Raw genomic sequence first — 68,729 nt, 5'->3', positions numbered from 1 at the left:
GGGGGTGCATCTTTAATGAGAACACAAAATATCATAATAATCCCGATAGATAGCAGAGAATAAGTTTCAGAGTAACAGCCGTGTTAGTCTGTACTCGCAAAAAGAAAAGGAGTACTTGTGGCACCTTAGAGACTAACCAATTTATTTGAGCATAAGCTTTCGTGAGCTACAGCTCACTTCATCGGATGCATACTGTGGAAACTGCAGAAGACATTATATACACAGAGACCATGAAACAATACCTCCTCCCATCCCACTCTCCTGCTGGTAATAGCTTATCTAAAGTGATCACTCTCCTTACAATGTGTATGATAATCAAGTTGGGCCATTTCCAGCACAAATCCAGGTTTTCTCACTGACTTCCTGAGGAAACTACAATCCATTGGTGATCTTCCTGATAACACCATCCTGGCCACTATGGATGTAGAAGCCCTGTACACCAACATTCCACACAAAGATGGACTACAAGCCGTCAAGAACAATATCCCCGATAAAGTCACGGCTAACCTGGTGGCTGAACTTTGTGACTTTGTCCTTACCCATAACTAGTTTACATTTGGGGACAATGTATACCTTCAGATCAGCGGCACTGCTATGGGTACCCGCATGGCCCCACAGTATGCCAACATTTTTATGGCTGATTTAGAACAACGCTTCCTCAGCTCTCGTCCCCTAACGCCCCTACTCGCGCTATATTGATGACATCTTCATCATCTGGACCCATGGAAAAGAAGCCCTTGAGGAATTCCACCATGATTTCAACAATTTCCATCCCACCATCAACCTCAGCCTGGTCCAGTCCACACAAGAGATCCACTTCCTGGACAATACAGTGCTAATAAACAATGGTCACATAAACACCACCCTATACCGGAAACCTACTGACAGCTATTCCTACCTACATGCCTCCAGCTTTCACCCTGACCACACCACACGATCCATCGTCTACAGCCAAGCTCTGCGATACAACCACGTTTGCTCCAACCCCTCAGACAGAGACAAACACCTACAAGATCTCTATCAAGCATTCTTACAACTACAATACCCACCTGCGGAAGTGAAGAAACAGATTGATAGAGCCAGAAGAGTTCCCAGAAGTCACCTACTACAGGACAGGCCCAACAAAGAAAATAACAGAACGCCACTAGCCGTCACCTTCAGCCCCCAACTAAAACCCCTCCAACGCATTATTAAGGATCTACAACCTATCCTGAAGGATGACCCAACACTCTCACAAATCTTGGGAGACAGGCCAGTCCTTGCCTACAGACAGCCCCCCAACCTGAAGCAAATACTCACCAACAACCACATACCACACAACAGAACCACTAACCCAGGAACCTATCCTTGCAACAAAGCCCGTTGCCAACTGTGCCCACATATCTATTCAGGGGACACCATCACAGGGCCTAATAACATCAGCCACACTATCAGAGGCTCGTTCACCTGCACATCCACCAAGGTGATATATGCCATCATGTGCCAGCAATGCCCCTCTGCCATGTACATTGGTCAAACTGGACAGTCTCTACGTAAAAGAATAAATGGACACAAATCAGACGTCAAGAATTATAACATTCATAAACCAGTCGGAGAACACTTCAATCTCTCTGGTCACGCAATTACAGACATGAAGGTCACTATCTTACAACAAAAAAACTTCAAATCCAGACTCCAGCGAGAAACTGCTGAATTGGAATTCATTTGCAAATTGGATACTATTAATTCAGGCTTAAATAGATACTGGGAGTGGCCAAGTCATTATGCAAGGTAGCCTATTTCCCCTTGTTTTTTCCTACCCACCCCCCCCCAGACATTCTGGTTAAACTTGGATTTATGCTGGAAATGGCCCACCTTGATAATCATACACATTGTAAGGAGAGTGGTCAGTTTGGATGAGCGATTGCCAGCAGGAGAGTGAATTTTTGTGGGGGGGGGGAGGTGGGGGGGAGAAGACCTGGATTTGTGCTGGAGATGGCCCACCTTGATTATCATGCACATTGTAGGGAGAGTGGTCACTTTGGATAAGCTATTACCAGCAGGAGAGTGAGTTTGTGTGTGTGGTTTTTGGAGGGGGGGTGGGGGGTGAGAAAACCTGGATTTGTGCTGGAAATGGCCCACCTTGATTATCATACACATTGTAAAGAGAGTGGTCACTTTGGATGGGCTATTACCAGCAGGAGAGTGAGTTTGTGTATGTGGGGGAGGAGGGTGAGAAAACCTGGATTTGTGCTGGAAATGGCCTAACTTGATTATCATACACATTGTAAGGAGAGTGATCACTTTAGACAAGCTATTACCAGCAGGAGAGTGGGATGGGAGGAGGTATTGTTTCATGGTCTCTGTGTATATAATGTCTTCTGCAGTTTCCACAGTATGCATCCGATGAAGTGAGCTGTAGCTCACGAAAGCTTATGCTCAAATAAATTGGTTAGTCTCTAAGGTGCCACAAGTACTCCAGAGAATAAGTGTTTACAGAGGACATACGTAGATTTGTTTTAAAAATATCACATTCAAATGGAAAATAGGGTTAGAAAACAGCAGCTGAGTACACAGCCCCAGGTGCTGCTTTGAATTCCTTCAACTTATCTCAGAATGCCTGTCATGTTTAGGTCACCTACTCTGCAATTGTATTACCAAGCAGCATTCAGTTTGAACTATAGATAATGGGCTAATAGTGTAATTTATTTGTCCTGCTGGTAGTTAATAATGGATTTATGGAATGACTTATTATGCTAGCCTTCACTATTAAAATTGCATGATATTAGAAGGACCTGATTTCTTATTCTGTCCAAATGGCAATCCTCTGAATTCTCTTCTGTTCCCTTCCAACGTAACCCAAGGGATCACTTCCACAGCCCTGATTTACTTATGCACCTTTCCTGGGTATGTTGATCAAGGTAACAGCCTGACAAGGAGAAGGAAATAAAGACACTTATCACAGTGCATACTGTGTGTTGCACAATCTAAGCCATGTTAAAGCTTCTTCAAGGATGTTTTTTGGTCCAAAGTAAATAATAGCCATTTACAATTGTATTGCAACCAGGCTTAAATACATTTTGCTTTTCTCCCTTGAATGCTAAAAGATCAAAATGACAGGTGACCTTTGTGAAATGAATTAGAAGGTCCTAGTCCAGTTCCGCATGGACAGGTGTCCAGATCACAGAAGCCATCATTAAATTTGGCATTAATTAGTATTTTTGTTAGCAGTTCCTGTACATTTACCTCTAGGGTAAAACATGACAGCTAATACAGAGCTGGTTGGGGAACGGTAATTCTATTTTGCAGAGGATTTTGCTATTTCAGATTTCATTCTGGTTCGGAGTGATAACCAACATTTTTGAAATTCTCTGTGAATTACTGATCTCCACCGAGCTCTAACGCAGCCTGGTGGGCTGCCCCAGAGCTGGGGAACCTGGGAGCCTTTGAAGCCCTAGCTCCACAGTAGTACAATCTGGTGGGTGGTGGTGGATCCAGAAACCCTAACAGTCCTGCCTGGCGAGGAGTCACAAGCCTGGGAGCTGGAGCTCCCGCAACTTCCAGGCTCCTGGCTTCCCATCAGCCCACCAGGCAGGCAGCTGAGGAGCTGGGAGCCTGGGTTCACTGCATCCTGCCAGATGGTCTGCCAAGGAGCCAAGCAGGTTTTTCATAGAATCCTGTCTGGCAGGCAAAGTTCCATTGGAAACATGCTTGGTTTCTGTTGGGATTTTGTCAGAATTGACACAGTCCTGTAGAATGTTCCAATTTCAACAAAATAGCAAATTCTGACAATTGTTTTTTGCTAACAAACTCCACTGATTAGCAGAGGAGAGCAACATGACACAATAGTTTTTTTAAAAGTCCAAATTAATTTAGTTCACAAAGTGACTCCTATATAGAGCCAGGTGCATCTTAATTGCCCAAAGGCACATAAAGCGGATTAAGCTAATTTGGACTCAGGCACTTTTATGCTGGAATAAGAGCATCCACAGCTGGAGTTAATCAGGAATAGCTATTCTGGACTAACACTCTATGTAGACAAGCCCTTAGTCTTATGAGTTGTGCCTGCTGTCATTACTCTGGCCACATTGTGCTAGCCCACCAGGCTATGAGGTCATGTAAAGTGAAGACACAGTACCTCATTACCCAGAAGGAGAAATAAGAGGGGTTGGTGAGGGACTGTAGATTTTATTCTCTAAAAAGAATGGCAAGCAATCCTCTCATTCTATAGTGTCCCTTGCAAATGCCCGCTGCATCCAATGCAAACAGATCAGCCCATGTACATTTATTTATAGCAGAGTCCCTCTGACTCCTCTTCCCATTGGCACATTTCTTCCAACTGGGTTCCCATGATTCTGGAAAACTGCCCTATTCAGGAAAGCACCTAAGCACCCACTTGAGTCCCTTTGAAGGTAGGGGAACTTAAGCAGGTGCGTCATGCTTTCCTGAATTGGGGCCAGCGAGAGAGTTCTGCACAGAGCTAGGTGCACCATAATCACCCACAGGTACAGAGTCAGCAAAGCCACAGCTGAGGGTCTGGCTGAGGACGTGGTGTTCCCATTCTGCCGGGACCCCCTCGGAAGCAATGGCAGGCAGGAAATGCGCCGTCCTTGATGGATACCGCAAAGCAAACACACGGGGGGTGAAAAATGATCCCTGTGAACATCATGATCTGTAAGTGTTGCTTGGCCACAGATGGCCCCCTAGCATTACCTCCCTCATTTCTGCTTTTAGGGAGAGATTTCCAGAGGCACAAAGGGGAGTTAGGTGTCCATTGGTTTAATGGGAGAGTTGGGCAGCTATTGGGCCTGGCTGCCTTTGCCAATATCCCCTTATTCTCATACACAGACAATAACTTCTACCAGAGCAGCAGAGTGTGGACTCTCTATCAGTCACTTCCGCTCTGTGCTAAAGGGCCTGCTAGCATCTCCGACTCCAAGAGGTCACTATCACCCAGTGTGGCTGCTGAGGATTTGTATCTCCTTGTCTCAAGGTGAACATGAAGCATCCACTCCCTTTGCAGCAGGCGTACAACCCTGCAAGCTGCCTGCTGACTCTCTCAGTTGGCCTATGGGAGGACTGTTCCAGCCTAATGCATAGTTTCCTCTGAAGGCTGTAACATTTGCCAGCTGTTCCTTCAGGGCCTCAGCTCAGCCTGCAGGGTGGATTTGATTTAAATCAAATTTATTTAAATCACTATTTAAATCACTAGTCAGGAAGACTCGATTTAATCATGGATTTCTACATAAAAGTGCATTCTTGCTGGTTGTTATAATCTTAATACATATTCTTTACAACTCAGACATAGATGTAGGTTTCATTTTTCGAAGGTACACACGATACATTTTTAAGTGATTTATTTTGAAAACTTTTCAGATTAGTTTTTTTGAATTTAGTTAAACATTCAAGTTTTTTAAAATCAGGTTTGTTTTTGCTAAAATTGTTTTTAACTAAAATAGTTAAGTGAAATATTTAAAAAAACAAAAACAAAAATTAAATCGACTATGTCAGCCAGGTCAACACAAGAAACTTAAAATATTGGCTTCTGCAGCTAACTCAGTCGTCTTCACCTTCATTTTCCTGTTTGTTCATAATCTGGAAAAGAAAAACAAACTTTCCTGCTTTTTCAGGTCCCAAACAATTTTTCAATTTGGAATGAATTAGTCCAAAGGAAGAAAATATTCTTTCTGCACTAGCAGAAGAAGCTACTGCTGTTAAAAGTGAGATTATCACTTCAACAGTCTCTGAACCCAAGTGCTTAAGTGACTTCCACCTGTTCACTGGTGTGACTTTCTTTAAAACATCATCAGCAAACATATTCTTGAATGGTTCTTATTCCCAAACTGGGTCTATTTTACGGCCTGCTGCCATTATAGGTTTTCATTTCTAGTGAGAGAATGGTATGGTAGATCTCAAATCAATGAAGGCTACACTCACAAAGACCTCAAGACTTCTGGAATATGCTGCTCAAACAGGTTCACTCTTGTTTCTACTGCCTGTCTCTCCCTTCTCATATTTATCTTCAGACTTCTTCTCCTTGTCCAGATCTATTCCGCCCCCAACAATCTTCTATTCATTGAACTTTTTGAAACTTTGCACTTTTAGAGAGAGGTAAGGGATTGACTCTGTGTACACAAATTTGCAGAGGGACAATAGGGTTGAGGTCTGTTATTTCTCACCTCTCTATATTATTTATTTATTTAACACATTTTTGCTGTTAACAAGCATGTTATCTCTGGAGACACAAATCCACAGTTTGAGAACTGCAAAACTAAGCATCTCTGATGGTATCTTCTAGACTGAACAATGAGTCCCATTGGGTAGATAGAAAGATTAACCTAAATAATCTATACAGAAGCCACTGGATCCCCATAAGATTGGGCCCCTAATCCATGAATTATTGGAACTCATTTACAAAACTTTTCTTAAACATTACGTGAATATATTGTCTCATACTATAGAATTATAATGCATAATCCCTATTCCATGATGAGATATCTTTGAGCTATAATGTATCTTAATTAAAACTATCTTTAGATAGGGTTTTTCCTCAAAACGCATTTTATCAAAAAAATCCAATATAAATTAAAAAAATCCAATTTTTTTGATTTTTTTTTTAAAAATCATTGATTTTTATCCACCCTGTCAGCTTGGCAGTGAAGAACTCACTCCTGTGTCTGCACATAGGCCATGTCCCCTGGTGCCTGCTCCCCAAGACCCATTCCCGACATGCCTGTCACACATGCTTCTACTGTAATGTGTGTGTGTGTGTGTGCATGTGTGCATGTGTGTTGGGAGTGGGTGGTCAGTGCAGGTAACTGTGATTGTTCAGCCATTGAGCACAATCGGCTCCCATTCTGACACCCATCCACATTGCTACTCACCTTCCTGAGCCCTTGCTAAGCCCAGTAGATGGGAACGTTGCTGCAGAGGATGTTAACTGTAGTGCCCAGGATGGAGCGATCAGCCAGGGTCACAGGAAACCCTTTCTGCTCCTCCTCCTCACCCTGCTCGGGGGTCAGGATGAGCGACTTGAGCTACGGCAGGAAATAATAAAAATTAAACACACACACAAAACACCCTGCATCCTTGTTTGCAACAGGAATAGACACAGGCTATTGACATCCCCCTAGATCTTAAATCCTTAATGGCAATATGATACGCACACTACGTTTTCTCCTAGTGCCCACTATATTTCCAACACCTTCACTCCACCTGTGAGGATGGATTCCACATCTGGAGGGCTTCCCATATGGACACTGCTTCTGAAGCAGTAAAAATTTCTAGCAATGCTGCCCCAGCTGGAGATATACAGGACAGCCTGTTTTAATAGGACGTGGAATTATTTGAATATAAATATGGGAGTCTGTGGAGGCTAGTGATTATAGCAGATGATGAAAGATTCAGGACTTGTGGATTCTGCTCCCACTTCTTGGGGGCTGTATGGTCTAATGGACTGGGAATCAGAACTCCTGGGTTCTATTTTTGACTCTGCCACTAACTCACTGTCTGCCCTGAGGCACTTAACTCATCAGTATTTCTCTTTGCCATCAACCCCCCTTAGGGCTCTGAGGGCCAGTCAGTGCTAGCAAAGCATTTCCATGCCCTCATATATCACGCGCTTTATGAGAGCAAATCATTCTCACAGCGGCTGGTGAATGTAAAAGATCCAAAGAGAGGAACAATTCAACTCCAGAGGCTACTGTGGAATCACACACACACACACACACACACATACACACACAGCAGCAACTAGACATACACTAGCCCATTTTGCATGTGTAGCTGTTTTTACTGGTCCAGCTGATGCATGTGCATAACTCCAGGTGTCCCTGATGCACCATCCACACACACACACACACACCCATTCTCTGTTGGCCTCAGACTCAGCATTGCATGAGTGCCGTTTCCCTCATGCTTTCCTATACCTACCTCTGTTTCCAGCATGGTTCACACTGAGTTTGCATTCCTGACAGCTCACCTGGAGATGCTGGTGGAATGCCTTTGCAATGGTATCCAGGCCCTGAATGTTCTCTTTGTCCATCTTGGTGATGTAGCAGGCTCGGCCTTGCCAGGATTTGTAGCTGATCAGCAGCTGTTTGCAGACAGAGCACATGGTGCTTTATTAGCCCTGGTTTCCCATCACTGCAGCTCCCCGGTACTCACCGGAGCTGATTCACCCTCTCCTACTGCACAGCCACTTCTGCTTCCACAATGTCACCCCTCTCCATCCCCCTCATGACGCTGAGCCCAGGAGCCTCCTAGACCCTTCATGGGCCTTTCGAGACTTAAAGCCATCTGCTCGAGATGGGCCAGGGTCGGTGCCATCACTCCAAGCCCTGTCCAATGTGTGGGGGTTGCGTAGATAGGAGCTGGGTTCAAACCTCCTTGGGGATTGGTTTAGCAAGATGAAAATTGAGGCTTTGCAAACCCAAACCCACCATCTTATTTTGCTTGTCTCCCCTGCACCCTTCCCCACCACCTTCCATCCCACGCTGGCCACTGAAGGCAACACACCATCCTTCTCCCCTCATAGCCCCAACTCTAGCCCCATTCACTCCCTCTCTCACTTGGCTCTTCCTCTCTGTTCATGTTCCTCTTGTGGAGCTGGGTTTTCCGCATCTCTGGCAGCACCCAGTTCCTCCCCCACCCGCCAACCCTGCATCATGACAGAGGAAGAGGAGACCAAGACAGGATTCCCGTGTGCCAACAGGTGCTGCTCCTTACTTGTCCAAAGTGCTGTCTGTTGAGCAACCCAAGGACTTTCCTCCCAGGGACTGACTCCCCTGCTCCATTCAGGGGCATGATGCAGCCCAACTGAGGCTGGAACCCCTTCTGATTTTGCCTGGAGGGGCTGGCACCCAGCAGAGCCTAACAGTCTCTCCGAGTGCCTTCAGTTCTAATGCAGCATCGCCATGTTTGTGCTCAGATGCCACATGCATGGGTTAAAAACAGCCTCACTCCCTGGACAGGAGGATCCAATGCAGTCCCGGCCTGATGGCAAGGGTCCGTTCTGAAGCACGCCCCCTGCCAAGCAAGCACTCCCTGCTTACATTACTGTAGTCATACACGACTGTGCCCGGGTCATGGGTTCCTGCATCAATGAGGAAAGTCACCACCTCTTCTTCCCAGTCCATGGAGAGCCGCAGTCCAGACTCTTCCCCCTGCAGCCCCTCAATGGTCATTTGCAAAACCTAGGAGGAGATCATAGAGCCTAAAGAATGAGCAGCAGAGAGAGCAGGGCGGTGGGGAGGGGAGGGAAATGGAAGGGATGGGATCTCTATCATCTCTGCTGTGGGTCCCCTGCATCGAGAAGAGCAACATTATTCCATTCTAACCCCTTTGAAGCTCAGCCATTTCAAAGGGCCCAGGGACATTTTGCAGCTGCTCTTCATTTCTCTGTTGCTTCTAATAATCAATCCTGTTCCCTCCCTCAAGGCTAGCCAGGGCCCCAGAGTCTCTTGCAGAATGGAAAGGGTAAGTTTATTAGGAAGACACTTTCAAGATTGATTTTGTTTCTCCTAAATGTTCTCCTGCTAACCCGACAGACCAAGGCCTCCCTGTCTCTTCCCTGCTGTCCGCACATATTGTGAGGCAAGGTAGACAGGATCTGTCCCCAGTGGGCCAGGATTTCAGTCAGCCCTCTGGGAATTAAATGCGACTGCAACATCTTCCTCTGGCTTGGTCCTTGACTTTGGTCATTCACGGTTGCAATCTGTCCCCTCTGTGCCAATCCTGTTTCTCCAATGAATGACTGCATGAGTCCCCTCTGCACCGAAGAGGACCCCATCTGCTCTCTCTGCACCGGTGCATGACTGCCCCAGTTTTGTTCTGCAACTCTGTGCGTCTGTCCCCGCTTCCTCTGCCTATTGCTAGACTTGGGTGCAGAGACAGTGATCTCTTCTGCAGGGCTGCAGCAGTCCCCTGGGCACCTATGCAGGGCCATACCCTTTGCACAAGTCCCCTTTGCACCTACACAAGGCTGCATCTGCCATCAGCTACATGGATCCCCATTGCATCTGTTCCCAGCTGCCGCTATCCCCTGTTCATCTATAAACTGCTGCATTTGGGCATGATTTTAACACCTCCCTTTGCACCTGTGCACAGCCTCACCTGCTCCTTCTCCCCCTTACTTACAGTCTCGGTGTGTTCCTGGGTCACGTGCAGTCCCAGCAGCAGGGCTCCCAGGACGACCACAACTATCAGCACAATGACCACCACGATGATTAGGATTCTCTTGATGTGCAGGGGGCAGCCGGGGCACTTGGGCAGACGACAGAGTAGCTTAGGGAGGCAGCACAGGAAACTTTTCCAGGCGCTGCAGCAGCAGCTGCAGCAGGACTTACAGCTGGGGCAGCCTGGGCAGCAGTTGGTGCAGCTGGGGCAGCTTGGGCAGCAGTTGGTGCAGCTGGGGCAGCCTGGGCAGCAGTCGGTGCAGCTGGGGCAGCTGGGGCAGCAGTCAGTGCAGCTGGGGCAGCTGGGGCAGCAGTCAGTGCAGCTGGGGCAGACGTCCATCTCTGAATCCAGAGCATTGTCGTGCTGGGGACACAAGCAAACACAGAGAGAGGGGTCACTGCAGGGGGGATTGAAATGCAAAGCAAAAGGGAGCAGGAGGAGTGGAGTGGAAAGGGGTGTGAAGATGAGAGCCAGGGAAGGAGACAGGACTGGGGGAGAGAGAGGCAGAGAGAAATGAAGCGCAGGCACAGGATTTGGGCCTGGGACGGGCCATGGTTTTAAGTAGTATCTTCCATATTCAGAGTGTCTCCAAGTGCTTTTTAAAGTAGCAAGCTAGATCCCAGCACCGTGGCTGACTCTGTCGGCAAGATGCCTCGCTAATAGCCCCCATGCAGCCTCAGGCAATTGCCCCTGCTTTCTGGGGAGAAGCACTGGTTGACTCAGCAGGGTCATACCCCCTCCTCTCTGGGGTTCACCATTTAATAGTTCTCATGCACCCTTGACAGCTGCTAGAGCGGGTACATTTCAGAAATGGGCAATCGGTGACTCAGCCAGATCTGCACCCAGTTGAGCACGGCAGCTCAACAGGCATTGGGGGAACCAAGGAAGCAGGTGAAATGTCTTGTACATCATTATGGACAGGGGCAAGTACAGAGACACACCTGGAGACATGCGCACACACATACAGAGACAGAGTCACACAGACACACAGGTTCACACGCCGAGCCATACTCTGCAAGCTGGGAGGGACAGAATCCGCCACTGACCCATAACCGTAGCTGGGCACTAGAAACTATTTGAGCAGCAATATATGAGTTACGGGGGATGTGGTAGCTTTCATGTAACCTTTGTCCTTTGCTAAAACCCAGCCCGGGGAGGAGGGGTGAGGCTGAGGCTTACCAGTGGGTCCCCAATCAGAGCTTCCTTGATGCTGATTTCCATCTTGCTGCTTCTCCTGTGCCACTTGGACGTCCCCTCAGTGCGTAGGGCAGAGAGAGACTTAAATAGGGGACCTGCGGTAAGAGAAGGTGAGGGGGGAAGGGATGCTTGAGTTCCCCAGCTCCTTCTGGCCACAAATCAAGTGTCTAATTCACTTCATTTTTGTTTGTGAACCTGTTTCCCTGGAGCCCTTCAGAGCCCGGTTTCTAATAAGCTCCTAGGCTGTGTCAGTCGAGAGTCTCCAAGGACACTTGTCTCTGGGCACATAAACCTCTTAGCGCCCAAGAGCTGCACCATCTGGGGTTCTGAGGCCAAAGTCATCCAGCTCTACAGGGCTAGTGCTGCCCTTCAGGCTGGAGTATCCGGCCTGTCGATATGGCCACGGCCAGGCTTGGCTCAGTGCCCCGAGTCTCTTAGCCCCTCTGGCACCTAATGGTGCTTCAGATGTTCAAAGCAAAAGCCGAAAATCAAAAGCCTTTCACAAGAGCACTAGTCGTGAGTGTCCAGGCCCTTATTGGATTGTGGTCAGCCAGGGGCCTTTGAGGAAGGGCCGTGTGCAAAACTCCATCGTTTCCAACAAATGTTTGCACCACCACCTTGCCCAATCTCTTCAAGGCAGCAACTTAAGGAGAGATGGAAACTTTCTGGGGCTAACACTGCTGCATCCTTGTGCTACCAGGGCTGCAGTTTCCTGCTGTAGGTTAGGTGGGAGCATGGACACCTCAGGAGCTGGGAGGGGGTGAAGAAAGGAAGCTCTGAATGGAGTGAGATCTTCAGCAAGGGAAGCTTGCAGGGATGCACCTGCACAAAGATGTGGAGCAATAGGCACCTTGGAAAACTCGCCCCTGGGTAGAGGACCAGCGTAAGGTGAAGTGGGACTTAGGTGATGCATAGTCATAGCCATGAGTGCAGGGGACTGGACTAGATGATCTCTTGAGGTCCTTTCCAGTCCTACGATTCTATGATTGTGAAATTCACCCACTGAGTGAACTGATCTATGAGTCGTTAGAGGTCCATGATTAAGACATGCCAAACCCCTAGGGTGAAATCAAAACTCCCCTTAACTTCCTTGGGGCCAGGATTGTGGCCCAGTTTTGTAAAGTTATTTAGGTGTTGCTGTGCAGCCTAATATCATTTTCAAAAGTTATTTAGGCACTTAGGAACCAAAATCCCATTGGCTGTCAAGGGAATTTTGGCTTCTAAATGCCTAAATTCCATTAGAAAATGAAATTCAGGCTCCTAAATCAGGTAGATGTTGCAACCTTTAAAAATCTGAGCTTTCACCTCTAACTCCAGCTAGCCTACAGCCAACCCTGATCTCACATCTGGCCTTGACCTAATTGCTGTTCTAATCCAGCTATCTATCTATGGGTATCAATACTGCCAGACATCACTGGTATCCGAGCACCTTCCACATAAAATCAATAGCACTAGCAAAGTCCCCGGTTGATTTCATGGAGTCTCTAGCACTTCTCGCTTTTTTCAGGGTAAAAAACTTTGGGAATAGGATTTTCTTTTTCAAACTTTTATCGATTGACTTTTGGGGTTTTGGGTCAATTTGTTCCAGGGTAGGGTTTTTAGGTGGTAGTATTTTATTGGGTAGAAGAGTGGATCAGTGCTGGGGTTTAGGTTTCTAGGAGGGTCAGTGTTGGGGTTTTGGGGTAGAGGAAGCGGTCAGGTTTTGGATTTTAGGGTGGGTCTGTGTTGGGGTTTGGAGGTAGAAGGCAGTGTCAGTGCTATGAGTGTCTGTCGTATGGTGAAAAGGCCTTTTCAAAGGGGAAGGTTTGGTGGCGTTTCCTACAGAAGGTCAGACTTTCTGGATTTGTTTGATTTCCTTTGGAACTTTGTGTCATAGTCAGATCCCTTCAACTGGGAATGCTTTATCTCCAGCTCTCAAGTGCTTCGTCCTGGGCTTTGAGATCTGCATTGCCCCAGTGGAGTTGTCGTGGTGGTTCATAGATCAAAAATCAGCCATAGATGTAGCTGGGGCTTGATCCATTAATTGTTTTTAAAATTTAAGAGCAAGGCCTTAAACTGCGATTGGAAGCTGACTTGGACCATCACACAGGCCTGATGTGCTCATGGCAGCCTGAGCCAAGGAGAAGGGGGCAGCTGAATTCTGTGATAGCTGGAGCCTGTGAATCATTTGGACATTCAGATACATTGAGTTTCAGTGATCCAGCCTGGAGAGGATGAATGCAGAGATCACTGTGGACAGGTCCTCAGTGGGAGGAAGTTTCCTAGTGAGCTGGAGATGAAAGGAAGGCATTGGTAGATACTCATGCTACCCAATCCTCCAAGCTTAGCAATGCGTCCAACAGTTCCAGGGGTCACATCTCTCTGACGAATGGAGCCTTCAATGGAAGGTGGAGACACTGCCTTGACCAGTTCTCCAAAGCGTTTCCCCTTTCCGATCAGCATCACTTTGGTCTTGCCTGGGCCCAGCTGCTCTTCATCCAAGAGCTGATCATTTGCAGGCATTCCAACAGTTGGCCTTGAGCTATCTCCTCTTCTTCCACTGTCTCTGAATCCACAGCTGCCAGCACAGACCTTGAGAAAGAAATGGTTGCACATTCCTCAACCTGTAAGAGCCAGGAGCTCCCCAGCCTCCCTGCTCAAGGGCTTGGAGGAGCCTGCGCATTTGCTGTTTGACCCCTGACAGCCCTGGCTCTGGTTTCTGCAGACTCTGAGTGCTTGCCAACCCTCAAAGGGAAGGTCTTTGCATTTTCCTCACTCTGTGCAATGTGTTTTCTTAGTGATGTTTGAGGGAGGGAGGGAGAGAGAATCAAGTAGCTCTCAGGGCCATTTACCCTCAAACATTCTTTATCCTGGAGAGAGTCCTTAGAATCCTCATCTGCTCCCTTTGCTGCATGAAGCCTATCCCAGACATTCTCTTCTCCCCACACCCACCCCGCTCCTCAATTGCAGTGGGAACATATTCTTGATCTTCTGCCACATTGCACCACCTGTGCGAAGGCAGATGTTGGGTAACAGGCAGACCAGGGACATCAAATAATGGAGCTGAGCTGGAGCTTGTCGGCATCTCAGTGGCTTTGCGTTGCAAAACAGTGACACACTGGGGAGTGGGGCTGGGATGCTGATTCCACTCGGCCCAGATCTCCCAGCACAGGCGTCAACACGGAGGATGGTGTCCTACTTCTCTGGTGGCTGAGCGAGTGATTCATAGATTCCCAGGCCGGAAGGGACCATTATGATCATCTAGTCTGACCCATTGTATAACACAGGCCATAGAACGTCCCCAGAATTCCTAGAGCAGATCTTTTAGGAAAATATCCCATCTCAATTTAAAAAGTGCCAGTGATGGAGAATCCACCACGATCCTGGGTAAATTGTTCCAATGGTTAGTTACTCTCACTGTTAAAAACGTACCCCTTATTTCCAATCTGAATTTGTCTAGCTACAATTTCCAGCCTGCTTCCTATTGCCGGGGGTCGAAGGGCCGTTTTCCGTTTTCCAGGTTTGTTCCACTTGGAACTGGCCAGTGAGCTCTTTTGTTTAACTGGCGGATCATTGTCAGTCTAGCCAATTGCATTGTAAGAAACCTGGGGCTTAGACCCCTTTTCCTATGGTGGTATCTGCCAGCTTTAGGGGAGATTGATCCTGACTGCCAGATTAACCCTTACACTGCTGGTGTTCAGTCTCTGGCTGTCTCCCTAAGATGTTACAGCAGCAAGTTTTAATTGGTTTCAAAGTTTCAAGGAGGGTATCACATGAAAAATGTGTCCTTCCTGTTTCATTACTTGTTTCCTAAAGGAGATGGTACCAAGCTGCAGTGTGAGATCTTAACTTTCCCAGAGCTCGGGGATGTTCAGATCCAAGGTTGTGCTTTAGGTTGGATTAGCTAAGGGGAATCTCTGTCCCCTGCCAGTTGTTCTTGTGTTCCCTTTCCCGGCTAGCGGGTGAGCCGTTATACTGATACACGGATGAGCGGAGCCTGCACAACCGTGCTGTAGCAGTGTATGTGCATGCCGACACTGTGACACACGTGCGTGTACTGCTATGCATGCACACACTATAACGCCCCCATACACGTGTGCATGCCAGCACACTCACACATACACTCCCGTGCACAGATAAGCACACAGACACACATACCAACACACCCTCACAAACACACAACATCCTGCGTGAGCCCCCATGCATATGCATGCTCACGCACTCATATGGACACATACTCACATGCATGCGCACAATGTCACACCCACACTCACATACCACATACCTCTACAAAGACGCAGACAGAGTCCTGTATGGACACACACACGTACACTGGGACATATGTGCTCAGATACAGACACACACAAGACACATATCACCAACACTCTCCTGTACAGATGCACACTGACATCCCTCCACCTCCTGGAGGGACTGGGAAGCATGGTGAGGTGAATCATTTAAAACTGGATTCTGTAATTAATGGGGAACTGGTGGAGCTGTCTGCAGGGGAGGAGATGGGTTCACCTGGCCATGCCGTAAAGGCCTCAAGGACAAGCCATGAGCCAGGGAGAGCTTCCCATGCGTTGTGACCCATCCTGTTCACAACCTACTCAGCTTGCAGGGTAGGTTTTGTTTGTGGTTGTGGCAGCTGCTGGGCTGCATGATGATCCCCATCTTCCCAACTCTGCAACCTGAGAGTCCTGTACCAGCATCAGGCCCCCTTGATGCTGCATAAAGAGCCTGATGTAACAGACAGAGGCTAGAAGTACAGGAACACAGGAGTCACCTGAGTGGATCTGTCCACAGACCCACCAAGGCCAGTGTCTTGTTCCTGACAGTGATCAGTAGTGGATGCTACAGAAGAAGCAACCCCTCAATAGGTCACCTGACCAAATGTGCAACTGTGTGTGTGTGTGGGTGTGTACATATTTGCATTTCTTCCTTCTCCCTTACAGCAAGCTGCTTATCCCATGCAGTATGAGATTTTCTCACCCCTAACTGAGGATAACAACAGGGCTGGGGTTTTCCATTTGTTTCATGGGGAATTGTGTGTCTCAATCCCAAAGGTAATGCTGCACATCTCCCCCCGGGTTATTGATCATATAATCACCCAGCCTGTTTACAAATCCAGCTCCAGGATCGATGTAATAACTGGATGCATTATCTGTGTCCTAGCTGCACTGAAATCTGCTGAGTGATCATGCACGGCGAGGGACATTCAGCTTGTGCAGAGGGGCCACTGCAAGGTCCAGGCACTACTGATGTCCTACTTTAGCTCCCTTAGGAGGTGCACTGGCAGTCACTTGCCCACAGTCAAATAGCAGGTCAATAGCAGAGCTGGGAATAGAAGGCAGGTCTCCTGACTCCCAGTCCAGTGTTCTATCCACTAGACATCACTGCCTCTCAACATGCGTGAATATACCAACCTTTAAATCCTATTGGGTGAGCGCCCATTCACATGTTCTGGCCCTGGGTATAAACAAGGCCCTGAGCAGTTTTGATTAAATCAATACCATATGGCAGAATCCAGAAGGGAAAAGACAAATCTCTCTAAGAAGAGAATAAAGGAAACAGCAGCATGTTGGTCCTATGGAGATTTTACTCTTCAGACAGAAGCATAAATTCATAAATGAAACTCTCGTTTTATTGCAAGTGCCACCTGAAAATTCCCAGTTGCTTTGAATGGCAACAGAACAAAAGCTTTGCAATGGCTGGAGATCATGCAGCCACCCACCCGCTGGCCCACGGCCTGAGCCTAGGCTCAGATGTGCGGTGAGTGCACATGGAACGTAGTCATCATTGTAGGAGAGAAGCCCCAGTGCTGTGGTTACAAGGGCGCCATGCCCATCTCACTGGGAAGTGACTGCTGGGATGCAGAGCTCAGACTGCACGGGGCCCTGTAAGATAAATGGAGGAGCATGAGAAATCCATACAGAGAAAGCCACCTGTGGCCAGGTATCCTTGTTGGTTTTCTCTCTCACTATTTATTATTTGCACTATGGTAGTGCCCAAGGTCCCAGTTGAGGTCGGGTGCTGCATTGTGCTAGGTGCTGTACCTACATGTGCTGAGGTCTGTGCCCCAAGGAGCTCACAGTCTAAATAGATAGGACAGCCAGAGGAAGTGTCATTATCCCCATTTCACAGATGGGAGAACTGAGGCAGAGAGAGAGTAAGGGTCAGATTTTTAAGGGATTGGACAATGAGAGTTAGAGGCATAGACACCTTTAAAAACCTGGCCCCGTGTGACTTGTCCAGGGTCACATGGGGAATCTGTGGCAGAGCAGGGAAGTGACCCCAGCTCTCCTGAGTTCCAGCCCAGTGCCTGAACTACAAGGCTACCCTTTGGCTTTTGTTATATTTTAGACACCTCCCAACCCAGGCACCAAAGCAAGGCCTTTCCCTCAGCCACCTTCCCAGCCAAGGCTGCAAGCGAAAGGGCCAAGAGGAGGCCATCCCCTACGTGCACACATAGTCCCTTGGGTTCTCAAGTCTGATTCCACCCGTGCCACGTAAAACTCTGCAGCGATGCCGCTAATGAGTCCATGAGAGACTGCAATGGCCTCCTGCTGACTGTTGCATTCTGGTTTCTCTGTGCAGAGTGGGTGGAAGTCTTGTCTTCTCACCAGCCAGATGGAGGCATTTCTTCTGCATCCTGATTGTCCGGAGCCTGGTGATGATTTGATGGTTGGGAAGGGATTTGATTGGTCTCTGGCAGAGGGCTTGTTGCTTTTGCAACTCTGGGTGCGTGGCGGGGAGGAGGGGGAATCCTCTGGCAAAGGGCTTTTGCTACTGTGTGTGTGTGTGTGAGAGAGAGAGAGGGTTGCTGGAGGCAGTTCTGATTAAGGCAGTCACTGAGTAAACCCAGCTCCCCTTACAATACCCAGCTGCTCACCCACCTGAGCCCTTGCTAAGCCCAGTAGATGGGAACGTTGCTGCAGAGGATGTTAACTGTAGTGCCCAGGATGGAGCGATTGGCCTGGGGCACAGGGGACCCCCCTTCCTCCATCTCTTCACCCTGTTCGAGCTAGGACAGGAAATAATATAATTAGATGTGCACCACCCCCACACACCATTACAGGAATTGTGATTTATAGCCCAGGCTGGGGGCCTAGGAGTTCACCATCCTTGGACACCATCAGGTGCTAATCGTAACAGGATGCACTCACGGTGTCGTTTTTTCCCTGCTCTGGAAACTAAGCTCTCAGTGCTTCCGAATAGCTGTGGAAGTGTCCTGTGCTGTGGGAGGATGTCCAAACCATCCACCACTACCCTCCTGCACTAGTAATGCTCTCCTCACCCAAGTATTAGATTATCCTACCTTGCCAATACATTGATCGAGCTGGCACAAGAGAGGCAGCGTCTTCTAGCAATGAGAGCGTGGGCGTTTGGGGCCAGGACTCCTGGGTTCTGTGCCCAGTTCTGCCACTGCGTCAGCAGGCGACCTCGGGGAGGTCACTTTCTCTTCCTGTGCCTCCACAGTACCCCGAGTAAAAGGAGTCCACCGCTGACTTGCGCTACACCTCACTCTGTGTGCATGTGATTCCATTACCATGGAGAGCCTTGGCTGGAAGCCATTTGTTAAGGGCAATTCATTCTTTGCACCCCCTTGTAGTTTTAATGCACTGAATGAGGCATGGAGCGATTGCTCCTGTGCTGGCCTGAGCCCATTTTCCCCAGAATGGAGCGGTGGTGATCCTGCAAACACCCACCGAGGGGAATGAACAGTGCAGTTGCTGGCGGCACACAAACGAAGTCACTGTAGCCTCTGCCTGCTCTGTGCAGGCAAATACTCACTGGTTGCTTCATTTTTAAGTTTGGCTCTGAGACCCAAATTCAGGCTTCACGGGAGAGGGTGCCATATTAAGCACCTACTGACTTCAATGGGAGCTCAAACTGCGTACACCCAGGCTGGTGCACTCTGGCTGCAGCCAGCTGTCTTTCAGGGACTCAGAGAGCAGCCTCCAGCTTCTGCAATGTTTTAATCTTTCACAAGTTTCTCACTCCCAAGTGCCCTTTCTCCCTGCACTCCTGTGCCCACCTTTGTACCTGGCACAGCTCACACTGAGTGTGCATTCCCAGCTGCTCACCTGGAGATGCTGGAACGCTTTGGCAATGGTATCCAGGCCCTGAATGTTCTCCTTGTCCATCTTGGTGATGTAGCAGGCTCGGCCTTGCCAGGATTTGTAGCAGATCAGCAGCTGTTTGCAGACAGAGCACAGGGTGACTTTTAGCCCTGGCTTCCCATCGTGGCAGCTCCCCATGTTGTATTCACAGGAGCCGAATCACCCTCTCAAACTGCACAGCCCCTTCTGCTTCCACCATTGTCACCCCTCTCCATCCTTCTCTTCTCTGCTGAACATGGCACTCAGCCCAGGAGCCCCTTATACCCTCCATGGCCTTTCCCTTTGAGACTGTAAAGCCATCAGCTCGAGATGGGCCAGGATCGGTGCCGTGTCTGCAAGCTCTATCCAAAATGTGGGGGTTGTGTAGGTAGGAACTGGATCCAAACCTCCTTGGGCTTGGTTTTGCAAGATCAAAACAAAGGCTTTGCAAACTCAGACCCACCTTCTTATTTTGCTTGTCTCCCCTTCACTCTCCCCCACCACCTTCCCTCTCACTTTGGCCAGTGGGGACAGTGCCCCATCCATCTTCCTTCACTGTCCCCACCTTGGTGCTTATTCACTCACTTTCTATTGCTTGCATTAACACTTGAGTGTTTTTCTCTCTCTTTATTTCCCCTGGGACCCGCTTTTCTTTGCTTACTAGCAACCAGGAAGTGATGTCAGTGTGGTTAGTTCACAGCCAGGTGTGACATCAGCATAATGCTGGGCCCAAGCCACACAATCCAGGTCTGGGGGTAGGATTTTGAACACCCGAAATCTTGGGTGTGTTCAGATCTGGGGTTTGGTTTGAGCTTGTCTCAGGGTACATAACGCTGGCTTGGCTCAGCCTGCTTCTGGGACAGTTATGTGGGCCAGGCTGAAATTATCACTGGCTCCTCTACCTCTAATCAAGAGAGTGGTAGAGACTCCAGGAATTTAACCTGCTCTAGTCCAACCGGCCAGGTCTCACCCAGTCTGAGCTATGGGTATAGCAATGAAAGTTCCCTGTAGCTCTAGCCAGCTTTGCCCTGGTGGCCCCCTGTTTGGAAGAGGCTCCCCCAAGCCTAGCAAAACAAGCGTGCCCTACTTACGTGGGGGTAGTCGTACACAACAGTGGCTGAAGAATTGATCCCTGCCTTGATGTGGAAAGTCCCTGTCCTTTCTTTCCCACTCATGGAGAGCTGTTGCGGGGACCCTTCCCCATCCAGGCCCTGGATAGTCATTTGCAAAACCTAGAAGGCAAGGAAACTCACAGAGTGAGGCGTGCCCAGTGCAGGAGGCTGGGTGGGCCAAAGCAGAAGATGCAATGCATCAGCCATTCATTGCCTATACCCTGAAGAAGTGCCCTCTTTCCCAGCAGCACTCCCTTCCTGCTTGCTGACTCAGTGCAGGCAGAGACATTAGTAAATCAGAGCCCTGGGCTGTTCCTATTTCAAGGTACTCACTGAAATTTTGCTGAAGTCTTTCATTTCTTGGCTGGCCCTGATAATAGAGCCCTATTCCTCTAGTGTCCCAGTCTCCTTGGCAGCTGTCTGTGGTTCCAGCTGCCGTCTGTGCTTGTCCATAGCTCCACTTTTCCTGCTGCCCTTGTGTGCTGGAGCAGCCTCTTTACCTGGCCGCTTCTGCCTCTTAGCACTGGTGCAGAGGTTCATTTCCCCGTCTGCTTGAGTTCCGTGCTGTAGCAGCTCACTTTGCCTGGCTGCATCTGCTTCCTTGTGCTCCTGGGCATGGCTGCAGCAGCCTCAACGTGCCCCTGTCCCCTCTGCACTGGCACACAGCTGGACTTGCCCCTCTGAACCATCGCCCCTGGGTTTTTAACTCTGTACTTACAGTTTCCGTGTGCTTCTCAGATATGTGCAATCCCATCAGGAGGAAACCCAGCACAACCAAGACTATGATCACAACCACCACCACGATGATCAAGAGTCTCTTGAGGTGAGGGGAGAGGCAGGGGATTCTAGCGACAGGAGAGTAGTCCTGTGGGAACAGAAAAGAACATTAACAGCAAGAAGAGCTGATGTGGGTATGCTGGAGGGAAAGGACCCCCCTTTATTATATGTATTCCTGTACCACTTAGGAGCGCCAGTCATGGCCCAGGACCCTATTGTGCTAGACGCTGTACAAACACAGAACAAAACTATCTATCCTCTGTTCATTGCTATACCGGAGGGGCCTCTATCAGAGCCTCCTTGCTGCTAACATCCATCTTGTTTCTTGTTCTGCAGACCCTGGCCGTCCCTGTAGTGCTCCTCTAGCGATAAAACAGCCCTTGGAGGCTCCGTGACTGGAGAGGGGCTTATATAGGGGACCCTGAGATAGTGGAGGGGCGGAGGGCAAGGGGAGGCCACGCTGGAGTTCCCCAGGCCCTTCTGGCCACAAGCCGTGTATTCACTTCATTTTTGTTTGTGAACCTGTTTCCCTGGAGCCCTTCAGAGCCCGGTTTCTGATAAACCCCTGGGACCGTGTCCATCGAGAGTCTCCAAGGACACTTGTCTCTGGGCACATGGGCCTCTTAGCACCCAAGAGCTGCAACTACAGGGGTTCTGAGGCCAAAGTCATCCAGCTCTGAGGAGCTAGTGCTGCCCTTCAGGCTGGAGCATCTGGACCATCGATATGGCCGTGGCCAGGCTTGGCTCAGTGCCCCAAGACTCTTAGCTCCTCTAGCACCTGATGGTGCTTCAGATGTTCAAAGCAAAAACCAAAAATCAAAGGCCTCCCACAAGAGCACTAGTCATGAGTGCCCAGGCCCTTTATCAGAGTGTGGGAAGCCAGCAGCCTTTGGGGAGGGGCCATGGGTCAGTCACATTCTGTCCAGTGTTCTGAACGGGTCATGGGGTCTGATCCCTCAAATACTGGAGTGTTCTCTCTAGGTGTCTCGTCCCATCATTTTTGCTTCCACATGTTGCAATTAGAGACAGACCCAAACCAGAGCTCTGAGCCACCCTCTCTCCTGACACTGAGGGCTTCAAAATCTGGTCTCAAACCTGGATCTAAATAATTGCAGCTGTGGACAGCCTCCAGGGTAAGGGACCTTGTACTAATAGGGGTGGGACCTTTGACAGGGGAAGTTTGCAGGACTGCAGCTGGGCAGAGATGAGCTGATTTCTACAGCTCACTGAATGAATGCAGGCACTTCCTAACACACCAGCTGGTCCCCAGTGAATTTTGATCTCTCTGCTGTTTGACAGCTAACCTCTGACCCTGCTCCAGGCGGATCTGACCTTACAGTTGTTCTGCAGTTAACCATGGCCTGACAGCTGTTCAGCCTGACCCTGTCTGCAGCTGATTGCAGAGCCCTTGTGACAGACCATAAGAGGACTGGCAATGGTACACAGCTATTAGGTCCCCAGCTTCCCCGCCTGAGGCCTTGGAGCCTGCACAGGAGGTTGGTCCTTTGTGCTGGTTTTGCACTGGAAGTGCTGGCCCAGCCCTCAGCAGAAAGAGCTCTCCTTGTATTTTTCTTGCCCTCAGGCTATCAGGTGCACCTTGAGCTTAAGGACTGCCCCCAGCTTACTGCCCTGCTTCCTGGAGAAAGTACAGATGGAGCGATGAGGCCCCTTCCAGTGAAGGGGAGCTGGGCTGCCATAATGTGTCCTGCCCCAGATCCACCCATCCCCTCACTCCATAGCTTCTGGCCATGTCCCTCCCTTTGCCGTCTCCCCTCTCCTGCCCCGTGGGAGCTCAGTGACAACACCATGACTTGACAATCACTTCTCCCCTTGCCCTGCCTCCACTGGGCCCCGGGACCCTTGTTTGTTTGTTGTCAGTGTCCTGGCCTCAGGCCCAGCTGCGGAGAGTAAGAATGCCCTCTATAGAGCCATCCCCTCTCATTGTTAGCCAGGAGAAGGCTGTGCCTGGAACGGTAGCCACTGGTTGGCTTGTGCCTCACAAGTCATTCATAAATTATCTAAGAGAGCTCAGCAAGGACATGTCAGACGGGAGGGGGTTGGGGAGTGTATGGGGGGGGTGGCAGGAGTTGATGGGGGAGGGAATCGGTGACATCGGTAGAATGCTGCAAACTTAGGGGCACAGGGCAGAGAGATCGGAAGGAAATGAGCAGGCAGGGAGGACAAAGCTGAGGCCCCTGTTTCAGGTAGGAGGGTCCTGCTGCAGGTGAAGGTCTTTGTGAGCTGGCGGGAATGAGTGTGATGGGGAGGGTGGGTCAGCAAGGGCCAGAAGCCAATGGAAGAGTCTGTGCTTCAACTAACCATGGTCTCGGGATACACACAAGAGCACTCAGGTGCACACACTTCCATGTGCACACCTGTTCACCCACCCAAGTACACTGACCCACATGTACATATTCACACACTCATGCCTGCATGTGCACCCATTTTCATACACACACATAAACAAACACACAAGCACACATAGAACATACACAACCCAGGCGCACACAGGCTCATGAAGTCACAAAAGCACACACAAACTCTCAGGCACATAAGAGCCTGGTCAGAGCCGTTCACAACCCATACATGCTCCATCGTGCACAGCCCTGCACATACAAAGTACACACACAGTCAGATATTTGTATACACACCGCATTTGCATGCACACTACAAACATTCACAGTTACATTCTTGCAAATGTATTTTCACATTCACATGCACACGCAGAGAGACACACAAACACACATGCGGAAGTCATATCTGGAGAGAGAGACACACATACACACTGTTACATGCGGTACATACACACACTCACATCTGCAAACACACTAGTGCATGCAGTATGCACATGCACACATGCTATTGCACGTGGCACACTCCCACACTCCCCATGCACCACAGACAACCCCAGCCGTGCTATCACTTTGACGAATCATTCAGCAGCAAAGCACTCCTGCTTCCCCCACCCCAGCAGTTGAGTGTGGTGCTCTGCAGAGAAGCATGATGGACTGTGGCATCCTCACTCCCAGGATTGCTTCAGCTCTTCACTGCAGCTCCTGGGCTTGAGAGCAAAGCCAGGAGAGGAGGGAGGATTACATAGCAGAGCTGAAGCAACAGTCTACGGGGGGATTCTTTTGGAGGGGACGGAGGACAGGCCAGGGAGATGGCTGAGCTGCAGCTAGGGAAAGTGATGCGGAGGGGGCAAGTCCTTGCCTTCCTCCTGATCAGCCTGGCCTACCTCTGGCTGCCTGCAGGCTCCAAGCGAGCCCCCAAGCTGCCCCCGTGTCCCCAGAGCTGCTCCTGCACCAGGGACACTGCCTTCTGCATTGACTCCAAAGCTGTCCCCAGGAACCTGCCCACGGAGGTCATTTCCCTGTGAGTATCAGCAGAGCAGGAGGGAGTGATCACTGGGATGAGGGATAGGGATATGGTGGGGGAGGTAGGTGGGCTGGGGGAATGTCTGGAAGCATTGGGGTTGGGGTTGAGGGAGATGGAGGTGGGGAACCCTGGGGTTGATTGAGCTTTAGACTAAAAGGCTGAGGGCCCTTGTTGCTATTGGAGGGTTCCCAGAAGGCAGCATATTCCTTGGGTTTACATCGGAATGGGGTTGTTGTGGGTTCGCTAACACCGAGAGAGATGGTGTGTGTGTGAATCCATGGGGTATAATAACCCTCTGTGGGCATGCAGGTTATCATGTATGTATGCTGTAGCTGCTTATTTGTATGAGAAAATCATGTATGTGTGCATGTAAACATATGCATGTCTGCATGACCATGCTGGGTGTCTATACCTCTTGGATGTATTTTTCTTTCTGATCATGTTATGTGTCTGGGTGTGCTTCAGTGTAAGCTTGCGTGAGCATGTTGTTGATCATGTGGGGGAAGGGTGTGTTGTGCAAATGCATTATGTTTATAAATGAGCATGTTTGTGTATGGAAGTGTGTGTGTGTGAGAATGAAAGCTAGGTGTATGAAGAGTAGTGCATGTTGGTGCAAGTGCAGTAAGTGTGTGTGTGTGTGTGTGTGGGGAGAGCGGTACATGAACACTCTTTCATCCATCCGTGTGTTGTAGGGTGACCAGGTGTCCTGATTTTATAGGGACAGTCCTGATTTTGGGGTCTTTTTCTTATATAGGCTCCTCTTACCCCCCACCCCCGTCCTGATTTTTCACATTTGGTTTCTGGTCACCCTAGTGTGTTGCCACCTCCTGGGTAGCTCCTCAGCCCAGAAATAGGCAGCCCTTTCCTTTCCACTGTTTGTCACAGCTGATCCAGACCTACAATAAGTCCTGACTGCCCCCTTTGGCGTGGCACCATGCCACCTCTCATTGACCTCGAAAAGCTCCTGACTCTGCCTGCGGGTTCCTCCTGACCTGGCTGGGGTGAGAGCAGGGAAGGAAAAGGAATGGTTTGATCTAATCTCATGCGCCTGTCACGGCTGTATCTCCGCAGTGACATACTGGAACTGACCCTTTGTAGATTGCCATGGTGTGTGGGGAAAGTGTGCACGTGTGCTTGATATGTGTGTGTGTGTCTGGTGCCCCTGCATTTTTTCTCTGGGGTGTGCATCTGCTGTGTGTCGTTTGCGTGCGTGTGTGTGTGTATGTGTCTGATTTTAGAGCGTGTGCATGTGAGAGAGAGTCCCCTTTTTGTCTGCTGTGTGTGTGTACTGCATGCTTCCCCTGGCTATGTCCCTGGTGGGGCCTGAGAAATTCCATAGGAACACAGGAGCTGCCAGAATGGATCAGACCCGAGGGCCATCTAGCCCAGTATCCTGTCTCTGAGAGCGGCCAGCACCAGCGCAATAGCAGATGGGAGATAATCTGCCTCCCACCCCCTGGATAACTCCCATCCTGGTCTCTAATAGAGATTGTCTGAAGCCCTGAAGTATACCCCATTTCTGCCCATCCTAGGTCCCTTGTCCTTGGCTTGACCCCCTCAAACCCTAGAGCCCAGGGTGGGAGGCCTGCTGACTTCATTCTTTAATTGTCTGCAGGAGCACTCTTCCTTCCTGCACACGCTGGCTCTGCTGCAGTCCATCGTCCTTGCCAGGGTGCTGGGGAGTGGGAGAATGGGATGATGCAAATAAGGAGCACCTGCTCCATGCTGCGGGTCCTGCATTGTATTAGCAATTCTGCCCCTGCCTCCGTTGGTTTATTTCCAATCAGACTGCACTTGATGGACCTGTCCCAGGCAGACCAGCTCTCTGCAGCAGGAGGCAGGCAGGCTCCCTTTGCCGAAGCATGGCCCTATCGACTGGCTAAGGGGTCCCAAGGCTCCCTGGACCTTCAGGCTGTAATTACAGCAAAAGAGAGAGAGAGCTCTTTAAATATACCTCCTCCATCTGGAGAGCAAAGGGCAGATATAAACCTCCCCCTGGAAAGGCCGTGCCTGGATTCAAGAGCAGTAACTGGAGAATGCCAAGCTAGGACTAGGATAACAGGAGACTGCAGATCAGCACTGAGGAGTGTTGGCAGAGCTGTAGCAGGCCCCGGGTGGGAGAGCAGGGCGGCTGTGGGCCAGCACTGAGGGGCATTGGCAGAGCAACACGAGACGCAGAGATGCTTACGCAGCACATACCAGTTGAACTGGGCAGGAAATGCTTGTCCTCACCTGCGAGGATTTTCAAGATTTCTACATTTTCCCCATCCTGAATCAGGACCAAAAGTTGAAATCTTGAAAATGTTTGCAAACCAAAGATCGGTAGAAAATTTCAAATTGCGTCTAGGGAAATGCATCGTTTCAATTTCGACCTTTTTAAAAAAACGTTTCTTTTACCATGCACTAAAATTTTGAAACAAATTCATTTTGACCTGAAAAACAAACCTTTTTTTCTTTTTCATTTGGAAAATGTCAAAAAGCCGAGGCCTTGGCAATTTAAAATGTGTTTTCAAATTTGTTCAGAAACGGGGAAACTCGTAGAAACCAACCGTCCTTCCCTGCGGGCAGCTTTGGTTTCTGTGAACGGACATTTCCCCACAAAAAACAAATTTCCCTGAATAGTCCCGATGGGCTCTGCATACTGCTGTCTGCCTAGCTCCAACCCACACTATGCTGCTGTCACTTTTCTGAGTGCTAAACACCCCATCCTCCTGGAATGGTCCTGAGCTTTTCTCTCCTCCTTTCCTTCTCCGCAGGACCATGGTGAACGCGGCCTTTACTGAAATCAAAGCAGCAGCCTTCGCTCACATCCCCCTCCTACAGTTCCTGTACGTCTCTGGGTCTCTCATTGGGATGGGGGCTTGTTATTGCCAGGGCAGTCCCCAAGGATGGGGACACAGGCCTTCCCATGCCCTGTGTGGCAGCATGGGCTGGTAAAGGCTCGGCAGAGTCTCTCTGGGGCGGCCTTGGAGCTGTAATGTTTGATCTCCCCCAAAGCTGGGCATGCCTGATCTAGGTGGCTGAATGGTGAGGTCATGGGAGGTACAGATGGGCAGAGAAGACTTCCCCGCTATCCCCTCTCTCTGGGACAAACCACAGGCACGAGGGAGGACTCTGCTCCCCCATCATCCTACACGGAGGCACTCCAGCCCCGTGCAATGGGAAGGCCTCCCCCGCGGCATCGGAGGTTAACCCCTGACCACAGCTGAGCTGCAGCAGGTAGCATTTGAACTCACAGCCTGCGTCCAGACCTCTGCCTTCTCGGTGCACCCGCAGCAGAGGGGAGGGGTTCCAGTCTGTGGCATTCTCAGCCGAGCACCCCGAGTGCAGCCCAGCTGTGCTGGAGATGGCGGCCCCCGGAGCTGATGTCTCGCCTTTCTCTTTGCAGATTACTGAACTCCAACAAGTTTATGCTGATTGGGGACGATGCCTTCACCGGCCTCTCCCACCTGCAGTACCTGTACGTGCGCCTCTCCTTCGCACTGGGGTCGGCTGGGGGGAGGCGATGGTGGGAATTGGGAGGAGAAGGTCTTGGAGGGGGGTTGCAGGGAAGGTACCACCTCTGATTAGGGTTGGGGGGGGTGGATGCTCCCCTCCCATCTGAAATGGCCACCCCAGGAGAGAGGGGAGCTCAGTCCCTGGGGCTGCTTGGCAGCACCACCTCTCAGGGAGCAGAGGGCATGACCTGTGTCCCCGTTTGTCACCGCAGGTTCATTGAGAACAATGACATCCGCTCTCTGTCGAAATTCACCTTCCGAGGGCTGAAGTCCCTGGCACACCTGTGAGTATGACCCAGTGGACATGGCACACTTGGCATGAGCCTATGGGTAGAGTGCACCTAGCACGCGCCTGTGGATATGGCATTCCCATGGGCATGCCACACCGCACAGGCACTTGTGAGTACAGCGCACCTCACACATGCTGTGGGTATAATGTGTGCCACAGAGCTTGTGGGTATGATCCGCTTGGCATGCCGGACACGTGCCTGTGGGGATGGCGTGCCTGACAGAGTAGTACAACAGGACCATCTATTTGTGAGTTTCGCAATGAGCCGGCAGCCCTGTCTCTCTGACTTTTTGGGTGGTATCTCCACCTATCAAAAAATGCCAGAGCCGTGGGGTAGGGAGTTGCCACTATGGACACAGTGGTGGCTTCCAGGCCAGAGCTTCTGCCCAGGGTCCGTTCAGAAGGAGGTGCCATTTTTCCTGGCAATAAGTCTCTCTCTCTCTCTCTCTCTCTCTCTCTCTCTCAGATCTTTGGCTAACAACAATCTGCAGACGCTGCCCAGAGATATCTTCACATCCCTGGACATCCTCAGTGATCTGTAAGGCCCAGCCCAGGCCTCCTGCCACCACTTGGGGCCTGTTATTGAGGGAGACGCTGTCCCATGCTGTGTAGAGCCAACGAGCAGGATATCAGAGCCCAGGAACCTTGATCCTGGGTGGGCCAAGGTCCTCGCAGCAGCCCAACCTGCCTCCCCATTCTCCTGCCTACCCCAGTGCCTTCACCTCACCCCTCCTGGCCTGCAGATCCAGCGCCCAGCTCCCTAGCCTTCTCTTTGGGGCTGGAGGGCGTCAATATCCACACGCACCTTTGGGCTCTATGGGCTCAGAGCACAGGTGGGAGAACAGAGGGATGGGTCTCTTTAACAAGGCACAAGGGACTAAATGTGCTTCCCACCCACACACCAGGGTTGAGACTAGCTTCCCCAGAGCTGGAACCATTTCCTTGTCCAGGCCCAGACTGTAAACACATGCTTTGGGGTTCCCAGCCTTGTCTGTAGCTGGGGGGTGATGGAGGGGCGGTAGTGGGGTTCCATTGCTCATGTGACCAGTGCTCCACTGTAAACCCTCCACCACCCTCAGGGACCTCCGGGGCAACGCTTTGATCTGCGACTGCAAAATCAAGTGGCTGGTGGAATGGGTGGAGAGGACCAATGCCACGGTGCCTGCCACCTTCTGCAGCAGCCCTGTCCGCTTCCAGGGACAGAAGATTCGGGACCTGGCCCTCAAGGACTTTGACTGCATCACGACAGGTAGGAGTGGCTGCTGCTCTCACTGCTTCACTAGGCACGGCTGGAGGCAAGGGAGAGTGGATATGGGGCCACTTTCCGTGGGCATGGTTGAAAAGCAAAGCCGTTGGTCATGCTGCCATGGCCAGGGAGCAGTGGGCTGTGTGGTGTGACGGGGGTCTCCACTGCTGCCACATCTTCACCTATTGCACCTTCCCTCCCAGACTTTGTGGTGCACCAGGTCCTGCCATTCCAGTCGGTGTCAGCTGAGCCCTTTGTCTACAGCAGCGACCTCTACGTAGCACTGGCCCAGCCCAGTGCCAGCAGCTGCACCATCCTCAAGTGGGACTATGTGGAGCGCAAGCTAAGGGACTTTGACCGCATCCCTGGTAAGGACCAGCCATGCAGACAGACATTCTGTCATGGCCATGTACTTCCCTGGAGGAGTGGGGCCAGAGGTGGGAGACAACAAGTCCCATTATAGTGAGCACTAGGAGAAACAGCAAGATCCTGTTATCAGAGGTTTAGGGTCACTTGCAATCAGTCACTCATTGCCTGAGCCATGAAGAGGCACATGGCAGCGGGCTAGTAAGAGGGCACATTAGCCTCCCTGGTGCGGTTCAGGGCGGGTTCCTGGGAAGCTGTGAGTTACCCTAGGGGTTTACTGTGCAGAGCTTACGGTCAGAAACACCTGGCTTCTTCCCACTCCCTTTGGCAGAGGCAGGGAGTGCGGATTGCAGGAGCTGCATCCTCGCCGTCACAGCAAAGCAACCTGGATCCCCCTTCAGATTGAAGGCCAGCAGCAGGGTGCATGCATGCGTATATGGGAGAGTCTCCAAGTGTTTGTGTGTACATGTGAAAGTGCACTGTGGGTGTATATGTGAGTGGTTATAGAATCAGAGAAGTGTAGGACTGGAAGGGACCTCAACAGGACATCTAATTCATCTCCTTGCACTGAGGCAGGACCAAGTAAACCTAGATCATCCCTGACAGGTGTTTGTCCAACCTGTTCTTAAATTCCTCCAGTGACGGTGATTCCACCACCTCCCTGGGAAGCTCAGTCTAAGGGAGGGTATGGATTTTCCATGACTATGCAGGTGCGGGCAGAGGTATGGGGTATGTGTGTATGCAAGCAGGTATGCTAACGCTGCTCACCTGGGACACTCTCCTCCACTAGCTACTGGAAGCTGCTCCAGAGCTGGACGTCATCCTTCCAGGTGGGCACCGAAATCCAGTCCGGGTTCTTCTCCTCTCCCCGCATTCCAGCGAGCACATGTGCCTGTGAGGGACACAGGTGAAAAATATCTTCAGTCCTGACAGGGAGAGGGAACCCTCAGCCTAATTCACTTTGGGTATGAAGAGCTGGAACTGGATTTCTCTGCCCACCTGGCATGGGCTCTGGGTGCATCGCCTGGGAGGACGAGAATCTGGGCTGGATCTCTGTGGCCGCCCAGAATGGGCTCTGGGTGCAGACCATGTCTGATGCAGGCACAGTGTGCGCTGGAGCAGGGGGCCGAGGGCCTGCCCTGCTGACTCTGACTCTTGCCCCCTGGCAGCTCATTCGGCCGTGTACTGCAAGCCCATCGTGGCTCAGTCGCAGCTCTACGTGGTGGTGGCGCAACTCTTCGGCGGCTCCTACATCTACCGGTGGGACACCAACGTGGACAAGTTCATCAAGATCCAGGACATGGATAGCAGGAAGATCCGCAAGCCCAATGACATCGAGGCCTTCCAGATTGACGGCGACTGGTACTTCGTCATCGCCGACAGCTCCAAGGCCGGCTCCACCAGCCTCTACCACTGGAACCAGAATGGCTTCTACTCCCACCAGGCCCTGCACCCCTGGCACCGTGACACCGACGTGGAATACGTGGAGAACGAAGGCAAGCCCTGGCTCATCATCTCCAGCAGCTCCCAAGCCCCTGTCATCTACCAATGGAGCCGCGCCCAGAAGCAGTTTGTGCAGCAGGGGGAGGTGGCCGAGGTGATGGACGTGCAGCTGGTCAAGCACTTCAAGTTTAAGAAAGACAATTACCTGTGCCTCAGCCGCTACATCGGGGACTCCAAGGTGGTCAAGTGGGAGGGGCAGCGCTTCACCGAGCTGCAGACCCTGCCCTCACGGGGCTCCATGGTCATGCAGCCCTTCCTGGTGTCCCAGCGCCAGTACATGGTGCTGGGCAGCGACTTCTCCTTCACCCACGTTTACCTCTGGGACGAGGAGAAGCAGAAGTTTGTCAAGTTCCAGGAACTCTCCATCCAAGCCCCCCGGGCCTTCCACTACGTCCCCTTGGAGGACATGGATGTCCTGCTGGCCCCCAGCTTCAAGAGCAGCACGCTGGTCTACAGGCACGTTGTGGTGGACCTCAGCTTGTAGGGGATGCCCCTGCCGCCTGCCCAGCTCCCTGCCTCACGCCTAGACACTGTGCAGAGAAAATGTTCTTCCACTTGCAACACCCCTGGAGCAGGGGACTCCAGTGCCCTGCATCTCCTCAGGCTAAGGCTTCCTGTCTGTGCCCATGTGCTGCCCCACAGCCATATCCAGGGACAGGTCCAGAACACATACATACTCACACAGACCCATGAGTACATGCATACCCAGCACACATTCCATCCAGACACTCATATTCATGAGTGTATCCTCACCACAGTCATCCCTCCATAGATAAACTCATACCCACATGCCCTCCAGCATCTCGTACACATTGCATCCCTGCCCATCTGCCTTCAGCGTGCGCACACTCCAACACCCCCAAGTACACTCCTTCCCAGTCTTCTAGCCACACCATGTGCATCTACACTCACTCTTTCTATGTCCATGCAATCCCTGTGCACCCCATTAGGAACAAACACATGTTCCTGCACCCCTTACCCTCACATCCATCTCCCTGCATCGAGTCTTATATCCATGCCCATATACTGCCGTTTATGGACGCCCCCATCCATGTACACCCTCAGATCCATGCCTGTACACATCCACTCTCACTACTGCACTTTCCACGCACACACAGCTACTCCCGTGTGCACATTCTTATGGGCGAACCCAGATTCGGTGCATCGGCGGTGCACCACATCACGCTGCCTCTCCCACCCACCGACACACGCATGCATCCCTGTATCTGTCACCCCGAACCCTCCCTGCAGTTCCCTCTGCACACATGCTCCTGTCCCCATACACAGCGCTGGGGATCGGGCCTGGAAGAAGAAAGTCCCTTGTCGTGACTTCTCCCAAACTCTTCCTGCAGCCTCTGCCGCACTTCCTGTAGCCATCACCCATGTTCAGACTGTAGAGACGCTGCTCTGGGCGGCTGCACCACTCCTGAGACCACCTGACCCCCTTTGTCTCCTGCATCCGCCCTGCAAGAGGGCTCTTTGGAAGTGTGCCCAGTGGCAACATCAGCCCAGATTGTCCCAGCTTCCTCAGTGAGCTGCCTTCCAAGGCCCACTGGGAGCTAATGGAAGTATAGAGGCACCCTTTGTATCTCCCCCACTTTACTGCAGTGACCTGCTTTGCTTCCCTCCAGGCATCGTCTCTCTGTCAAGCTGCAGGGGGCAACATTGTCCAGTGGTTAGTGTAAGGGACTGGGGCTCAGGAGTCCAGGCTTGGCTTTTCCACTGAGCTGCTGTGTGACCTTGGGTAAATTGCCATGCCTCAGTTTCCCCTTCTGTAAAAGGGAGATACTGTTGCTCGGCCTCCTTTGTGATCCGCAGACAGGAAGAGCTATCAGCATGCTAGCTATCAAGTCTAGTGCATGAGCCCATGTGCCTTGGGCGCATCAATCCCCGTGCACAAATCCAGGGCCAGTGGAGAGGGTCAGAGAGCATGCGCAAGTGCACAGCTCTAGTGCACGTGCCCAGTACACCATCCCCGTGCATATGCACCGGTGCACAATCCCCGAGCAGAAATGTAGTGCATCTGCTCCAGTGCACAATCCTGCTGCGTAAGCACCAGTGCATCTTTCAGGGCAGGCTGGATGGGCAGCTAAAGGGAAATATGCCTGTTCTGGTTTGTCTAGTGTGTGGATTTCTAGCCTGCTTTTGCTTGCCATGTGCGTACATGGCTCAAGTTAAACAGAATTGCTGACAGCCACAGCGACAGGGAGTGACAGGAGAGACTCCTCCAGGGAGTCACACGTCCCATACAAGAGAAGGAAGCCAGGGTTTCCTGAACTACCAGGTTTCAGCCCACCCAGCTCCTGGCGTGATCCCAGTGCTGGCTCTGCCTGGCCTTTGATGTTTATAGATGACATCAACCAATGGCCACAGGGCCCAAATCATCTCTCGGTCTCACTAGTATGTTCCCCACTGAAAGGGTGGAGTCGCGTCGGTGTCAGTGATAGGAGCAATTGTCCCCTGTATTCTACTCAGGGAGATAGAATTCCAGCCCCCAAGCTGATTCTCATTCACCTCTGAGCCCCTTTACACCACATGCCCAAAGAGCATGTAACTAATCGACTCCCATGTGGAGGCCAGGTTGGCGCGAAGGGGCTGTTGTGTCCACAAGAATCAGACCCGTAGTGTCTCGATGTCCCCTTTGTCTCTAGTGCATCACCGGGGATTGGAGCAAAGGTCCCAGTTTGCTCTGTGATTCTATATGTCCCAGGCATTGGTAGGAGGCACAGAGCAGCTCAGCCGGCGATCATTTCCCAGATGTGGGAAAAGCCTGCACATCTACAAGATGTGCAGCGAGGAGCTCTCCCTTCATACTGTGCTTATTTCCTTTGATCATCAGAGAGGGAGTGGGGACTGGTTCCCTGTGCCCGGTTTGCTGATATCCTGCTTGTGTATTGGGGAAATAAGACCCTGCCCCTCCTCACTTCCTCATAGGGTGCCTAGATATGGGGAACATCAGAAAGTTCTGCTCCAAACCCCCTCTCCTCTGGGGTCTCTGGGCCTCTTGCAACTGCAGACCTCAAAGGCAGGGGGCTTTCTGGTGGGTCGGAACCAGGGAAAAGGAACTTTGGTAGTTGGTTTTGGTGCTTCATTTCCTGGGAGGCTAACCAGGCGAAGGCATCTGTTTCCCATTACGTCTCTCTGTTTATTCATCCATATTGCCGATCCACAGACTAGCCCCATCTCTAGCCGTTTGTTTCTATGACTCATGTCCTCAAAAGTCTTTAGGTGCCTAATTCCCATTGAAATCAATAGGTGGTAGGCACCTAAAAACCTTTGAGGATCTGGGCCTCTATCCCTACTTATCCCTCCTTTCCCCCAGCAGTTTGGTCATGCAAAGCGTGGAAGAGCTGAGGATGGGCTATGTGTCGCCGCCTCCTGCCTGTGGGTGTGGTTTCACACAGGAGATAAAAGCCTACTATTGCTGCTCACTGCAGGAATTATCCCTTTAGCACTGATAGCTCCAGGTTCAAACCCTGCAGGTTGTTACGGGTGGAGGACAGGTTGTTACTTTTGCAGTAGGGATACCTAGAAAGAAGGGAAAGGCTGATCAGCAAGTGAGGGCTTCAGGAGGGTTCCCCTATCCCTAACAGAGAATGAGCCTGAGCTCTTCAGGCATAAGGGCATCTCGCCTGTCCTAACCAATTTACTCCTGAGCAGCAGTGACCCAGTCTCAAACCCGCCTTCCCCTGCAGCTCCCACAGGCCCTGATCCTCCTCCCATTGGAGCGAGTGGCACAGCTCCTGCAGACTCCACTGGGAGCAGGAGCAGGCTCAGGGGAGCCTGCTGTCAGTGTGCAGTGACCCCATCAGCACTGTTCCTCCTGTTCCCCTCGCTCTCCAGCTGGAGAGAGGAGCAGCCCTGAGGTTCTTTCGCCATCTGCTGGGGAGTGGTGACAGGGACGGCTGACCCTGCTGTGTAGGGGCTGGAGCTGGGGGAGCTCCACATGCTGTTCTCTCATCAGCTGCCTGTAGCTTCCCTCTCGGCCACACTGCCCCTCTCCTCAGCCCCCCAGAGCAGGATGCTCTCTGCATACAACTTATAACCGAGGTGTACAAGCTCTACCAAAATGCTTCCGAAAATAAACGCACTGTGACACTTCTGCCGTCCTTTGTTCTGAACCATGAGCTCTGTGCTATGGAACGTGCCAGCCCCAGGGATGGAGTGTGTGTGTGTATGTCTGTGTGAGTGTATGAATGCACAACCTAATGGGAGTGTTACAAACCTGATAATACTCTCTCCTCCCTGAGCATCCGCTCCCTTTCATCCCAAAATAGCCCCTTCCTGATCCCACAGTTCCTCTCTCAGTCCTGGCACACACATCCCCTCCCCTAATCTCATAATATTTCCTCTCCTTAATCCCAGAATTTCCTTCCCACTAATCCCTGACTCTCCACCCTGGCAACACATAGCCCCTCCAGTTCCAGCACACCATGCTTTCCCTTGAACCCCTTCTCCATTTTGTCCCCAACTGAGAGAGAAGGTTCAGGGATCTGCAGTTGCCTGTGGCCAGTGCTTTCTTTCACATTGCTCCCAGGGGACCTCTTGACAGCATCTCCTGGCCACCTCCCAGCCTGAAATGTCCCCTGCTGGTCACCCAAGAGCCAGGCAATCGTAGCTGGACTCCTGCCACCCCCCACCCCAGCCCCCGTTACAAGTGAGAACTCAGATGCATGTGGAAAACCTTTGAGCCCTATGTCAGGCACATTTCCAACCCAATTGGCCAAAGGATGGGGCAGAAATCCTCCTGACAGATACTTTATGACTCGTACTGTGTCCATCCGTCCATCCATCCAATACTATACATGCCCATCTATCTAGCTGTCTTTCTGTCTCTGTGACTGTATGTACCTACTCTCTCTCACCATAGATATTCATTCACTCTATCTATTTTACACATTGCTCGTCCCAATAGTAGCCAAGGTGCTGTTAATACTATTATCAGGAGGCAATATTTAAGCAATAATGACTGAGAGAGCATGGCTGGGCCCCTTGGTAAACAGATGAAGGAGTTGCGGGCCCAAGAGACAGCCTGGTCATTAGCTGATATGGCATGGCCCACCCACTGGTCATTTTTATTTTTATAAGGCCTGACCCAAAGCCCATTGAAATCAATGGGACGTTTTCTGTTGAATTCAGTGGGTTTTGGATCAGGTCCAGACAACATGACATAGTGACTGCATTTCTGTGCTTTAAGGATTAGCAGTTGAATACCTTGTATAATGGCCAGGGCTCGCACTGGCTGTGACTCTCATGGCTGGTCCATTCATTCCCAATTGGCTGTGCTCAGCAGGGACAGTCCCTGTTTATTTTTCCCAGCCGACTATCACTTTCTCCTCTGTGATTCAACCCCAACAGCCCCCAGTGTTTCTCAATACCAACCACCGGGGCCACCTGGGGTTTTTCCTGAGGCCACCATAGCCTCCTGGACAGAGATGGGGAGGGCCAGGGGGCAAAGCAGCAGCCCCTCCCTGCAGCACCCAGGGGCTTAGGAGGCAGGCTTCGACCTCCCCCACTCCCACCTGGCTCCACCCATGGGGCTCCGGCTCTGGGTTTCAGCCCTGGGCAGCAGGGCTTGAGCAGGGCCAGCCTTATGGGATGCCATGGTCAAGATGCAAGAAGTGGGGTGAGCCTGAGGTGCAAGGCCATGAAAGGGAGCTGAGGGAGGGGCGGGGGAGGAGCAGGGCCCAGGGGACGATGGAAAACCCGTGGGGCAGTGGGGAGGCAGCAGGGGCTAGAGGCAATGGGTGGAGGGCCAAATTATCATGTAATGGTGGAGGGTACCAAAATATTACTACATTATTTTTATTATTGAGTCTGCAAAAAAAAAATCCTACATAAATTAATTACACTGATTTGGACATGTATATGTGTATATTTATTTGTTTGTCGTAAAGTTAATTAAGTAGTTTTAGGAAAATTTGTCAAAGTGGCCACTAGCAAGAGTTGATGGCCGCCCTCTGAGGCCACCAAAAATTTTGTTGTGAGAACCCCTGCATTAGTCCAATAGGGATCAATAGAAATCAAAGGGAGCCCCCAAATGCCTCTGTTTATAGATTCTAGAGGCTGGAAAAGGTCTTTCCTGGTGGTGAAAGGTTAGCGGAGTGGTCGATGGGAAAGCAGGGCTTGCTCCCAGCCTTCCATTAGCTTTATAACCCACAGCAGCCTTCACAATATTTTATTCAATACTGAATTAAACTAAGTGCTGTGTGGCACCTCTGGCATCCCAGCCCCCAGGGACAGGAACCACTCTGGTTTCTTATATAATAAACTCTACCTTGAAAAAACATCTGCTGGGTGTTCCCCAGACAAAGAATCCTAGGTAAATATCCGTGGTGGATCAGCACACCAGGACCGAGTATACAACAGCTGCTCAGACACTGTGATAACAGAGAATTACAACAGGAGCTGGATGGTCCCACCTAATTCGACCAAGGGCTGATTTTTCATAAGGGCTGAGTCCATTTTGCACAATAGTGAATTTGCACAGACAGGCTCCCTGGTGCAAATTGGAGGCAGCCCCCATTTGCAAACCCAAGCATTGTGCAAATTAAGGCTGGAATTTCCCAAGTGACTCCCACTGAAAGTTGGACACCAGCTCCCTTAGCTCCATTTGGAAATACCAGCCTGTCCAATTTGCACCAGGGATTAACTTTCACCAGGTTTGCATCTCTTCCCATCCCCACCCGCCAGGCTTGCATCTACCTTAAATCGCCTGTGAAATGATGTAGGTTTGCAACTCAAAACCACTCACAAGAATAGCACCATTCAGTTGCGCTCACAGCTTCCCAGAAAGCGGAAAGGGAATTGCTTGCTGCGGAGGCTTCTGACACGAAGCTCATAGGTCAAATTCACCCCTGGTATAACTCCATTATCTTTAGGAAAGGAGTACTTGTGGCACCTTAGAGACTAACCAATTTATTTGAGCATGAGCTTTCGTGAGCTACAGCTCACTTCATCGGATGAGTCTCTAAGGTGCCACAAGTACTCCTTTTCTTTTTGCGAATACAGACTAACACGGCTGTTACTCTGAAACCTGTCATTATCTTTAGGGTTACATCCGGGAGGAATCTCAGTCCCCCTGCAATTAAAGAAGTTGCCACCTGCATAGCATGCAGATAACCACAGTCGGTGTTTGGCTGGGCCTTGGATTTAAGAAAAGGACTTGTGACAGCCCTTCTACAAAAATAATGTACTGCAGGATCCTTCAGGCATGAGCCAATACACCATTATTTGCAATGTTGACACTGCAGGGAGCGGGGCTGTTAACGCAAGATGTTGTCCTATTATTTTGATAAGGGAGTTTTCCAAACATTGCAGGGTCCAGGGAAATTAGCTACCAATTCATCACAGAGATTGAATGGCAGGAACTTCGTTCTCACAACCAGTCTTTCCTATCACTGTGGTATCTAGGCACCAAAGTTTCATCGGAGCCTGTGATCATGTGAGAGAGTCATCAGAGCATGTAATAGTCCTTTGCCCTTTTTGGGGAGGATCTCAATGCATTTTATATGTGTCAATGAATTTTCACAATGTCCCTGTGTTGTAGGGATTATCATCTGCATTTTACATGAGGGAAACTGAGGCATGGATTGCTTTCCCCAGTTCAGCAAAGCATTTAACCATGTGCTTCATTTTAATCCTGTACTTAAATCCCATGCACTTAAAAGTTAAGCACATGCTTTGCCGAATTGGGGGCATTGATTTTAATAGGCTTTGAAAGACTGCCTGACCTTGAGGTCAGACAGCAAAATCAATGGTAGATCTAGGAGTACAACTCAGATCTACAGAATCTCCATCTCCAAGCCTTCAAAAATCATGAGATTTCAAAAAATAACAATACACTTTTGGCTCTTTTTCTTTGTGTACTGGTTTCTGAGCTTTCAGGGCGCACTCAGGTCATGTTTTCAGGTATTTTTCTGCAACCAATAGAGTTAGAAACTTGCTTTTATTTCTAATGAAAACTGCAATTCTCACCTAATCATGTGACTCCAGGAGCTGGGGCAAACATCAAATATAGTGAGACTTGACGACACTGGGTCTACTGAGTCCCAGGTCTGGGTTTTAACCAGAAGACCATCCCTCCTCCTGCTTGTGTAGCTCACAAGTATCTATGCGTCTCTCAACGGACATACGCGCACTGTACGAACACTACAAAAAGAGTATACGTTGGGTGCACTTTTGACTTTTTCACAGCCCAATGGCAGCATCTCCCACGGTCCATTGCAAAAGCAGCCCTGGTAAACCTCAAGCACCTTCTTTTCTGCTCTGTGCTCTCTGTGTCTTGTGTTGTTTTCACGTTGCACTGCGGAAAGCCATTGCCAAAATGCAATTTGCGTTTACCAGTCAGAGCCTGCATGGTTTGTTTTCTTTCCTTTGGGCACTGGAACACGCACACCGATTATTTGCGTGCATGCGTCAAGCACCTTTCCTGTCAGGTTACACACAGCCTCATGATGCTGTTGTTTCACCTGAAGTCCTTTTGTAGTTCACAGAAGCAAAGAACTCGGAGTGAAACAGGCAAGCAACCATCCCAGAGGCACCATGGAAACCAACTATCCAGTGACCGTGCCCTCATCCTCAAAGGGTTCCGAGGCTTCGAGGAAAATGTGCCAGCCAAATGGGCTGTGTCACTTGGAGCTTTTACAAGGATCAATATTGATTTTCCATTCTGAGAAGTGGTGAACGGGCCAATTTCCCTTCCTTGTTTTTTGTGTGTCAGAGACTTGTGACCTTTGAGACTTGTTTGGGTCTTGACTACCACAGCAAATAACAATGGGGAAAGCACGGTGCAGTCCAGCTCTAGCCCACTGGAGTTAGATGAGGGCCAATTGCTGAGTCATCAGTTGGTTTTTTCACTTTCATTTCATGAGGGCTCCAATCTACAACGGAGGCTGAAATCATTTGTTAGGAAAGCACCTATGGAAATTTCTGCTAGAGCGATACTAAGCCCTCCCCGACGACTTGCAAACACAAATCTCCCCTTTGTGTGCACTCACACCTGTTCAACCCCAACCCTGAGGAACGAAGGCCTGGGAAATCACATTGGCTTAGCAGCCTGTCTGGAAGCATAATCTGCTATGAAGACCACTATGAACAATTCTTTGGGGGTCCCTTTTTCAGCTCTTGGATACCACGGTCATAGGCACTATAGACAGAGAGAGAGAGAAGTTCAATAGATCAGCAAATTTAGGCTCTGTTGAAGCAGGAGGAAGGGAATTCCATAGCCGAGGGCTGACAATACTCTAGGTCCAGCTCTTTTCTGTTGAAACCAGGGGGGCATTGGCACGTCATAGGGTTGTAATTGCCCTGTTGTCACATACAGAGAGAGTCAGAACTAGACCCTCAGCTGGTGCAAACCGGAGAAGCTCTGTGGAGGCATGGTCATTTATGCCAGCTAGGCATCTGATTTACTAGGTTTATAGAGGAAATTAAAGGGGGCTCTTCTGAAATAAAGGTCATAGGTCAAATTCACCCCTTGTGTAACTCCATTGGCTTTACTGTTACACCAGGGATGAATCTGAGTCCCTAATCTTAGGTTATGTATTGTTTGTAGAGCCCAGGGCTTGCATGTGCTTTGCAGGTGTGCCCCACTTCCTAGCCTTCTAACACTAATATGACATCATGAGTTCACTGCCGATAGAACAGAGACACTGCAGGACAGATCCTCAGCTGGTGTAACCTCAGGTTGCTCCAATGAAGTCAGTAGAGTTACCCCAGTTACACCAGCTGAGGATCTTGGCCAGTTACTGGAAGGCTTCACAAAACGAATGGGTTGGAAGGAGGGATCTGAAGGAACAGAGGGAGGGTTGCTGAGTTCTATGTACATGAAGTGGGAGGCTAATAACATGGGATCATAGCAACACGATTAGAGCATTAAACCCAAAGCATTGTACGTTTCATGGCTCAGGTACATACACTAGAGCTATTGTTTCATTTTTCTGTCTCATCAGTTTCACCTATGTATGCAGTACCACAGGAGCGTGCGTGAATAGGACCTAAAATCCCGTTAAGGTCCCTTCACAAAGACATCTTTGTTGCAGGGATACTATTCACGGAGCAGCGGGAGGTTGGGGCATGCAGTACCTGCCAACTTTGGGAAGCTATGAATAGAGACTTTTGGAGACAGATACAATGGAGTCGGAACACATTTTGGAGGGACAGAGTGGAAAAATTATAGATGTTTTGCTCAAAAGATAGAAACTGTGGCTCCAAAATGGGGACATTTGGGAAGTCTGGACAGGGCTGCAACTGTCTCCTTTTGTCCTAGCCTGTGGGGAAAGTGGAATCCTATGTGTTTTTTGCCATCGCTGGTGGTTTCCATGGAAATGATATTTACATCACGGACGTATCATAAATTTCCGGCACAATAAATAAATTAAGAATAAAGCACTGTGTCAAAGCCAACTATTGCTCTTAAGGCAAGCAGCAGTTTGATCCTCAGAGCTCACAGTAAAAAGCTGGAATTCAGGACACCTGGGTTCTGTTCCCAGCATTCCTATTGACTCACTGTGTAATGTTGGACAAGTCACTTCTCTGCTCTATATCTCTATTTTCCTATCTGTAAAATGTGCAGAGTAGATTTTGAGGCCAGAAGGGACCATTATGATCATCTAGTCTGACGGTCTGAGGAGTAACACAAGCTGGAAAATTTCACCAAGTAATTCCTGCATCTAGCCCAAAAACTTGTCGCTGAACAAGCGTGTGTCTTTTAGAGCGATTTACCTACCTACCTAACTTTGTGAGGCTTAGTTTGTCACTCTTTGTGAAGCACTTTGAGATCCCTGTTTGCAGACACAAATTCTTTTGACAAAGAAGGATTTGTGGTGAAGACAATTCCAAATGAAGGGCAAATGAAGGGTAAATGCATGGATGTTTCACTGATCCATTTTCATCATGTACATAATAGTGATTAGTGATTCATGAATAACTCTTTGTTTCTTTATTTGGCACTGTTCATGCGAGGACTTCCCAAGAGTTCACAGATATGAATGTATTAAGCAACACAACACAGGGAGGTAGGTAAATAGCTACAGCATTTTATCAGTGGGGAAACTGAGGCACAGAGGGGTGAAATGAGGTATCCTGGGGAGTAAGTGCCAGAACTGGGATTGCAACCTAGATTACCTGATTCTCACTGTCCTGCTCTGGCTACTAGACTAAGCTGCCTCTGCTTTTTAAAAATTGTCAGTTGTTGCCTAGCAACAACCCACACCATTCTTAAAGCCACAAGGCATTGAAATCTCAGCAAAACCTTTAAGCCAATGCTTAGCTTTGAGCACACACTTAAGTCCCAATGAAGTCCACTTAAGCTAGTTGACTTCACTGGGACTTAAGCATCTGGTTACAGTTAAGCATTTACTTAAGTGCTTTGCTGAATCAAGGCCTCAGAGAGTTGGGGTCCTGGTTACATCTGTTGTTATATGGGGTGATTTCTCTGTCACTTGGAGGCAATTTTAATTCTAGTCTTATGATTTTTGCTGTTTTCTTAAAGCCTCAGCTCCAGGATTCATGTGGTTACCTGAACATTTTAGCTTTATTTTTTTTAAAGATAAGTTTTCAGCCCTCATGGTTTCTGGGAAACGCTTGCAAATGTGAAACGCCAGAAGATAACAAAAGAGAACCCCAAATGTATTCTTGTTTTAAAATCTCATGATTTTGGGGGTGGAGGCTGACCCTGGGTTTTTGAAGGCTCTGTGTTGGCACTGCTAGGTCGCCTTTCACCCCATGAGACTGGGTTTAGAAAAAGGCCAAAGTTTCCAAAAGCAGCCTGTGTTTGGAAGTCCATCCGTTTCGGTGAGTTTTGCATGAGATGGAGTTTGCATGCAGGTAGAGCCACCTGGGTCTGCTCCCCGGGACTGCAGGGACAGCTGGTTTATATGTTTTGTGTTACTATATTTACTTTATTTAATTTATTTATTTAAAAAGCGTGGGGCCCCGCGCTCGCCCCCACGTGAACAGTTCAGGGGGCGGGGCACCGAGTTCCCTGTCCGTGGCTGACTTCGATCAGAAGCGGGAGCAGCCGCAGCTGCGGGAGGCAAAGTGCCCCTTGCGGGCCGAGGGAGCCATCCCTGGCCCTTTTAAGAGCAAGGCCCCTTTAAGGAGCAGCCGTTCGCCTGCTTCCTGCTGGCTCCCTGGGCGTGCACAGCCCGGCTCAGCCCTGGGGTTGGGCGGCCGGCTGCACCCTGCGACATTCAACTGGATGCAAACCCCGCCTGGGCGCAGCAGGAAGGAGCCTGGCAGCGGGGCACTCAGCCCCGTCCCCCACCCCGCCAGCTTGGGCCAGCGCAGGGATCAGCAGTCGGGGCTTGCAGACCCGCTCCCCCAGGGCAGCAGCCAGAGCCTCCTCTGCCCAGCCCAGGGTGCGCAGCCGGCAGAGCCCGGGGCAAGGAGTCCGCTGCCCGCTGCGCCCGGAGCAGGGGATGCCAGGGCCAGGCCGGAGCTAGCCAGGGGCCAGTGGGAGCAAGTCAGCGGCAGGCCCTGCCTTGCCCCCGCCCCGGGAGGGAAACTGGCAGCCGCGAGAAACCCGCCGAGCAGGGCCCCGCGCAAGGCATTCCTGTGGCATTAGCTCATCCGGAGCCCAGCCGCGCCGCCTCTGCCAGGCTCCGCCGCCGAGATCGCGCCCCTCTCCGGCGCCCCGTGGCCCCCTACCCCGCTGCACCCAGCCTTCCGCTCCCCGCAGGAGCCAGCTGCTCTGCGCCCGGCGGGGCCCCGCTTTGCCGGCGCGCCATGGTCTCCTGGATCATCTGCCGCGTGGTCGTGTGAGTGCGGTGCAGCGCTGGGGCCGGGGGCGCGGGGGTGGGCTCGCCCTCTGCCCAAACCTGGCTGCGGGTCCCGTGCGTTTGGGGGGAGTGTGTCGAGTCGCGCCGTGTTTCGGTGGCCGTGAGGAAGCCATGCCCCGCTGGCATGCGGCCACCTCTGCGGTGGGCAGGGGGGTACAGTGTGGAGGGGGTACAGTGGGAAGGGGGGGTGCTGCCGGCGGTGGAGGTGGCAGCCAGGGGAGCAAACCCCCAATTTATTGGTAACAGAAGTGGGCGGGGGGGTCTGTTAACTTCCTCGGGCAGTGCTCCTGTCATTCAGCATTTCCTCTAGAACAAGCATCCGAGGGGTCTTAGTTTGTATCCACAAAAACAGCGAGGAGTCTGGTGGCACCTTAAAGTGTTTAAGGTGCCACCGGACTCCTGGTTGTTTTCCTCTAGAACAGCGTTCCTCAACTGTTTTGATACCTGCCTTCCTAAACTGTGTCAGGGAGATCTCAGGGACCGGTGCCAGTCCATGGACCGGTTGTTGGAAAACACTGCTCTAGGAGACCCACCTGGAGTAGACGGTATGTACATGTGCCTTGGAAGGAAGATGGGCTGAGTTGAACCTGCTGGGACTTGAATCTGTGACCTCTGGCTGACGGAGTGTTTCAGATCTGAGGGTCAGACCTCCATAAGAGAATCCTAGAAATGTAGCACTGAAAGGCATCTCAAGAGGTCATCTAGTCTAGTCCATCCTCCTGTGCTGAGATTGGACCAAGAAAACCTAAGATGGTCCCTGACAGGTGTGATCCTACCCTGCTTGTCACCTTTGACTTTTATCTGACCCAGTTTGAGATGTCTCACTTACCTTTCCTTTACCTCTAGGGCTGGCTTGAAATAAACTATATTACAGGGAAAGAATTTTGGTTTGAGGGCTACCCACAGAGTATCCTGTGTGCTTTAGCTAGCATGTGGGAAAGCCAGACATCAGCTTTCCTGCATTCCCAATAGGCTCAGTCTCTCTCTGTCACTCTGCTAGTGGACATCTGTGCCTGTTGGGTTCCCGAGACCCCCTTTGAAATGGCTTCTGAGTTGTCAGTTCTTGGGACTCAGACCTGGGTTCTATTCCTGCCTCTGCTATTGAGCTGCTGGGTGACCTTTGGCAAGTCACTTTGCTTGTCTGTACCTCAATTTCCCCTCCCACCCTGTGTCCATCTATGTAGATAGTACACTGTCACTGTGTGTGTGCAGCCCCTTGGGGCTCCAGTCTCTGCTGGGACCTCTGCAGGCTATGGACATATGAATAACTGATCCAAAGTGGGACCTGGAAGCACAGACTCTGCTGTTGGAAATCCATTTCAAGGCTGGTGCAAAGGTAGTTCTAGAATTGTTTGTTGAAAAGAATGCTTGTTTAACAGCTGGTGTTAACAGTCAAAACACCTGTTCAACACAATGTCTATTCAGGTGGCGGGGGCAGAACCAAACTTGTCTCAAATTCTAATAGCAAATCTAATTCTTTCATTGCCACTTAATATGTAGCACCCCAAGGAAGGGGTCAGAGGTTGAAACAGGGACAGAGTATTTCCAAACACTGGCTTTTTTATTTGTGGTCTCTGTTCTGACTTGCTAAATATTTAGCTCCTGGAGTTACAGCCAGTTGGTGGAGTCTGCCTTCAACTTGGCACCTTTCATCTCTACCGAGCCCCTGGTCTCCCTCCCCTAGCCCAGTCAGACAGCAGCCACCCAAAAGTAATGGCTATTTCAGACAGGCACTGCTGTCTAAAATAAGGGCAAGTATCCTTACTTGCTGTGGCATTCCACATAGCGCCCATCAGGGGCTCCTAGCATTTGGGCAGATGTGCCAGCTAATCTGGTAGGAATCTCGTTAGTAATGGAGTGTTCTTTAGCAGCCACTCATTATGTAGCATTACCCCGTAATCTTCCTGGCTAGCGAAAGCCCTACGTGCTTGTGTCTGTGTGTGGCAGGATGTCCCAGACAAGTCAGTTAATTTCCCATCTGGTAAGTGATTTTGCGTCAGACTGCACAAGCTGGGTCACGTGCCAGCTTCCCATCAGGGCTTCAAAGGCCACGGGTTAGGGCTTCAGTGTGCTAGGGATGCACCCACATGCTGGTGTGTCTGAGAATTAAACCGGAGGTGGGGCGGGGGGGAGTTGCCAAAACACAAACTGTTGGACCACTCGCTAGGGTAGGGTTTGGAAAATGCGGCTAGGACCTTGTCTGCATTAGGGATTTTAGCTACCAGTATAGCTCTGCCAGGGCAAACCCACAGTGGAGACGTGCTGTACTTGGGGGGGGGGGACCGGGGCAGCTACATCCGCGGCTGTGAACCCCTGCGTAGGAGACAGCAGGGTGGATTTGATTTAAATCAAATTGATTTAAAATCTCTAGTTGGGAAGACTCGATTTAATCATGGATTTCTACATAAAAGTGCATTCTTGTTGGTTGTTACCAGCCTGCATGTTCAGACGTGTTCCTTTCACCATCTTCAACGCAGCTTCCTCCTGAGAAGGAACACGTCTCATGATGTTTCATTCAGACAACCAGGCCTTGCATTTCTTTGTTGCGCTGTTTGCATTTTGCACACATGCCTGTCTTACCCACAGGTAAAGTAACTTCATTAAAATATTCCCAAACTGGGTCTCTCTTACGGCCTGCTGCTGCTATAGGTTTACCCTTCTAGTGAGAGAATGGTATGGTAGATCTCAAATCAATGAAGGCTACATTCAGAAAGACCTCAAGACTTCTGGAATATGCTGCTCAAACAGGTTCACTTTTGTTTCTACTGCCTGTCCCTCACTTCTCATGTTTATCTCCAGAATACTTCTCCTTGTCCAGATCTATTCCTCCCCCAACAATCTTCTATTCATTGAACTTTTTGAAACTTTGCACTTTTAGAGAGAGGTAAGGGATTGACTCTGTGTACACAAATTTGCAGAGGGACAATAGGGTTGAGGTCTGTTATTTCTCACCTCTCTATATTATTTATTTATTTAACACATTTTTGCTGTTAACAAGTATGTTATCTCTGGAGACACAAATCCACAGTTTGAGAACTGCAAAACTAAGCATCTCTGATGGTATCTTCTAGACTGAACAATGAGTCCCATTGGGTAGATAGAAAGATTAACCTAAATAATCTATACAGAAGCCACTGGATCCCCATAAGATTGGGCCCCTTATCCATGAATTATTGGAACTCATTTACAAAACTTTTCTTAAACATTACGTGAATATATTGTCTCATACTATAGAATTATAATGCATAATCTCTATTCCATGATGAGATATCTTTGAGCTATAATGTATCTTAATTAAAACTATCTTTAGATAGGGTTTTTCCTCAAAACGCATTTTATCAAAAAATCTGATTTAAATAATTTTTCTTTCTTTATTTTTTTTAAATCATTGATTTTTTTTTTTTTATCCACCCTGGGAGACAGTAATAGTGACCCTGGGAAGAACTTGTGCACCCCTGCAGCAAGTGGTACATTGGCTCTTGGGCATATAGAGGAGGCTGTCTTGTGTTTAGCGTGGCCTGTGCTCCACCAAGACCCGGGGCATGGAGCTGCAGTTCCCTGAGCGGTGGGGGAAGCCGCTTGGCTACTACCATGCTGCGTGGTTTTGCTCTCCTGCTCACAGCCTTGTGACGGTTGCGTGTTAATGTATAACCCGGGCACTGTGGGCTGCGACCCTGCAAGGACAGACAACAGAGGGCCCGGTAGCTCTGAGTTTGCCCTTTAAGGTGAGGGAGGCCATAGTGTTCCCAGAACACTACGTTCAGGGCGGGTGGGGATAGAGGAGAGCGTGTCACCGCCCTGAAGAGCCATTGCTGGTGGGTTTGGGCCCTCCCCGTTAATGACCTGCCTCATTGTGCATCAAAGCTGCTGGGCCCAGCTGTATATAGTATCACTTGCCCCCAGGGGGAGGTAGCCTGTGCAGTGACTTCCCAAAGCAGGGCTGGGGGACGGTTTTACTGTGGCCTCCCCATCTCTCTGCCATAGGTGATGTGATGGCAGTCCAATCCAGAGCACAGGCATGTGCGGACTGGCTGGTCTGCAGCTCTGGATAGGCTGCAGGAGTAAATGTGTTTAAGTAGGCTGTGGCCGACCTGTGTAACATGTTTTTTTCTTGCCAGGATGGGCCACCTCCTGGCCTCCACTTCTACCAGGGCTAAAGCCAGGTTCTCAGACATGGTTGTGTGGGGCCAGCGTAGGAGAGCAAACCTGCAGAACAGCCTGTATTTATATTTGGTTACCTGGGCGGTGTAGGCAAGGGTCCCTCTCTGGCTGGGAGCTAGAAGAGGCTGGTAGCCGAGCTTTCAGAGCTAAGCATATCCATCCTGGTGGGTTGGCATGGAGAAGCCAGTGCATTCTGGCTGGACTAGCAAAATGGGGTACGTGCAGAGTGGTTTGGGCTGGGGCTCATATGCCCTTATGCTAGCGGACAGAGCTTTGGACTACGACTCGGGAGACTTGGGCTCTGTTCTCGGCTCTGCCACTGGCCTGCTGGATGACCTTGGGCAAATCGCTTCACCTCCCCTGTGCCTCAGTTTCCGCATCTATAAAATTGGGGGGTGGGGTCAATGTTACCAACCTGGTTTGTTAAAGTACTGGGAGATCTAGAGATGAATGGCTGGTACCTGCCCAATAAGGTGGTATTGGCAGTGTACGGCAGACCAGACTCCCGATAGCCCATTACACCTGGAATCCCAGTCACCCTGACGCATCCCAACAATCTGCGTTTATGGCACTTTAAATCTTCGGAGCCCCATGGCAACCCAGCACGCTTCCAGCCCTTCTGTTGCTCTCTCTGGCTCTCTGGACAGAAGAGTCAGGCTAAGTTCAGCCACCCCACCCTGCAGTTCCAGCGCCATCTGGGTGAAGCAGTTGAGGCCAGACGTGCCCGTGGAATTCCCCAAGAGGAGCTGTGGTGGGCTGCACAGGTGGGATGGGGGTGCCCATGCAGCTGCCTCTCAGCTGTTGGGCTGACCAGGGGGGCTGCATGTGCCTGGACTCCTGCTGATCATATGGAGGAATCTCTGGCCTTCAGGTTGTCTCGGAAGAGAGTGCAGGGGGTTTGGTTGGTGGCGCCAGGAACGCGATGCAGCAGGGGCTGGGTTCGGGATGACATCTTCTGTGTGTTTTTTAAAACAAATTTCATCTGAACGAGACATGCGGGAATAACTGGGAGAAGTGCTGCTCCTGCTGGAGGGGGCTGGCTGGTGCTGGTCTCTCAGGCTGATTCATGCTGCCCACGAGGGTCTGCAGCCCTGCTCAGACTCTACCGTTGCTCGCTGCTGCCGCATTACAGGAGCCCTCCATCTCCCTGCACCCCATCTTTCCCTGTGCCCTGCTCCCCCATGTCCCTCTCCGCTTCAGCACTTCTGGCAGCATGCAGCCTGGAAGGCTGAGTACCCTCTGCAGGGCCAGGTTCCCTGGGGGCCATGCCCTGCCCCATGGGCTGGCTCTAGCAGTGCGTCCTGTCCCCCATCCCCCCCCCCCAGTGTGCTGGAACTTGTTGGGAACCAGTTCCGGTGAGGAAGTGCAGCCTGACGCCATCCTGTGATTTAGCAACAGCCTGTCGGACTGGCTTGGCTTGTGTAACCAGGGGCCGGTGTGGCAGCCCCAGGCACATTAACTAGCCATGCTCCAGGTGTGTGCTCACAGGTGCCGTCAGTCAGACTGGTTGCAGGGAGGAGAATGCAGTCCAGAGGGACGACCTGATGGATGAGACTGAGACACTTCCTGCTCCAGCCTCCAAACTCTAGGGCATGTCAGGGAAGTAGGACCTGAAATCAGACTCCCTGTTAAAGGGTGTTTGGAGGGGGGCAGGACATGACCCAGGGAGAAGGGTGGCAGAGGTAGCAGCATGCTACAGAACAACCTGCCAGCAGCTCAGAACAGGGCTTAAATCCTGAACACCCTGCAGCCCCGGTCAGGGCAGTGGCCTGACACGCTGGATTTACCTGAGCTCTCCTGTCTGCTTGGTGCTTTGGCATCACTGCCATGACGGGTCTGTGAAATGGGGTGACCTGGGGAGGGCTGGTGTGCGTGGGCCAGGCGAGCGTGGGCAGGATGTGGAGTATCCTGACCTGTTAGTGCTAATAGCTGTTCCCCGCTGGGAAGTGGGTGTAGCCCTCAGGATCGCCTGCAGGCTCTGCAGTGGTTGTGCTGCTCTGGCTAATTACCAGCTCGGCTGGTATCTGTCACGGGGTTCAGGCACTCTGCCTGCCTGCGATGCTTGGGAGGGTGTCACGGGGAGCTGGCCTGGATACAGGCTCTACCTTCCCTCCCGGTACCACCACCGAGTCCTTCCCCCTTCATCTCTCTCGCTGCCAGTCGGCTGCCGCCCCGTCTCCTCTCATTGCCACTCCAGAGGGAGAGGAGTGAATGTTCCCTGGGCAGAGGCGCTGGGGCAGCATGGTGCTGGAGGCCGTGAAGTCAAAGCTGCGGAGCAGAGCCAGGCAATGCTGCTTCTCGCTGCTGGCCCTGCTGTATGTGTGGTGGCCGGCCTTTCTCACACCCTCTCTCTGTTACAGGCTGGTGTTCGGGATGCTCTATCCAGCCTATGCCTCCTACAAGGCTGTGAAAACCAAGAACATCCGGGAATATGTGAGTATGAAGAGAGGGCAGTCCCTGCTGGGGAGGCCTCTGTGAGTTATTGTGTCCAGGGATAGGGGACCTAGTGGGGAGGTGACGCTAGGGAAGAGACCAGGGAGGCAGGTTACCTGGGTGGCATTGAGCCCGACGTGGAAGCAGCAGGGCTGATTTCCCTGCCAGCCTGAGGCTGGGCACAGGAGGGCAGTGGTGGGCGTGCACAGTTGGTTTCCTGGGAGCAGGGTTGCGTGTGGAGAGGCTGAGTGCCTGGGCTCTGATCCCCACTCTGTGCGCCTGTCTCCCACCTCTGCTGTGGGGACGGTGACCCGAGCTGACCCTTTGGGGCAGCGAGGATGAACTCGTGTGTGTAAAGCATGGGGCATGTTCTTTCCAAAGGGATTAAATGCCCCTGGCCCTAAACTCAAGGGCTGGTATGTGATTCTGCTGTAAAAGCCGTGCCCCCTCCCGCAGCGGAGTGGCCCTCTGACCGCTACAGGGTGGGGAAATGTGTCTGGGGGCTTGGACCCGATGGCTAATAGCAGGCAAAGGGCCCTACCCCCTTTGTGAAGGGCAGGTAGGGCTACCCCAGGGCTTGGATGGCAGCCCGTCCCTCCCCTCGGCTGCCTCTGAGCCCTGCAGGCTGGCGTGGATATGTGCAAGGGGAAGGCTGTCACGGTCCATGCTGGATAACCTGCTCCCCCTGTCCCTGCAGGTCCGCTGGATGATGTACTGGATTGTGTTTGCACTCTTCATGGCTATGGAGACCCTCACGGATATGTTCGTTTCCTGGTAAGGCACCAGCCTTGAGGGCCCTCTCCTGGTGGGCGCGGGTGGCTTCCCTGCAGGAGGTCCTCTGGACTGCAGAGCCTGCTGCAGGGCCATATCCTGTACAAGGGACTGATGCTTCAGAGTGATGTCACTTGGAGCATGCGTGAGCCTAGCTATCCGCTGTAGGGAGGTGGGCTGGGTTTAGGGCTTGTCTCTTACCCACAGCTGCTTGTCTGCCCACCCATATCCTAGTTGCTGTCCTGGGACGTGGCCTCACAGGGTCTGCATGTGCCCTCTGATCCACTGTCCCACACCCAGGGGAAGGGAAGGCACAACCTCCTCCATGCCATCCCAGTTGTCCGTCCGTCCATTTGGGTCTCCTGCATGTTTGCCACCACCTTGTGGGCTGCCGAGCCCCTATCCTCCTTTAGCAAGGTGGAATTGATTGACCCTCTTCCTTCACGCCCACTCCATGTGATTGGGGGTGGGGGGGACTCGCTGGGCCTGAGTGCAGACTGGGGGTGGGGAGCAGCTATCCTTTCAGTTCAGAAGCAGAAAGCTCTCTGAAATTCCCTACTCCCCCTCTTGGTGGACAGGAGCAATGGGGGTTGCAACTATGCAGTTGCTCTGCATTGAGCCATTTCGCCATGAGGGTGAAGGGCAGAGGTATGAGGTGTTGGGCTCTGGGGGCCCCGGGTACCCCCTCACTGCTGCATTCTCCATCTGGCAGGTTTCCCTTCTACTATGAGATCAAGATGGCGTTTGTCGTGTGGCTGCTTTCCCCCTACACCAAGGGAGCCAGCCTGCTCTACCGGAAGTTTGTGCACCCCACGCTGTCCCGCAGAGAGAAGGTAACAGGTCTCCACGCTCTCGCCTCACTTCTGGGGTTCAGCAAAGCTGCCGTCCCTCCCTAGGGTAGCTGCATTGTAAGCACTTAAAGTGAGGGGCTGGCTGGCCGTGCTGATCAGAATGGAGGCAGGCTGCGAAGCCTTTCTGCACCCTGTTCTCCCAACACCCCTCAATCCTGACCCGTGTCCCCCTCACTATTACAATTCAGAGCCCCCGCCAAGTCAGAGAGTTGTGTTGTTTTTAAAAGCCAGCAGCGGTCATTCTGGCCATCTACTCTGACCTCCTGCATAGTACAGGCCAGTGAACCTCCCACAGGACTTCCTGCATCCAGCACATACCTTGTGGTTGAGCTAGAACTTTTTAAATATAAAGTCATCTGGTCTTTATCTAAAATCTCTACCGTAGCACTCCCTGTTGTTCCAGTCCTGGGCTTCCCACACATAGGTCTGCCAATACTCCTCCGCTTGACCTGCTGAACCCCCTTTAAATCCATTTAAAGGTCGGTTCCTTGGTGGGGGCCATTGCATTAACCCTGAACTCCCCAGCCATATCATAGAATCGTAGAATATCAGGGTTGGAAGGGACCTCAGGAGGTCATCTAGTCCAACCCCCTGCTCAAAGCAGGACCGATCCCCAACTAAATCATCCCAGCCAGGCCTTTGTCAAGCCTGACCTTAAAAACTTCTAAGGAAGGAGATTCCACCACCTCCCTAGGTAACACATTCCAGTGTTTCACCACCCTCCTAGTGAAAAAGTTTTTCCTAATATCCAACCTAAATCTCCCTCACTGCAACTTGAGACCATTACTCCTTGTTCTGTCATCTGCTACCACTGAGAATAGTCTAGATCCATCCTCTTTGGAACCCCCTTTCAGGTAGTTGAAAGCAGCTATCAAATCCCCCCTCATTCTTCTCTTCCGTAGACTAAACGTCCCCAGTTCCCTCAGCCTCTCCTCATAACTCATGTGTTCCAGACCCCTAATCATTTTTGTTGCCCTCCGCTGCACTCTATCCAATTTTTCCACATCCTTCTTGTGGTGTGGGACCCAAAACTGGACACAGTACTCCAGATGAGGCCTCACCAGTGTCGAAGAGAGGGGAACGATCCCGTCCCTTGATCTGCTGGCAATGCCCCTACTTAGCGAGGGGGGTGGGTGGGAAAGCAGTAACAGGGCTGTGTGCAGGATTCCTGCAGGGTTCTCGGTGTAGGGATATAGTTGCACGGACTCTGTATCTCTGTCACCTGCTTCGGAAGGAGCCAGCTCCGTATGAGCGTAAGACATGGCCCCGCCGGGCTCATAGCTCAGTCTGTTGATCAGTAACTCCTCCCAAACAAAGAAATGCCCAGGGTAGGCTGGCGAGGTGAGACCCTGGCTGGAACAGGGTAGCTCTGCAGTTGAGTTTAAGGGGTACAGAGCTCCCAAGGCCAGGCGGGCATTGGCTCAGGCCTCTCCACTGGCACAGCTGTGTGGGGTTCCTGGTGCCCTTGTGTCTTGGAGCAGGTTGATTCCTCCTCTTCCTTCCCATGGTGGGACTCGGGGCTGGGCCTGGGCCTGGCAATGCTCAGTATCACATGTCTCTGCAGGAAATCGACCTGTACATCACCCAGGCCAAGGAGCGCGGCTACGAGACCATGGTGAACTTCGGCAAGAAGAGCCTTAACATCGCAGCCACAGCTGCCGTCCAAGCTGCGGCCAAGGTACCTGATCTCCCTGGGTGATTTGGGAGGCTTTTGTGGCCGTGGAGCATCCCAGTAGAAACCAGCAGAGCTGGCAGAGGCCAGTGGGAGAGACTGTGCCAGGGTGTGGACCGGGTGCTTAGGGCTGCTCTGTGGCACCCACGCATCCTGGCAGCTCACAGCCCTAGCATTCTAGATGGATACTCGGGTTACTGTTAGTTCACTGTGGCTTTGAGGTTAGCTTTAATTCCACAGTCTAGCCAGAAACTCACTGCTCCTGTCCCTCCAGAGGTAATGCGGCCGCTCCCCTTGGAGCTGTGTGCTGCCCCTTCTCTGCACCTCTCACGCAGATGCAGCTCTGCCTGTTTTTCCTGTTTACCCAGGTGCTTATTAAGCTGGATTACACTGTGCTCTCCCATAACCGTCCCCACCCCCAGTGTCAGAGGCAAGTAACATCCTGCTTAGGTGCCTCCTACCAAGCGGAAAAATCAGAAGAAATAATCGGACTTGGCTGCCCAGGAGCCAGGTGTTTCAAAGCAAGCCATGCTGCCAAGGGGCTAGCACCCAGGCCTGGGTTCTGTTCCTGACTTGCTGCAAGTCCCCTCTCTTCTGTGCCCAGGTCCCTATCTACCCAGCGGGCACCCGCCTGGTAAAGCAGTTTGAGATCTCTAGGTGAGACGTGTCACTTAAGTGCCTGTGATTTACATGGTAAATGCCAACCTGACCCCTATTCAGCGGCCCCACACGTCAACCCACTGGGGCTATGGACTTTCCCAGCTGTGTTAGCCCCCACAGGGCAGTCCTTTGCATGAAGCTTCCCTCGAGGCTCCATTCTCGGCAGGAGTGGCCTGGCCACAGTGTGACTAATCCTTTGCCCCTCTTCACCTGGGTGTTGAGTTGCGGCAGCAGATGTAGGTGCTCTGAGCTGCCACTGCAGCCCGGGGTGTGTCCTTGGCGCAAGGCGTCTCTGACCTGGTCTCTCACCGCCTCCCGTTTGCTTGGCAGAGCCAGGGAGCCCTGGCCGGGCGTCTGCGCAGCTTCAGCATGCAGGACCTGCGCGCCATCCCTGATGACACCCCCGTGCACTACGAAGACCCCTTGTACCTGGAGGAGCAGGAGATGAGGAGGCGGCCGATAGGTGAGGGGCGAGAGCGTGGCGGGGAGGGGACTAAGTCCTGGGGATCTAGGGTTTGTAAAAGCTCTAACAGAAGTGCATCTCCGTTCTCTCTGGAACCCACTGGGTGCTGGCTAGCTCCTTCGGATCCAGGGCTGGGCCGGGGAGACTTCCCTGGCCCCTGAGAGGTGGGGATGGGGCCAGGAGTCTCCTGAGGAACTTGGCCCAAGTCCTGTCCGAGGCTTCACCTCCAAAGGGGCAGAGGGGTCAGGCTGGCTAGGGGAGGGGCAGCGTGTCTGGGCAGGAGGGGAGCTGCTCCACACTTGGAGGAGGAGGCAGGATGGGTTTGTGGCCAAACTCCCCTCCTGCAGTAACGCTGCTAATGTCGGGGCTCAGGCAGGCCTCCACAATCTCCTGAACTGGGGAGAGGGAAGGTGCGACACAGAAAGCCTTGTGGGAGGTGGACCCTGGGTACAGGATTTGGGCTGAGCGGGATTCGAGAGCTGGTCAGAATGGTGTGGCTGGCTGGAAGGGGGCATACCAGCTCCTGTGCAGAATGTGCTTGCTGCATGTATGGGGCATGGGCGCAGCTCTGGTGGGCAGAGGAAGGGCAGATGGCTCCAGGCGAGGCCTGGGACTGAGCTGGGAAAACAGGGTTTTATTCCTGGCATGGCGGTGCTGGGTGAGTCGCTCCTGGTGTCGCCAGCCTCAGTTCCCCCCCTGGAGCATGGCTCGCCAGGTTAAGTGGTGTCAGTAAAGCACTCGGTGGCGCTCTGCGGGAAGGTGCTAGAGAAGAGCAAAACCTGAAACCTATAAGGGAGACAGCATTGCCCTGATTGCAAAGCCATTGCCTCATTGCTGGAAGGCAGCGTGGTCTAGTGGATAAAGCACCGCACTGGGACCCTGGAGACTTGGTTCTGCTGGCCTGCTGTATGACCTGGGGCAATTCACTGCACCTCTGTGCCTCCGTTTCCCATCTGTAAAATGGGGATAATGGTAATGACCTCCTTTTGTAAAGTGCTTTGAGATCTAGGGATGAGACATGCTAGATAACTCTCAGCTCTTAACAACATCACATTGGCACAAACTGAAGGTTGAGGGAGGAAAGGGGGAATCTCTCTGAAAAGCTCCTCCTGCCCAGTGCTCAGCGTAGCAACCAGAGCTCTCTGCCTGTCTCCCTGGCTTTGGCTTTCCAAAGCCCCAGTTACACATCTGTGCTCATGGCAGGCAGAGGGACTTGGAGCGAGCCTGGTTCAGAAGCAGCCTCTGATAATTAGCAGCTGTGGCTAGAGAACATTGTGAAGGAGGTGGAGGGTTCAAAGCCTGCCCTCTTGCCAGCGTGGCACTTGGCTTCTAAAGAGATGGGCATGTGCCAAGGGCCGCAGCAGGAATCCGCTCCCACTCCTGTGCCATGCACTGATCCAGCACTGGGCTTTCTCCTCTTCCCCCAAAAAAGGTTACAGAACTGCCTCGGCTGGCCGGCAGCCTGGGCGCGAGAGCGACACGGAGGAGGAGGAGTGTTGGTCGGACTCTCAGATCTCTCCCAAGGCTCTGCCCCGCAGCCGGGACTTCACGCTGTCCAAACCACTCTCCAGGAGCCAGAGCCTGCGTGTCGTGAAGAAGAGACCCCAAGTCAAAGAGGTGAGGATTCGGGCAGGCTGTGTCCTGCCTTGCTGCACCAGCACCGCTGTCCCGGAGACCCACAGGCTGGGGAGCTGTGCCAGTGTCTGCCCCTAAGTTTCAGTGCTGGGGGGGGCTGTGCCCTCGGGCAGGGGGGAAGGTGGGAGCCTCTGTTTCCACCATCATGGCTTCTGAAGGGCACCCTGGCCGCTTGGGGGGCAGCTCCGCACATGGCGCCAGCTTGGGAGAGGGGAGCTTAACGAGCGACGTTGGTGGGGCAGGTGCAGCAAAGGAGGCCTGACTCGCTGCTTCTCCCCTGCAGGGCTCTTCCAGGCTGGTGCGGGGCCGAGCGAGGAAGAAGACCGTGCAGCCGGATCAGGACAGTTAGTTAACCCGCAAGAGCTGGGCTTCACCGGGAGTCTTAACCTGATGTGATTTGGCTGTCACACCAGGGGCGGCACCTGTCTCCGTGGGGCCACGTGCCACTTCCTGCTACGTACCTGGCAGAGGAGATCGCTGTTTCTAATGGGGCTGGGGGTCCCTGTAGACCCCGCTGTAAATATCTTGTCCCTCCTCTCCTCCCCAAGAGGTCCCAGTACCTTCCTGACGACACCCTGCTGCTCTCTCTGCCCTAGGAGCTGCCTCTACACAACGCTCCCCGTCCCCCTGGGAGTAAATAGCCCAGCACCAGGCCTGCTGCACTCTGTGCACGTGGGCTTCTGTCTCGACCCCCCCCCCCCCCCCGCTGTTCTGCTGGGCCCCAGCCTGGCTCCTCCGCGGCTGGGTTAGCAGCACTTTAGACCATGGAGCTACTGCACGTGCCCTGTGACTGTCCCAAGGGGAAAGGCCCCCCCTCCATGCCTCCACCGATCTGCTGCAGGTCAGCTCCAGTGCCTCCGACCCCTCCTCCTGCCGTCCGCCCTCTGACCCATGCAGTTGTGACTGCCCTGGAGTGTGTCTTGCATCCCTGGCACTGTTCCCGTAGGGCGAAGGCTCTTGTTTCACTCAGGTTTCTCTGCTGTCCATCACTGCCCGGTGTGCCTGAGCGCCCTGGGTGGGTGCGATGAACTGCTTTCTCTCCTGCTTGTGGGTCAGTAGCTGTGGTGAGTAGCAGCCTGGACCATGCCCAGGAGGGTCACAGGCATGCTGTGTCCTGGGCATTACATCCTCCTGCTCTTCAGTCTCTGATGGACAGGTTTGGGGGGATATTTATCTGTAGAGTAACTAGCAGTTGCCTTATGGAATGTGAGTGACCCTCTCCGGTCCCTCTATTCTCGGGGGTCAACCACAGCACGTTTGTGGCTGAAATGGCTGATGCTTTAAGCCAAGCTGTGTGCTTCTGTGAGCGGTCAGCTCTCCAGAGATCTGTTTTGATCAAATGATCCACCTCTGAATGGAACGTACACAACAGCCCAGAGCCTCCCTTAGTTACTTGGTGACCTCTTCTAAACATCCCAGCGGTATCGAAAGGCAGAGGTGTGGTGCGGTGAGAACTTCCTCTTCTAAGTTACACAAAACTAAAGACCTCAAGTGCCAAAGATCCATGCGCTTTAGACCCAGAACACAGCACTGGGAGCCAGTCACCTCTCTGCCCCCCACCATGGATTTCTGTAGCCACCCCGTCTCCCCTGACTGCACCTCAAGGATCAGACCCTCCCATAGCCTTGCCTCAAATCCTTGTTACTTGAAAACAGACTGACTGATTTCTCAGTAGCTTCACTTCTGTGTCCTTTACCCTCAGCTGACTTTTATGTTAGACTGTCATGTATAGAGGTTTTGTATATTTAAATACATGAACATGTGAAATGAGCTGGTGTGGGAGTTTCTTTTGAGTCAAAAATTGTCCCCTCTCAAGAACAAAGCACAGCAGTGTGGCCTGCAGGCTCAGGGTCTTGGAGTTGGGGTCCGTTAGCAACCCCAGCCGCCGTGTCTGTACAGCACCCAGGACAGGGGGACTCCAGAGTGAAGTATTTTTAATGCAGCTGTACTCTTCCCATATGCCTTCTAGTAGAGGGTCTGAAATGCTTTAAAGGCACCTGCTTTCTCCCAACTCCATAAGGTGGGTATTCCCCTTGTATAGATTTTTTTTTTTTTGGTGACTCAGTTTCCCCATGATAAAGCCATACAAGGAGTGGGTATTCCACTCCCCCTTTCTAATCACAAGTGAGCACCCTGCATGGGATTGAAATGCTGCTGGCTGTTTAGACAGGGTGCTATGCTGGGGAATGAAATGTTAGTCTAAAAAGTCATCCAAGCAAATCCACCATCATGGGCAAAGGCAGGGTGGGTGGAAAACTGTACGTAGGGCAGCAAATGCTCCTGTTCCAGCTGAGATGAATCTCAGAACAGTGCCTTGTCCCTGGGGTAGAACCGTCTGTGTCCCAGGGCCAGCAACTGTTGTAGTTATCTTTAAAGAGTTGTTGAGGCCAATGCTGGGAATTATGCTGGTGATCCTTACTGCAGCTGGGATAAGATGACTATAAAACTCCTAGATGGATGTGATAGCTACAAAACAGCACAGCTTCTAGATAGGAAAATGTACTACAGGTAGTCTTTATAACATGTCCACAAAGGAGTGGGTGAAGGAGTACCAGATGAAATTGCTTCTTTGGACTTCCAAAGGGCCTTAGGCAAAGTCCTTCAAAAGAGCTGGCTAAGGAACCGAAGTAGTCCTGGAGTTGAGAGGCAAAGTACTGTCCTACATGAGAAAGTGGCTAATGATAGAAAAGAGAGTAGGCAGAAATGCTTAACTGTTAGTATAATAGAAGGCAACGGGGGGGGGGGGGAGCAGAGCGTTCCCCTCTAGCACTGGTGTCTAAAGCATGTGTAAGATCTTTTGGATGAGAACTCTCACTTTGTTCTGTTTGTACAGTGCCTAGCGCATAAGAGCCCTGGTCACAAACCAGGGCCCTAGGTGCTACTATAAAACGAGTACTAATGGTGATCTGGAAAAGAGGATGAACCAGGAGGAGGCAAAATGTGAAAATGACACAATTATTTAGGCGAATCAAGAGTGGGGAACTTCAGAGCCCCTCCCCCTAAGTTAGGTGAATGGGCAGCCTGCTGCTGGATTAAATTGTAAACATTGGAGGGAATAACTTTGTTAGGTTCTAAATGAACTCTGCCTGCGTGCTTGCTTCCTGTGTCACTGTGAACCGCTCAATGAAGACTCTAGTGCAGAATGCAGCAATGGCTGGAAGGCAACCAAAACACTAGGCTGCATGAGGAATAGCCTAGAAAATAATACCTCCTATCATGAGAGATTTTCAGTAATGGTACACCCTCAGCTGGAGTAGTCCCGTCTGCCTCCAAAAGAACACTGCAGGAAGTGGGGGGTGGGGGGGAGAGTGTACACAAAATAAACTTCCAACACCCTAGAAAAATGGAGAAAGAACGGAAAGACCAGGCCTGTTTCCTTTAGAGAGTGTATGAATGAGAGGGACTGGGTGGCTAGAGGTATGTAAGATAATGAATGAAATGGGGAAGGTAGACCAGCTGTTCCTCTTTATTCTTTCATAACACAAGATGAAGGGGAAATTTAATAAAACTGAAAGGTAACACATTTAAAACTGATAAAAGACTTTTTTTTTTTTTTTTTTTTTTTTGGCACAATTAGCATGTGGAACTCATGGCCCCATGCTATGTTGCTCCAGGCCATCTTAGCAGTCAAAAGATTGGACACTTATGTAATCAATGAGAATGCCCTCAGCTATGGTAGACAGGTTACAGAAATAGGAAGAACAAAAACTTTCCTGCTTCAGGGCACAAGCTGATCACTGACTTTCTTCCTGACTGGAGTCACTTTCTGGGCAGTTGATTTTATAATTGTCCCACCGAGGGTTTCTTGCACCTTCTCTTGAAGGCTGCAAGCGGGACCGGGCTGAATGGAGCACAGGGTTGATCAGAGCTGGAGAATCTCCTTCCTGTGCCACATGGGAGCCTGAGGTTGTGAGCTTTCTTGTTCCTAAATCTGTGACAGACCATGGATAGGGGCAAGGGAGGGAGCAGCCCCCGGGCTGAGGGCCTAGTCTCGGCGGCTGCTGGGGCCTGCACAGGGAGGAGAGGAAAGGGTGTTCAGCTGTCGTGTGTGACTTTTGGTTTGAGTACAGCAAATCAGATGCTCTAGGTGCAGCCTCAGAACCGCTGCTCTGCACTGAGGCGGGTGGGGGATGGCGGGCTGTTCACCTTTGCCCCTGCCAGGAGCCACGCCAGGGGGATGGAGGAGCATCGCTGGGGAGATACAGTTGGGCTCCTCAGCGCTGATAGCATTTGGTGATGCTGAGTCTGAGCCTGGCTTCCAGATCCGGGAGTGTATCCAGGTAGCGACTGGGCTGGGCTGTGTGATGCCAGTCCTGGCTGGGCAGAAGTTGCTTTGCTCAGGAGTGGCAGGAGGTGGTTGAAAAGCTGGGCAGTACAGCTGGAGCACAAGGTAGGGGCCGGCTCTGCCTTGTCCTTACTCATCTCTTGGACATAAACACACGTTTAACTTTTCCAAATCCCTGCAAAGACCCCTTGGAGAGTCGCACCCCCGAGGAATCTGATCGGGAGGTCGAGGAGGAAGAGCACCCCTTGCTGCAGTAGGCGTGAGATCCCACTGTGTGGCAGTAGCTGTCTCCTCGCAGTGCCGCCAGCTGGCCTGTCTCTCTGCAAAGAGCTCCTGCACTGCGTGTTTGAAGGCCAGCTGGGGGAAAGGGGAGGAAGGGAAGGTTTGGAGGAGGAGCAGGGAGCCTTGCAGCCTAGCTGCCTTGGGCCGTGACCTCATTCCAAGCTGGCTGTAGATGCAGAGGTCAGGGTTATGGTGGCCAGCCTCCCCCCTGCAGCTCTTGGCTGTGTGGACCTGGGGCGATGCCTGGCTAGGGGAGGCTGGGCATGCCTAGCAATGGCTAAGGGTGCCCGGTGCCTCTGGCTGGGGCTTGGCATGGTGGGTGCTGCTGGAAAGGCTGCCAGGGAGGGTTTGGTAAGTACAAGGGTTTGTTGGGCCCTGTAGAGAGGTCTGGGAGGGGGCCATCTCCTTACTCCACCAGCAAGTCCTGGAGCTGCCCCAGGACCTCTCTGCCCATCCTGGACCAATGGGTGTGACCGGGGCCGTAGGAAATGCAATCAGCGTGTGAGTGCTTCCGGGTCACCGACAAGGTGGAGCTGAGGCCGGGTGTGGTAGGGATTGTGGGACGCTGCATGTGGGGCTGGACGGGACCCCAGGGAGTCTGGGTAACACAGAAAGCGGTGCTGAGGTTGGGTGGGGCTCCTGGGGACTTCTGGGTAACAGCAGGGCTGGGCGCTGGGCCCCCGAGCGCCCAGGGTTTGCTATCCTCTGTAAGTAAATTTAGTGCAGATGTGGGGTCTGTGGTGCTGCCCCTCAGCCCCTAGTGCATGTGGGTAGCTTACTGGGGGCCTTGCCTCCTGGGGGGCCAGGTTTGCTGGGCCCTCTGGTTCTGAGACGCCTAATCGTCTATGCTGGACTCGGCCCTGTCACTGTATGCTTCATGTCTCTCCATGAGGCCTGGAGGCTGGGTACATGTGCTCAGCCTAGTCTAAGCCTCCAGCTTCCCCCTCGCGTTAACCCCTGGATCTGCAGCTGAACAAGGAGCCAGGGGTGTTCCGGGAATGGCTGTGGGCCCAGTCTCCCCTCCTGCTCTGGGCTGGCGGTGCTGCCTTGGCCCTGTAGCAAGCAGAGAGTGAGAGGGCCATCTCTCCTTCCTTCTGTGCCCCAAGCCAAAGCAGGGTTGTTCCCTGCATGCTGGGGCTTTGTCCAGTGTCTCCGAAGCCTCCACCCGCAGGTTTCTCACTGTTCTCTGGGCAAAGTGCTTCCTCAGGCTGCAGAGCTCACTGCTGGGGCATCCTATTCAGCCTGTGCTCTGCTCAGTTTCATCCCATTTCTCCTTGGACCCTCTCTCCTCCTTCCTTGGCCTTTGCCCCCTTCTGGGCCCTCCAGTCTGTTCCATCCACCCATCCCCTTCTACGCCAAGCCCTGCCGACAAGGGGCCAGGCACTCCGTGGTCCTCCACCACGTGTGGCTGCTTACATCAATGCTCGTGGGTGTAGTGCTGGGGAGGGGCAGGGTGCTAGACAGCCAGGCCCCTGCCCTGAGGAGCCAACAGTCTGATGAGAGGAGGGCTAGGCCACAAACTGACCGTGCAGTCACTCTGTTTGCTTTGTGAGTCACAGCAGCCAGCGGGGAGCCCGGTGGGCATCTGCAGGAGGGAGCTGAAGGGGGAGAGGGTGCAGCCAGCCCCACTGTCCCCCAGAGGAGGGTGCAGCCATGGAGATGTGGGCGGGAAGAGGAGGCCTCCCATGGCTGGTACTTTTCCCCATCGCTGGCCGAGGGTTGGTGCTGGCAGAGCGCGGAGGGAGTGGAGCTGTGCAAACCCCCAAAGGGCAGGTTCAGGTGGGTGGAGGCAGGGAGCCAGCTGGGTGGGAAGGGTGTCAGGGAGGCGATTCTGGTTCTCTCCCCGTCAGCCACTCTCCCCGCAAATCCGGCCGGGCCCTGGTGAGCCCTCTGTGCTGCTTCCTCCCCTAAGCGGCGCCCTGAAAAGCCCTCTCTGGCTCAGCCTCAGCAGCGTCCTCGCTTGCACAAACTGCATGTCCTAACCTTCCAGGCGGAGAGCCCAATCCTGGCTCACGAGGAGCTTTGGACAACCTTATTTTTAAACCGTGGCTCCTCACTGCCTCTCCAGCTGGGATATCTGTGGTCGCTCTGCCCCGGGGCCGGAGGTGAGCGGGGCTTGCGTGCGTGCTAAGCAGTGGAAGCCAGTGGGAAGAAGGGTGACCCCACCGGCTGTATGGAGGGAAGGCACAGCCGGGCCGCTGTTATGTGGGGCAGGGCTTTGGGTGCTCTGCGGGGGGCCACGCAGCAGACAGTGGGCGTTGGAGCAGATTAGATGGAGGTGGCTGGATTAGCTGTGTAAAACCGTCTTGGAGACTATTACTTAAAGCAGCGGAGGAGGAAGGCTGGGGGGCAGGGAGGAAATGGGCCAGAGGTTGCCTGTAATCCTGCTCAATCTGCTTAGGCAGAGCAGTTCCTCCAAGGATACGGCTCGGGGAGGAGGATGCTGAAACAGGACTCTGTGATTTCCGTGGTCATTTCATCATCCCAGTGTGCTTGCAAGCCTCTGGCTCCTAAAGGGTTAAGGTCACCCTGGTGTTTCTGGCTGCTGGAAGACTCAGCTCCCTTTGCTTGTGTAACTCTGCTGCTGGCGAGGGCTTGATCCTGAGAGGTGCTGGGCACCTATCGCTCAGCACCTACAGCTCTGTGTGCCACTGCTATTAGGACTCAGCCCCCTCCCTGACTTTGGGCCTGATTCCGAGCACATCTTGCTCCCATCTCTGCAGGAGAAACCGCAGTGTAACCACAGACTCCCTGGGCTGGGGGAAAGCCACAGCCGCTGGCTGGTTTGGGTCTTGGGCTGAAGTGAACAGAGCAATGGGACCATGGGGTGTTTCTGAGGCTGTTTACATAATAAGTTTCAGGAAGAAAAGTGGCATCGTTATCCCCATTTTACAGATGGGGAAACAGAGGTAGGGAGAGGTTGGGACCCCAAGGTCACAGAGCAACTTAATGGCAGAACTGGGAATAGAACCCAGGAGTCCTAACTCCCACTCCCTGCTGCTCTAAGTGCTTGAGAACATCTGGCTCCCATCTTAAGAGGAGAAACCTCCTGGCAGAGTCCTGCCTAGGATGTGGACCCCAAGGAGGGGCATGGAGAAGGTTCCTTTCCCAGGAAGGGCTGGCCAAAGTCTGCCCATTGCTCCTCACATCCCCTACCAGAGGAGCTGCTTGCGGGGTGTCTCCCCAGCAGGTGCTGCTGAGGACAGAGGCAGCGGGACCCTTCCCCCGCCCCTCGTCCAGTGCCAGACACTGATACCAGCTGTGTCAGCTCCCTGGCCTGTGCCAGTTCGCAGTCAGCAAAGCCATAATCTCCCCTTTGGCATGAGGCCAGCGGAGCAATTATCAGGCTGACCTGAGCTTGCCCAGCCGTGGAGAAGTTTCTTTCCAGTCACCAAACCTGCTGCCAGGGTCCTATCTGTCCTCGGGTAACTGAGCGGGGCCTGCACTCCACATCATCGCAGAGGCAATAGCAGAAGGGAGACGTGACCACCCCCCTCCTTGCCTGCTCAGAAGGGCCAGGTTTCCCCTCCTTTTAAAGTTTCTAGGAGAATTTTGACAGAGGCTGGTTAGACCCAAGCATTGTGGGGGCAGGTAATGTGCAAAGTTCCCCTCTGTGTGCTGCCAACACCCCTCTGTCCCAACCCACAGCCTTCTCCCCGCAGCTCTCTGACCTCTCAGTCGTGACCTGCAGTCATGCTCTGGTCTGTCTGAGCGGACGCTGCCGCTTACCCCAAGCCATGCAGTGGTACTGCCCAAACAGCCATTTTCGATTAGACTGAAAACCACCAAACTCATTTAACTTATTAGTCACAGATTCCAAGGCCAGACATGAGCTAGCTTCTCCTGCATAGCCCCGGTCATTAGTCAGATCCAAACTCAGGGGCTCTGCTGTATCCACTCTCCCTTTGCTATCTCACCAAGAGCCAGCCCCTCTGTTCCCTTTGTAAAACCCCCCTGCCCAGGCGAGGCCACGAACAGCTGAGCACTTGATGTTCCCTTTGCGGGGGTTACAGGAGGCCACTAATCTTTGAGCCCAGGGCTGCTCACGTCTCTCTAATCAGCTTCCCCAGCGCTCGGTCTCTGAGTGAATGTACTAGAGCAGGGGTTTTCAACCTCTTTTTATTTGCAGACCACTAAAGAATTTCAAAGGGAGCTGCAGACCCCTTTGCAAATCTTGGACATAGTCTGCAGGGGTCCATGAAAACCACTGTATTGCAGACAGAAGTGAGGGCCAGGTTGCTGACCTGCGTCAACATCTTCCTGCTACTCCCCATCTCTGACCAGCCAGGCTACCCTGCCAGCATCTGCACGCAGCATAGGCAGCCATTTTCCATGGACTATCCCATGGCAAAGCCAGGAATAGAACCCAGGAGTCCTCGCTAGAGGGGATGTGTGGACCCTCTGCATTGGCTTGGGTTCCATGCACACACAGTGCCTGGCCTTCGGCACCAAAAGGTTTTAGGCCAGATTTCTCAATTGTTCCCTCATCTCCTGTGACCTTTTCAGAAGAGGTATTTGGCCGGGTTTTCCTTGTCCTGTTAACGCTTCATTGACGGAAATACAGGGACAATGTCCGTGCAGTGCTCTGCAGGGAGTATATTCCAGAGGCAGGAGACTCCAGCCAGGATTCCTCTGAGCCCTGTGGCCATGCCAGATGAAAAGTGATCGCTAATAAAGCCAGTGTCAGACAGGGAGGGGGCTCTCTCAGGCTGGGGCGGGGGGGAGCAGGTAATGGGGTCTGTACCGGCGTCAGACAGGGAGGAGCCCACTTGGGCTGGGGTGGTAGTTGAATCTGTGCTGGGGTCTCCCCTAGTCCCTTTGTTAAAGCGTGCGGGGTCTCTGGGGCAGGGGTACTTTTACTGATGAACCGCCGAGCAGGACTGTTGTTAGTGGCCTCTGCTGATTCTGTTTAAATTGCAAGGGCTGTCTGGGCTCTCTGAATTCTCTGCCAAGCAGGGTCATACTCTTAGTGGTTGGGCTTTTTAAACAATATAAAATCTAACTGACCTTTTTTTGAGGGAAGCAGGTTCTTTCATCCCCTCCTGCCTCCCCACTTGCCTGCCATGACCTGAGAGGGAGTAGCTCCGTTTTTCAGAAGAACTCGTGACTCTGAGTTTATGGTGGGCACGGGGCTCTGTTGAAAATCTGGCCTCAGTGGTGGGTGCGGAGCACTTGGCAGCCTGGATGAAAAGAAAAAGCCCCGCTGCTCAAGTGCACTGGTTATTAGGGGTATTCCAGGAGCAGCCAGAGGCCTCCAATGATAATGGGGCCCCGCTACGCTAGATGCTGTACACACTTGGAGTGAGAGAAAGTCTCCACCTCAGAGAGCTCATGGTCTGAATAGACAAAGCCAAAGGGTGAGAGAAAGGAGGGGTTATTCTCCCCATGTTACAGGTGGAAAATTGAGGCACAGATAGATGATTTGACTTGCCCAAGATCACCCAGGGAATCTGTGGCAGAGTCAAGCATAGAACCCCGATCTCCTGATGCCCAGTCTAGTGGATCATCTAGAAGATCATGCCTCTTCCTTGCTCATTGGATGGATGTCCCTTTATCCACCACCAATGCTTTGGAAATCCTCTTCAAGCATGTTTTCCCCACAACAAGGGGTCTTGGGGATGATGTAAAGCAGCCCTTGGGCTGCCTATTCTTTGTTCCTGCTCCTCACTCAGCTTGGTCAGATAGGTCCCACAACCCTCCTCATGGTGCTTCCTAAGAGGGTGGAGGCAGGGCAGCTTCTGGCATACCAGGAGGACGTGGCTAAGCATGAGCTGGTGCCCGAAGGCCTCATGTGGGATCCCCCCCCACACATAGACACACAGACAACCTCAGCCAGCCTCTGTGGGTTGGATGTGGGGGAGGGGGAGGGTTCAGTCTCCCACAGGCTGATGGCTGCTGCATCATGCTGACCAAATAGGCCAAATTCTTCTGGGAGGGAGGGATACATGTTCCCGTTCCCTGGGGAGCAGGAACATGGTGCTCGCCTGGGGGCAGCCCCATGTTGCCCCAGCTGGTTACTGACAGTCCTTGGCTGTTATGCCAGTTAAGCGCATGTGCAGGCGGTGGGAGGGTGAAGCTGGGAAGGACAAGAGCCAGAGGAACGGAACGCTCTGTACTCTTGGACCTGCCAAAGGTAAAAGGGTTTAGCTGGGTGTCGATTTGGTGGGCGAGGTTCTGTGGCCTGCCAGGTGCAGGAGGTCAGCGATGGTCCTGTCTGCCCTTACAGTCTACAATGGCTGAGTAGGGAGGGGATGAGTTGCGTAGGTCCCTCACCTGCCCTGCTAGGCACTGGGAGAGCTACTCAAAGGATGGAAGAAGGGGGGTTTGTGCCAGGAACAGGGCCTTTAAGAAGAGCCACTAGCTAGCACCTGAGTTCTCACCTGGCAGAGAATGGCCATCCTGGGTCCTGCCTTCCCCCCATCTCAGCAAGGTCACTCATTATGAAGACCATGGCATCTCCCAGCAGGTGGGACCAAGGTCATGCTAACGCCTGCCTCCCTGGATACAGGGGCCTTACCAGCCACCAGCAGACAAAGACTCTGCTTCCCAAGGGGGTCTCTGAACAGACGATAGATTCTCTTAACAAACTGGGCCAAACTAGCCCTAAACAGAGCCGGCCATTGCTCAGATCGGACTGCATGTGAACCCGCTTTCCCCAGGGATGAACATTCACCTGCAGCTCGTCAGGCAGCCACGTTTCAGGTCAGACAATCTCAATGCATCTGGGCTGGCACCTGCCCTTGCTTGATGCTAGAGGTCAATAACTGGGGGAGGGAGATAAGATGGGTTGTTTATTCCTTAACAGGCTGCAAAGACCAAATCTCTGCTGGACTCTTAGTCCTTGGGGAAGTCTTGGCTGTGCGCCCAAAGGAAGTTACCAACCAGGACTGTCTGATGCCTCCCCCAGCCGGCATGCCACACAGCATTTGGCAAACACCTCCCTTAATACTGTTGCTGCTGGTCCCTCTGGGCTGCGTCAGTCTGTGTAATAAGAAAGCTGCTGGGGCTTACTCCAGACCGCAGGTGACCATTCACATCTGTATCTTTGTGCTTTTTACCATGCACAGAGGGAGAGGTGCGCCCTGCCCCTGACAGTTCCCTGTGTACTGTTCTGCCAGCCCTCCCCTGGCACA

At 52.0% G+C, this 68,729-nt stretch overlaps 4 protein-coding genes across 5 annotated transcripts; 2 read left to right on the top strand and 2 right to left on the bottom strand.

The window, feature by feature from the left end:
* Positions 1-6,878: 6,878 nt before the first annotated feature.
* On the bottom strand, positions 6,879-13,854 carry LOC144257565 (surfactant protein C-like). Its single transcript, XM_077805548.1, has 6 exons — positions 13,662-13,854; positions 11,335-11,447; positions 10,117-10,242; positions 9,033-9,173; positions 7,961-8,074; positions 6,879-7,016 (listed from the first exon to the last, which is right to left on the bottom strand). Exons 1-6 carry the CDS (start codon positions 13,852-13,854, stop codon positions 6,879-6,881), a joined length of 825 nt encoding a protein of 274 aa, XP_077661674.1.
* A 4,384-nt stretch (positions 13,855-18,238) lies between these two features.
* LOC144257660 (surfactant protein C-like) lies at positions 18,239-21,639 on the bottom strand. Its single transcript, XM_077805710.1, has 5 exons — positions 21,598-21,639; positions 21,264-21,410; positions 20,525-20,665; positions 19,419-19,529; positions 18,239-18,355 (listed from the first exon to the last, which is right to left on the bottom strand). The coding sequence occupies exons 1-5, from the start codon at positions 21,637-21,639 to the stop codon at positions 18,239-18,241; spliced, it is 558 nt and encodes a 185-aa protein (XP_077661836.1).
* Positions 21,640-24,485: 2,846 nt separating this feature from the next.
* Positions 24,486-32,085, top strand: LGI3 (leucine rich repeat LGI family member 3). The gene is made up of 8 exons (XM_077805801.1): positions 24,486-24,697; positions 27,457-27,528; positions 28,089-28,160; positions 28,410-28,481; positions 28,953-29,024; positions 29,566-29,735; positions 29,936-30,100; positions 31,268-32,085. The coding sequence occupies exons 1-8, from the start codon at positions 24,486-24,488 to the stop codon at positions 32,083-32,085; spliced, it is 1,653 nt and encodes a 550-aa protein (XP_077661927.1).
* An 11,584-nt stretch (positions 32,086-43,669) lies between these two features.
* On the top strand, positions 43,670-58,799 carry REEP4 (receptor accessory protein 4). 2 transcript variants are annotated; one of them, XM_077805887.1, is made up of 8 exons: positions 43,670-44,362; positions 50,905-50,977; positions 51,675-51,751; positions 52,461-52,581; positions 54,164-54,277; positions 55,262-55,394; positions 56,827-57,011; positions 57,313-58,799. In XM_077805887.1, exons 1-8 carry the CDS (start codon positions 44,331-44,333, stop codon positions 57,376-57,378), a joined length of 801 nt encoding a protein of 266 aa, XP_077662013.1. In that variant the 5' UTR covers positions 43,670-44,330; the 3' UTR covers positions 57,379-58,799. The 2 variants fall into 2 exon arrangements, with proteins under 2 accessions (XP_077662013.1, XP_077662012.1); XM_077805886.1 differs by lacking the exon at positions 43,670-44,362 and having other exon boundaries at positions 50,614-50,977.
* The last annotated feature ends 9,930 nt before the right edge of the window (positions 58,800-68,729 follow it).

This window comes from Eretmochelys imbricata, chromosome 26 (genome assembly GCF_965152235.1).
Source record: "Eretmochelys imbricata isolate rEreImb1 chromosome 26, rEreImb1.hap1, whole genome shotgun sequence".
NCBI classification, from domain to species: Eukaryota; Metazoa; Chordata; order Testudines; family Cheloniidae; genus Eretmochelys; species Eretmochelys imbricata.
This window is presented reverse-complemented; position numbering and strand designations above follow the sequence as displayed.

What these genes read in the sequence shown, in the direction of transcription:
- LOC144257565 (XM_077805548.1), bottom strand. Translation starts at nt 13,854, where the DNA reads ATGCCTGCAAATGATCAGCTCTTGGATGAAGAGCAGCTGGGCCCAGGC. An exon ending in CCCAGGAACACACCGAGACT is followed by an intron (nt 9,174 to 10,116) that starts GTAAGTAAGGGG and finishes ATCTCCTCCTAG; the next exon opens with GTTTTGCAAATGACCATTGA. An exon ending in TCGTGTATGACTACAGTAAT is followed by an intron (nt 8,075 to 9,032) that starts GTAAGCAGGGAG and finishes GTCTGCAAACAG; the next exon opens with CTGCTGATCAGCTACAAATC.
- LOC144257660 (XM_077805710.1), bottom strand. Translation starts at nt 21,639, where the DNA reads ATGGATGTTAGCAGCAAGGAGGCTCTGATAGAGGCCCCTCCG. An exon ending in CTGAGAAGCACACGGAAACT is followed by an intron (nt 20,666 to 21,263) that starts GTAAGTACAGAG and finishes CTTGCCTTCTAG; the next exon opens with GTTTTGCAAATGACTATCCA. An exon ending in AAGCGTTCCAGCATCTCCAG is followed by an intron (nt 18,356 to 19,418) that starts GTGAGCAGCTGG and finishes TTCCTGTCCTAG; the next exon opens with CTCGAACAGGGTGAAGAGAT.
- LGI3 (XM_077805801.1), top strand. Translation starts at nt 24,486, where the DNA reads ATGGCTGAGCTGCAGCTAGGGAAAGTGATGCGGAGGGGGCAAGTCCTT. An exon ending in ATCCCCCTCCTACAGTTCCT is followed by an intron (nt 27,529 to 28,088) that starts GTACGTCTCTGG and finishes TTCTCTTTGCAG; the next exon opens with ATTACTGAACTCCAACAAGT. An exon ending in CTGGACATCCTCAGTGATCT is followed by an intron (nt 29,025 to 29,565) that starts GTAAGGCCCAGC and finishes CACCACCCTCAG; the next exon opens with GGACCTCCGGGGCAACGCTT.
- REEP4 (XM_077805886.1), top strand. Translation starts at nt 50,756, where the DNA reads ATGTTCCCTGGGCAGAGGCGCTGGGGCAGCATGGTGCTGGAGGCCGTG. An exon ending in CCAAGAACATCCGGGAATAT is followed by an intron (nt 50,978 to 51,674) that starts GTGAGTATGAAG and finishes CTGTCCCTGCAG; the next exon opens with GTCCGCTGGATGATGTACTG. An exon ending in GATGAGGAGGCGGCCGATAG is followed by an intron (nt 55,395 to 56,826) that starts GTGAGGGGCGAG and finishes CCCCCAAAAAAG; the next exon opens with GTTACAGAACTGCCTCGGCT.